At 43.4% G+C, this 72089-nt stretch overlaps 1 protein-coding gene across 1 annotated transcript; it reads left to right on the forward strand.

The window, feature by feature from the left end:
- Positions 1 to 11384: 11384 nt before the first annotated feature.
- LOC309548575 (peptide methionine sulfoxide reductase MsrA-like) lies at positions 11385 to 53380 on the forward strand. Its single transcript, XM_082248549.1, has 6 exons — positions 11385 to 11509; positions 11704 to 11772; positions 11859 to 11978; positions 42700 to 42804; positions 47778 to 47884; positions 53139 to 53380. Exons 1-6 carry the CDS (start codon positions 11437 to 11439, stop codon positions 53289 to 53291), a joined length of 627 nt encoding a protein of 208 aa, XP_082104675.1. The 5' UTR covers positions 11385 to 11436; the 3' UTR covers positions 53292 to 53380.
- The last annotated feature ends 18709 nt before the right edge of the window (positions 53381 to 72089 follow it).

Raw genomic sequence — 72089 nt, forward strand, 5'->3', positions numbered from 1 at the left:
AGAAGAAAGCCATTTCTTAAAGATATCCATAAAAAGTGTAGTTTAAAGTTTGCCACAAGCCACCTGGGAGACACACCAAACATGTGGAAGAAGGTGCTCTGGTCAGATGAAACCAAAATCAAACTTTTTGGCAACAATGCAAAACGTTATGTTTGGCGTAAAAGCAACACAGCTCATCACCCTGAACACACCATCCCCACTGTCAAACATGGTGGTGGCAGCATCATGGTTTGGGCCTGCTTTTCTTCAGCAGGGACAGGGAAGATGGTTAAAATTGATGGGAAGATGGATGGAGCCAAATACAGGACCATTCTGGAAGAAAACCTGATGGAGTCTGCAAAAGACCTGAGACTGGGACAGAGATTCGTCTTCCAACAAGACAATGATCCAAAACATAAAGCAAAATCTACAATGGAATGGTTCACAAATAAACATATCCAGGTGTTAGAATGGCCAAGTCAAGGTCCAGACCTGAATCCAATCAAGAATCTGTGGAAAGAACTGAAAACTGCTGTTGACAAACGCTCTTCATCCAACCTCACTGAGCTCGAGCTGTTTTGCAAGGAGGAATGGGCAAAAATTTCAGTCACTCAATGTGCAAAACTCACAGAGACATACCCCAAGTGACTTACAGCTGTAATCGCAGCAAAAGGTGGCGCTACAAAGTATTAACTTAAGGGGGCTGAATAATTTTGCACACCCAATTTTTCAGTTTTTTATTTGTTAAAAAAGTTTGAAATATCCAATAAATTTCGTTCCACTTCATGATTGTGTCCCACTTGTTGTTGATTCTTCACAAAAAATTACAGTTTTATATCTTTATGTTTGAAGCCTGAAATGTGGCAAAAGGTCGCAAAGTTCAAGGGGGCCGAATACTTTCACAAGGCACTGTGTATATATATATATATATATATATATATATATATATATATATATGGGCAGAATTACACTATTGGTGGTGTGCCTTGTTTTCCTTCGTATTTTACCTATATGCCATAACCATGTGAAGCATTGGCCTGAGTATGGATCTGAGGAGCTGCTGATTTCTGTCCTGGGAACCAGATGTATAGCTCCCAACTGTCCCTGATTTCTATGAACTGTCCCTGATTTAGAACAAAATCCGTCTGTCCCTCTTTCCTCATTTGTTCCTAATTTTGGTCTGATCTATATAGCTGTCGATAAAATACAATATTTATCTTTCAAAAAGTGTTTCCCAGTGAAAAACCTTTCATCCAGTTTCTAAATTGCTGCATTTGTAAATTTCAAAAGCCAGTATAAAGGAATAGTAGTGTTAAAAAAAGCACTTGTGGGTTTATATATAGAAAAAGGAAATGGTGTGCTGTTCAACAAGAGTAATAAACCAAACTCTTATAAATACCATGTACATAACACAGATATTAATGCCATATAATATTTTGTCAAAGTATGTGCTTAGTGATAACATACACATATATGTTGTTGATAAACCTCCATAAAAACTTCTATAGTTGTAAAGTCCACTTTAAAGATATAATCTATATTTAAAAGATGAAATGTAAAACGTGGTGTCCATTAAAGAGACAGCTGTGCATTAAAAAGCCATCACCAGACACCTCTGGGTGCGGTGCCTGCTCACTTTACTCTGTGACCCATAACTGGTCCTGCTGCGCCTTTCAGATTTTATGCTGTTGGCCTGGTATACCTCCGGTTAATTGACCTCCTCTTGTGATATACCTTTTAGACTGGAAAAGCTCCGCTTGAGACCAAATGCTCAGGATATATAAAAGGATATGTTTAAAACGTATTATGCCTTATAAATGATGTATTTTGAATCGGTTAAAAACACTTACACAATCGATCCTGTCATAAGCATGTAGATAAATTACAATCCAAAATGACAGATCGCCTACTCACCACAACTTCGGGGTCCCGGATACACCAGAATTGACGTCACTGGCTCTGCCTGATGTGTAGCGTCATTTGTCACATGACTTCATTTGGCCTCAAGCGGAGTGCTTCAGCTAGTCTTTCTAGGGGGCAGAAGCCACACCAAAGCAGAGATTCTTGCAGCTCTGCAGGGGCAGGCCCAGAGGTGGTTCACACCATGCCAGCTGGAGCCAGGAATAGTGGTGTGTGATAATGGCACAAACCTCCTCTCTGCCCTTAGACAGGGAAAGTGGACACATGTGTCATGCCTGGCACATGTCCTCAATTTGATGGTGCAGGGTTTCCTAACTAGGTACCCAGGATTGTAAGATCTGCTAAAGCAGGCCAGAAGAGTCTGTAGCCATTTCAGGTGGTCATGCACAGTGCTCGGTGGGCTGAAATTCAGCAGGAGTTCCACCTGCCCATAAACCGCCTGATTTGTGACATGCCCACCAGGTGGAACTCGACTTTGGCAATTCTGCAGTGGCTGCACATGCAGCAGATGGCCGTCAGCCATTGGCACAACAAGAGGAGTTCAAAGTTTTTTTAAGTCTGCGACACCCTGGGATATCAGCTTCCACATCCACAATAAGATATTATTATTATTATTATTATTCAGGATTTCTAATAATAGGATAAGACAAGATAGACAGATAAGACAGATAAGCGCGTCTGTCCACAGACTCTCTGGACCGACTGACATTTATCAAAATGAATTATTCCTGGATTAGCAGCAGCTATTAAGCCCCTGATACCAATATCACTGATTAAGTACTTTCTGAATCTTGAATCTCTGAAAGACTGTCTAGGCTGCCTAGCTTTGTGGATGTTGATTTCATCCGGAAGAAATTTCTTGGTTTAGGTTTCATGGGCACAATTTAACACTCAAGGACCAATTTTTCTGCGCCTGTTTGACAGGTGCATATCATTGCAATTTTTGACAGCAAGGCCAATTCTTGCCTTCATCAAGAGTACCTCTATAGGGTTACTGTGTGAAGGCACCACCGATACCCAAAGCCTAATCTTTCTGCACGTGTTAGTTCTATCCAAAGTCTGCTAAAGAGAGGCCAGAATTTATCCAAAAAAATTTAGAATCTTGTTCCTAGTGCACTAAATTGTGGCCTCATCATACACACTGGCCCCCCAAGTTGTTATTATAAAATAAAGAAAGCTTGAATGGAAAATGTCATTTATTTTGGCCTTATAAATGTCATTATTGCTGCAGCAGGTTCTTTACACAGTACAGATGTGCCATTTTACAGGTGCACTAAGGGGACCCCCAGTCACTATTTTTAAAGGAATTTTTCATTTTTATTGTTATATCTAATTTTTATGGTTTCAATCGACACCTCAGTAAATCCCCCCAGGGCAATATCCAGACCTCCATAACCATTAAATGCCCAATTACTTGCATATAAGCCTTCAAAATGGCACTTTTTATTTTTCTAGTTTGGGTCCCATAGACTTTATGGGGTTCATTATTAGGTTCTGAACGCTTGTGATGTTCGAAAGTTCTGGTGCGAACTGAACAGAGGGTCGTACCTTAAGTTTCTTTAAGTCTTGGATGGTCATGGTCAGGAAGGCATTGAGGTTGGGATTGAGGGAGGGGGAGGGAAACTTGTCAGATTTCTTTTTTAGTGTAGTTGTGTTCGTTGAACTCTCTGGGGGTGGGTCGACATGTGCGTTTAGAATGGTTTCCAGGTCGATCTTATCTATTAGATCAAGGCCTTCTTGTTCTTCTAACAAGGAAATGAGTGTGTCGAGGGCCACGTTTTCAGCGGGTATTTTTTCCATGGGTTTGTTATAGAAACTTTTTAGTAGTAATTTTCTGGCGAAAATCTGAAGATCCTTTATTACTTCAAAGCTGTCAGTGTTGGAGTCTGGGCAAAAGGTCAGACCTTTGGTGAGTAAGTTCAGTTGATCATCTGATAAAGGATAGTCGGAGAGATTGATGATATTTAGGGGGTTGGTAGTGGATTTGTTGGGGGGGGGGTGTCATGTGTGATGTGACAGTGCCGGGGAGGGTGTGGAAGATGGCCCTTCTGTCTCATTGGAGGGTGTGATTGGGGGTGCTACTGTGCTCATGTTCTTGAAAATAGGTGCTGTGATCTGTCTAATTGGACCATTGCGTGGGGTACCTGTATTGCGTGAAGAGGAGGTTCCTGTCGGTTTGGGTGCGAGTGGTTGTGACGGGGCGTGCGATTCGGTGATGTGTTTCTTGAAGAGTTTGTCGTCATTGTCTGGAGGGGTCCTTTTCGTTTTTTGTTTCCTTGTTCCATGCGACTGCTGTGAAGATGAGGAAATATAGGAATTAATTGAGGAATCAGAGCCATAGTGATGCCATTTTTTGTTGTCTCTAGTATTACGTGTTTGTGGGGTTTTATTGTACCATTTATAGGCTTTCTGTTCAGCAAATGCTGTTTTATCTCTCCAAAATTTTCGTTCTTTAGTGATTGAGGTCTCTTTCACTATATGATCCAAGTGGAGTTTTATGTTCTCCTCTTGTTCCTTATAGTTTGCTAGATGTTGGAAAGGAGAGAGTTTTTCATAAATTTTATTGATTTCTAGTTCTAAAACTGTAATATGTCTACGGTATTCCTCAATAAGTAGTTGCATTATTGTTTTAGTGCATTGTTGGAGGTTTTGTTCCCATTTCCTTTTGAATACCTCGTCAAGGTTATCTAAGGTAGGGAAGATTTGAATACGTAGACCAAAGGGGTTGATGTTTTCATGGATATACTGGTCAAAACTATCTATGTGGAGTGATTGTGTTAATTTCTTTTCTACTATTTTTTTGAGTTGAGCAAATAGGGAAATCATTTTGGATTCCTTTGCTCCTTTTTTGCCGTGTTCCCTGTATGAGGTCATGAGTTTGGCGAAGCCCTGCTCTTTGAACATGTTGAAAATAAACAGGAGAGGGTGTTCTCAGATTGAGAACACTTGGAGGGATCAGAAACGGTATTGATGAAAAGAGAGTGCTCCAGAATGTATGCGTACAAAATGAAATTGGAAAGAAAATCCCGTTATGAGTAATAAAGTAAGTTTTCCAGATTACTGGGCTAAGAAAGCGGGGGGTGGGTATTTGCTACCCTGGTTTCTAGACAGAATTGTATGCCCCAGTTAAATGAAAAGGTGGAAGTGAGTTGCCAACATCCCTCTAGACTGAACAAAAATGGACAGGGGGTCCCCCTTGGGTGTGGGATTTTAACGGCAAATACGCTTCCACAAATGAGTAAAATTTAAATCATTTTATTAACAAAAATATTAAAACAGATCTGTGAAAGGTCCGAAGTGTACAAATATTACAATATATACAGAGAATGTGTATGGATGTAAAACCAAAGAAGTAAAGATGATGGTGTTACATATACTCGGTGGCATATGTTTGGTTTGAAGGAAATCCTCCCACCCAACGCGTTTCAGGCAAGCAGGCCTTTCTTCAGGGGTCTGGATGTGGAGAGATTTGATTTCCTACATAACATAGTAGATAATGCTTATGTTAGTTACATAGGTTATAATGTGTTACATTCATATTCCTGCTAGGATATAGCAAGGTGGTTAGTCATTGCATTTGTGAATATCATTTTCAATGTACAGAAATGCATACCTATGGAGTGATCCGAATGTGGCAAGAGAGTTACAGCTGGTAAGAGCAAAGAGGGGAGAAGTCCGCTGTGTAAGGTGCCAGCAGTGCACCAAGGGAACCCTAGAGGTACTGGTCCTCCCGCATGTGGCCTCAACGAGGATGCCAAGTGAGAGGTCGCAAGGGCGTCTGTGTTGGCAAATGTAGGGAGATACGCAGAGTATTGTATTATTTCAGATTACCATGCGATCTGTTGGTAGGGTGGAATAATGAAGTGGAAAGAAGATTACCTTGTAGGAAAGTGTCAATACGTCTATGGAAGCAAATTCCTGTTTTATAAGGATCCAACTGCGGGGAAGTGTATTTCCAGCTTGGAATTAGTTTCCTGCAATGTATGTATCTTACATAAGTACTAGTCTAGGAGTGGAATAATTTTGTAATAAAGGGTCTGTGTTGCACCGTACCTTAGTATGTCAGTCGGTACATGATGGTGTGATCAGATACCTCCAGGGAAGGTAATCCGAGGGTCCGGTGTTCCCCCAAGAAGTAGGTGGGTGTAAGATGGTCCCAGGATGGGTACTGAAATGGGAGCATGTATTGTTATATAACGATATATGTCATGTATTTTCTATATGTGGAGTTAATTGATGCAGTTATACCTGAGTACAGGGATTCAACTGTATCCGATTCTTGATTTGGGTTGTTGGGTCATAGACCTAGGAAAGAGCATAGTATATATGCTAGATTGTATTAGAATCAGTGAAGTCATGTAATTTCTAGGGTGGGAAGACAGAGATACCTGAAGTGGCTGGACCCAGATAGCTAAGGCTATAAATGGGATGCAGTTTCCGGTTGGATCCCTGTAATGGCAGAGTTCTCATCAGATAAGGTAAATTGTGTCATAGAAGGGTTTTCTGGGTGAGAGGGTATTGGTGTACCTTGAAATCTCTTCCTGTGTGTCCTGGTCCGGATAAAACAGCAGCAGATGAATTTAAGATGTCTGCTGCTGTTTAAATGGGATAGTGAGGACGCCGGCGCATGCGCAGAGCGGGCTGGAGCTCGCTGTAGCGCAGGTTGAGCGGCCGATGGGATCCCCCGCCGCTGGAACGCAAGTCCCGCCCCTGGATGCGGAAACGTGGCCTGCGTTCCAGCGGCACCGACGCACATAATGGCCCCATTGGAGCAGGCAGGGCCGGTGTAACGTGAGAATTACCTACCCCGTGAGAAAAAGCTACCCTCGTGACTTCCGGCCAGGAACAGCTGAGCAGCGCAGCAGTGCGCATGCTCACAGCCCCGGATACGCAATGGAAGAGTTGAGGAGCTGACTAGTGCGCATGCGCACTAGTATGAAAAGATCACGGTGTACCGTGAAAAAAACCTACCCACGCGGCGGTTAAATAAAACAGCTGTGCTGCAATACGAGTCATCTCCGCTACTGTCCCTGTCACTTCCCTGCTCTCGGCAAGTAAATATTAAAGCGGCTCTCGGCTCCGTGATTTATGTTTTCATACAGCCGCCGCCGCTTTAATATTTACTTGCCGAGAGCAGGGAAGTGACAGGGACAGGAGCGGAGATGACTCTTTGCAGCACAGTTGTTTTAATGTAACCGCTGCATTACATACAGTGCCGTGCAACGGAAGTGACGAGGGGGTAGGTTTTTCTCACGGGTAGGTAATTCTCACGGAACACCGGGCGGGCCGGACGGCGCCTGTTGGAGGAGCCAGGATCTGGGGGATGTGTGCGAGGCACGCCCCCCCTGGGTGCGTCGGGTGAGGCCGCTGCGGGAGGGAGGAGCGAAGGGGGTGGGACTCACAGCATGGTGCATGTCAGCACACACAGCGGTCTATGCATCCTGGAAAAATAGGGAGAAAGAGAAGGAGAAAAGATGGAATGCCGAGGTGGTTCATTGGATATTAGTTAAACAACATACTCTGTAGTACAGTGTAGATAGCCCTGTAAGTGCATCATAGTACAGTTGTTATATAGTCCGTTTGGTCCTTACATATTCATGTTAAAATACATCCGCATATATGTTGGAGTATATTCGAAGCTCAAAAGATAAATTAATAACTAAACATGGAACCAGGAACCTCCAACGGTCTAGGAGCAGCAGACCTGGTTGATATAAACAGAGTGGTGGGCAGCTGGTACAAAATAAATTTTTTTATTACAAGAAATATACAATATCAGAAAACATGATATATACATGGAAAATGATAAAGGTAATGAAGGGGGAGGGATGGGGGGGGGGGAGATAAAGGGAGAGGCGCCCGTGTGTAACGATAGGGGGAGGTGATGTGCCTCTGGGTGCTATATCGTGTGAAATTGACTTGGTCAATGGTCATGTAGGATGTTATTTAACTTTAGATGCAGCCGGTGATGTCACTGGCGCATGCGCTCTCAAGGAACGGCATACCCGTACCGTTCCTTCAGAGCCATGCTGTAAACAGCGATTCCCATGCGCATGGGTTGGAGTGACGTCATCCTCGGCTCCGCCACGCCGAAGCCCGCAAACCCGGAAAGAAGACCGGGTGAAGATGGAAGAGCCTTCAGCGGTAACAGCGTGCCAATGGAGGGCTTTGTTTTTGGGTAAGTCTGTCATATTTTGCTAGTATGTGATGCATGCTAGCACATTATGACTTGCACTGCCCTGGAGCCAAATTGTTTTTTTTTTTCTGGGATGCGGTTTACTACCGCTTTAAGGCATTCTGAAGTGGCCTCTCAATCATTTATTATTGCAGCTTGATGAATCAGGTCTGAAGTATAAGAACATTTATCATTTTAATGCTCCCTATTTTCCCAGCAGACATTAAAGGCATTTGAAATGCTCTAATGCAGTGTTCCCCAACCTTTTTATCGCCTCGGACCGGTAAACGTTTGATAATTTTTCCGTGGCCCGCTTTTTTTAAAATCAGATAAAGTGCACAAATCTGGCAGCATACACTTAACTGTGCTCACACCTCACAATCGGAAACAATAAAAACATAAAATAGTGTAGCACCAGATAAAATAACTGTGAAATATATATAATTCACAAAAGATGACTGTGCCCCCTTTCAATGCAGAGATGCCAGCGTTCCCCCTTTCAATGCAGAGATGCCAGCGTTCCCCCCTTTCAATGCAGAGATGCCAGCGTGCCCCCTTTCATGCAGAGATGCCAGCGTGCCCCCCCCCCCCCCCCCCGCGAGACCAGTGCACTTACCTCAGGCAGCGGCGGCTTCTCCTCAGTCCCCCGGCGTCTCCTCGAGTCCTCAGTCCTCCCACCTGGCCAATGGCATGGGCTTTGCCTTTCGGACAATCAGGAAGCGGGAGGACCCGCTTCCTGATTGGCCAGGAGGAGGATCCGTGTGACAATAGCGAATTTTCATTCGCTATTGTCACACAATGGGTGGGCTCGGGCGCACTGCTCTGCGCCCCGGCCCCCCCGAACGCACCGGCCGCCACTGCCGAGACAGTAAAATAATTTAAAGTTCCTTGGGCGGCCCAGTACCGTGTGATCCACAGACCGGTACCGGTCCGCAGCCCGGGGGTTGGGGAACACTGCTCTAATGCATGCATAGTTTGTCACAACCATTTTTATTTTTGGCAATGGGATTTATGTTCTCATTGCTGAAAGTAATACAGTAGTTGTTTGGCAATATGGAAGTTTTGTATTTACATTTAATTGTAAAAAAAAAAAAAAAAAAAACAGCAGAGCATGCTGCATTTACCATAATATGAAACACAGCAAATGACATAAATCTTCCAAATCCACCCAAACTTGACAATGCATATCAGAAAAAAAAAAAAAAAACACAAATGAGTGTACGCTGTTTGCCATGTATTAATGCATAGCAGTAATTACCAAATTAAAGTAAACCTGATGTCACTTTAAAGGATTGTATTTATGGGCTTTACTGTTGTGTTTGCTTTGCCTTTCTTTGCAGTTTGATAACTGCAGTATGTGCTAGTCAGCTGCTTGAGGAGATGTACCCCAGATCCCTTACAGCTCGAAATGAGTGCAACCAAACCAATTCAGAAGAAACTCAAATGTAAGACCGTTTCCCTAAAAACATGCTGAATTTAACACAGACATAGGTTGTAGAAGGTGACAATCAAATGGACATTGGAATCCAAGAAATGGGGTAGCTGAAATGACAGCAGGGGTTGCAGATCAAAATAATAAAACAAGATCAGTTACTAACAATACACTGAGCAAAATTGGTGTGTACAGTATTGGTTTGGGAAGTCATATGTTTGCCTGCCCTAAGCATACCTGAGCTGCATTTTATATTTAGGCCAGTAGATGGCGCAGGCTCACAGCATGGGAGCTGTAATGACACAGCTTGCCATGGTGGCTACAGGAATTGCTGTCTGTTCCTGAAGCTTTTATTGGGCAGCCTTGACATCAATCTGCAAAGCAGGGGCAGACTGGCAACTTTACGGCCCAGGGGGCAAGTACAAACCAGAGGCCCATGGTGCAGCCACTCGGCCCCCCTCCCACTTTCCCTCACCCCCACTCCCACTCTCACAATCCTCCTCCTGACTCCCATTACAAGCTGAAGCCCTGCTCCAGATACTCTCTACTTACCGGCTGAATCTGGGTTCCCAACCTGGGCAGCAGGGGGAGGTTGGAGGGAGCTGGGTCAGTTCGGTTGGGGGTGGCTGGGGCAGAAGAGTCTCCAGTGTGGCATGGAACCGGCCTCTGCTCATACACAGTTCACACCATCTGTGCAGGGGAGGCCTGCGCTCTGTCCTTGTCTTCAACCCGCGCTCAGTAGGTCAGCGGTGGGGACTTTTTAATTCTCTTCAGCAGGAATCCTTTAGGCATTTCAGAAGCAGTGCAGCCTTTTTATGGGGCATCGGAGCGGCCCAGGAGGCAATTGCCCCTCTGCCTCCTATCCCAGTCCTCCCCTGCTGCAAAGCAGATATCTGATTCTACCTTGGCTCTTTTACATTTTATACATTTTCATGCCAGTGGCTCCCTGTATGGCAGGATAATCCCACATATCCCACACTTCTTACCCATGTGCAATGAAGTCATTACAGTAATAGGAAATGGAAATTGGGATGCACTTACTCCTTACACTTACTATTTATATCGTCAACAGGGGTTCTTATGGGTTACTGCTTTTTTCTGTATACTTGGTATGATCATATAAAATAAAGCGGTAGGTCTTAGAATGTTTTTCAAGTTTATTTCACCAATCTGTATAACCATAAATGTAATTTTATAATAGCCACGAGCAAAAGAAGAGTTAATCCAGAATATACAGTATGTAATTGAATTATCAATTTATCCTGAACAAGCTGTCCCACGTTCAATGTCACTTAAATCCCATTTCTGATGCTCAGTTTGAACTTCAGCAAGTCATCTTCATATATATGATACATTTATATGAGAGTTTTTGTGCCCAGAGATCAACTATTAGCTGGATCTGAAAAAGAGGCATGTGTTAGACGAAGGACATAGGCCTGCATCGCATCTTGTAGTTTACTCAATTCTAAATACTAATGAAATGCTTTAGTTATAAAATATGTAGTTTTTGTTGTTTATTAAATTACATTAAAAGCTACATAATTTGATTAAAGGAGAACAAAGAGTAAAAAAAAAACAGGTATATAAGATTTAGATAATCTAGCATAAGAAACATAATTTTCTGTGCAATACTATATACCGACACAGTGGAGGAAAGCAAACATGCAGGTGTTGCCCATAGCATCTACTTATCTTTTGTCAATTTAAAAACCGAAGGATGAATCAGATTGGCTGTCACGAGAACCTTTATACAAAGATCCTGTAAGAAAACCAATAAACCATTTTATGTAGATGCTCATGTCTCTTTAACTAGCAGGGCTTACTGGTTACTTATTAGAAATGTGTTAGTAACCTCTGCCCTATCAAGGTAATGATACCCTATAAATACACAGCTAGTTTCTGTTTTTTTTACAGTCTGCATATCACAGCAATGCCTAGTAAGACAATTCTCCCCACAGCCCAAGAGGCTTTACCAGGGCGGACTGAAGCCCTTCAAGTGTCAGGTAAGAGCAGGGTTAGAAAGTTCGTAAACATGAACATTGCTCTTATCAGGTTTTTCCTGGAAAACACATCCTCCCAGCATGATCATTCAGTAACCAATAATCGACTTACTTATCTTGTTAGATCACTGCTGTATTACCTGTTTCTGAAATCTTCCTTTCTTGATTTAATGAATGGCGTGTTTTTCTTTCCTCAGCCAAGCATGCCATCAATGGAAACTCAACAATGGAGCCATTCCCAATTGGTCATGAGCTGGCTATGTTTGGTAAGTTCATAAAGACAAGTTTCATAGAACAGAGGTATGGATCTGTGTTTCTCTATCAACTAATTGTGGTCCCCGTTGCTTTTTAGGTATGGGTTGCTTCTGGGGAGTAGAGAGGCTGTTCTGGAGACAGAAGGGTGTCTTCTCCACGCAGGTTGGATATGCAGGAGGGTACACTCAAAATCCCACATATAAGGAAGTGTGTACAGGTATGTTTCTTTTTTTTATACTTTTATGTCTATTGTGTCTATTTTTTTTACTTTGTCCTGTATCATATTTTAATTGAAAAGCCTCTTTCATAAAATTTTTGGCTACAAGTTTTGATTTTTTCTGACATATTGCAAGGATTTCAGCAAACAGTACTGTGGATTATTGTCTGCTTTTGTTGTATAGAAATTAAATATGTTCTTATTATACAGGATTTATATAGCTTTACAATATACAAGGAGACTGTACAGTTAAGGTACAATTTAATACACAAGGGTTAGGAGGACAAAATGAAGAATCTCAAGGTACTTCCTCAAAACTTTCCATATCAGTATTAAATGGAAGGATTTGATTTTACAGTAAGTATGTGATCAGTCTCCGTTTTGTAATTAGGAACATTATGGCACACCCAATTTGGTGCTTTTTCAGACTGAGTATGGAAGTAGGGGAGGCACTAATACAGGGCAAGTGTGTTTAGCAATATCACATGCTGAGAATTATGCCTGGAAATGTGCCTCTTCTACTCTTCATGGGCTGGCTCCTTGATCATAAAGAAAGAAGAGTTGAACTTCTTTCAGGTATTCTACAGGTGACAGGTAGAATGGAATGACCACAATCACAGGATCACCTTATACAGTTAGGCTATGCGGCAAGAGGTATACAGAAGAGACAGTTGGATGTTGCCATGAAGACAAGGGTCAAGCTGGCAAAATATTTTTTATATAGATAAAACATATGGATTATTGTACATACATACTGTATATGTTTTTAGAAAAAATCATTTCTTTTTTTTGTAGTAGTTTTCCCTTAAGAACTTTGCAAAGGATGCTTGTAATTTGACCCTAAACTCTATACAGACTTATAGAAAAAGGCACTGAGCCAGTTACGGAAGTATAGCATGAGCGTTTTAAAAAAATCCTTTCCACTGGGTACTGTACCACTGATTAAAAAAATGTCATGTAAAAGATTCCATTTTAATATGCATAAAAAGAAAGTCTTGATCTTGTGAATAACTAACTTACCTGATCAGATTGGCTTGATGAAAAACGTTCCTTATAAGCTAATTTTGATAATGTATGTACATATTAATTTAGGCAAAGAACAGTCATTTTTATTAATATGTGTTATTTATATATTTTGGCATAGTTTAAACATTTCCAGAGGTTTCTGTAGCATAGAGCGTTGAACAAGGCAAATGAGCAGTCTTAATATTTATTGTGCTATGGCCAATCCCTGGGGAGGTGTGCCCAGAAGGTGACTAGAGAGGCATATAAATAATCTGAGATTTAGAGCAGCAGGCGCTCTTCTCCCTGTTGAAGGGAATCCACCAGTCTGGGCAGGGGGTGGTTATCCCCATCTACAGCAGCTATCCTAATTCCAGCTATTAATCATCAAGGTTCTAGCTGTGGCATAGCTGGGGGGCCTAATTCTAATAATCTGCTTTTGAAGTTAGCCAAGGGAATCCTCATCCGGGGATCTGGTCTGGATAGCTCACTGAAGAGTCCCGGTGGAGGTTTGAAGGATTCTGGCTGTCCTGTGGCATTGTTAACAATAATGTCTCCCTCACTGAAGAGTGTCAAGTGGATACTGGAAGGGGTCATTCAGTGATCCTGTAGCATTATGAGTACTGAATTAGGCTCAGGGTTCTTGTGACTGTGCTGAATCTAATGGAGAAGCAAGTTGTATTCTTTCCTAGGATAGCTTCTAAAAAAAAAAGGACTCGGTTCTGCCATATGCACTTGTTTCCACATGTAGACTGCTCAAAGAGACTTAGAAAAGTGATGTGTCCTCCTGTAAATATTCAGTGCATCTGGAGTATCCCATACTATCCTACACCCCATTAAAGTTCTTCACTATTAAAAACCCTAAAAGATACTCAATAGATCAGTGTTTCTTAACCTTTTCAACACAGAGGAACCCTTGAAATAACTTTTCAGTCTCAGTGAACCCCCGCTAAAAACTATTATATCTACAACTCATGGTACATTGGTGTGATGGTCAGTGGGAAGAATGCTCCTTACACGAGTGGTCATTGGGAAGAATTAACCCTTACAGATAGCTAAAAAGATTAGTGGTGTCAAAGAGAACATATCTGAGAGGCAGAAATTGCTCATTGCTCAAGGAACCCTAGGGTTCAGGGAACCCTGGTTGAGAAACCCTGCCCTAGACTGATCATTGAGTCAGAATGGAGGGACTGTGGCTGTGTGCATGGCTGCTTTGCCCTAACTCTGGGGCAGAACTGGGTCAGTTAACAACGGCTCTTACGGTTGTAACGATACATTGGGATATGCTGCTGCTTTCAGGGGATTGAACATTGATAAACAAAGCTGTAAGACAGCCTAGTATAACCCCTTCCACTCCCATCTTGTTCCAGTTTTTTTGCCAGTGTCTTGGGAAAACAGATGTCTTCGCTCCTCTGAGAGAAGAAAACTATTTTCTAATTTTTATCAAGATTGCTTTTTTCTTCTAGTAAGTTTCTACAGTTGCAGAAGGGCTCAATTTGGACCTTCCAGATCAGCAAATGCTCAGCATCTCCACAGAGGTTGTACCTAGACCCTGCTGTTAGGAAGAAGTGGGTCAACCTGTAATGTGTCTTGCCAACACTGGCTTTGGCTTTACCATCTCTTAGACACCTGTGTGTAAGTGAGTTAGCTGCAGAACATGCAGTACCGGTCCAAGGCCATTGTGCCCCTATCTGGTGGAACCTGGTCCCTCAAGACTTCTAAGGAAGTATGCCCATGGGCAGGGGGAGAACAGGTGGGTAGAAAGTCAGGGCTTTGCCATTATGCAGGTGTTGTATCTCAGCAGTACACAGACTGTTAACAGATCAGCAACTTGTTTAATCACACAAACGTCCTGCTCCAACTCCTCCTAATATCTCATAAAGCTCTTAAAGCAGAAATGCCATAAGATTTCCTTAAAATGGCAATACACAGAAGTAAATAAATGTACAACACCCCCCCCTCCCCCCTTCCTGTTACAATTTAAAACTTGATAACATTTACAAGTACAGTACATAGTCAGTCAGGTGTCTAGGTAGAGTTTTGGTGCATTATGATCTCCACTGAGTTCTACCCTCCAGTTCATGAGAATAGGAGTTGTCCAGGCTTCCAGATGATTGTGGCTATATGGTAGGCCTAGATGCATCATCCCAAGTCATCCAGTTAGGATTAGCGTCCTGCTGGACCAAAGAATCTTGAACAGGTACAAACCTGCTTACATGCCCATATATAGGTCAATGTCTCATGTTCTCTTGCAGAATATTTTTGCTCAACTGCAGAAAGAGTTTGAAAAGCAAAAACAAAAGAATGTTCCTCTCCCTGATTAATTAGTGATAAAACTACATCTAAACAGCTGAATCATCACAATAGACAAACAGCACATTTGGTGAAAAATGGTAAGTGTTGGTGCAGGTCAGTGGCGGCTGGTGCTCAAAATTTTTGGGGGGGCGCGAACAGAAAAATGTAATAGGCATTGCTTTGAGGCAAAAAACGCTGTAAAAAATTGCGTGACTTTGAGGTCGCAAAAGTGTGAAAGGGGCCTTCAGTAATTAAGGTATAGTGTGCCCCCTTTCAATGCAGAGAGACCAGCGTGCCCCCTTTCAATGCACAGTGACCCCCCTTTCATTGCACAGTGACCAGCGTGCCCCCTTTCAATGCACGGTGACCAGTGTGCCCCCTTCAAAACAGTGACCAGCGTGCCCCCTTCAAAACAGTGACCAGCATGCCCCCTTCAATGCAGTGACCAGCGTACATGCCCCCTTTCAATGCAGTGACCAGCGTACATGTCCCCTTTCAATGCAGTGAGCAGCGTACATGCCCCCTTCAATGCAGTGTGACCCCCCCCCGAGACCAGTGCACTTACCTGGAGCCCTGGAGCAGCCGTGGCGGCGCCTTCTCCTCAGTGTCCTGGCGGCGGCTTCTCTTCAGTCCCCCGGCGTCTCCACGAGTCCTCCTGCTCCCGCCTCCTCCTCGGCCAATGGCATGGGGTTTGCCTTGTGGCCAATCAGGAAGCGCGTATCGGACCCGCTCCCTGATTGGCCAGGAGTAGGATCCGTGTGACAATAGCGAATTTTCATTCGCTATTGTCACACAATGGGTGGGCTCAGGACGCACTGCTCTGCGCCCCAGGTCCACCCTTTGCATCGCCCTATTAGAGCCTCTGGCTCTAATCAGGTGATGGCGAAAAAAAAAAAAAAGCCCCATTGAACTCCCTGCGCCCCCAACGCACTGGCCGCCACTGGTGCAGGTGTTGGTGCAGATGTTATATGGTGTTTCATGGAACGTACAGTCCCAGAGCAGGTTTGTTTCCACTGCTTTTCTGCATTCTTTTTGATTAAAGTACGCAAAGGTGTTGTTTCAGTATTGTCTTTTACAAACCTTAAATGATAGCTTGGGAATCCCTGAAATGAAGCAAGGTCTTTTGCCTTGAATAATTTGTGTATAGCATCAGTACTGGATTGTAATCATGACATGAGTCTGTGACCTACAAAGTCAACCTCAGTTTGTACAAAAGCACATTTTTCATATAAACCCTTTATTTAGGGTGAGGTAGTATTCCATAATGTGAAAAACTTGAGTATGGATTGAATTGTGTTCCTCGAGAGTGGGTGCATGGATAAGGATATCATCCAAGTAAATTATTACAGGAGGTATTCCTTCAAACACAGGGACAATTTTTTTTTGGAAATAGCTCAGAGCAGAGCATAGCCCATAAGGCATGTGTTCAAAGCAGAAAAGTCTTAAATGCGTAGGTTCCTGGCCTGGAGTGCAATTGGATTTGTAAATAGACTTTACAGAGGTCTAGTTTAGTGAAGATTTTTGACACATAGCAATGGGAAATTAAATCTCTTGTAGTAGGCAGTGGTATTGTTACTTTGTTTACCTGGTCAACACATAGTCGAATTTGTCCTTCTTTCTTGTTGGCTATGACTAGGTTGTAAACCCATAGGGAGGTGTCAGTAGGTTCTATAATATCCTCTTGCAAGAGTTTTATTATTTAATAACCGTCCGCACTCTCTAAAATAATACCCAAACATATGTATGTGTAAATAAAATTAAAATATAATATAAAATATAAGTGCAATGTCCATAAACAGACACCAGGTGTCTCTAACCAAGCGTAAATCTCCTTATAAATTCCAACATAAATAAGTAAATATTCCTGTGTCTTCTTTTACCAATATTAAGGCACACATCCTACTCACCAGAAACTGTATGACCCCCATTACAGGTAGTCATAAAAGGCAAATTGGGGATACCACTCTCGATAACCCTTATACCAGGCACAGAAGCCAATCGCAACAGGCACCAATATTTAATGAACCCTCATGATTCCAAATACGATTTAATTTAGGAAAGGAAAAGCAGTTGTCTCTTATAGTGCAGTATGTAAAATTTATTAGACTACACGCATAAAAATACACTAAGGGCCCTTTCACACAGGCTTTCCGATCAGGTCCGCCTATCAGTTTTTCAGGAGGACCTGATCGGATTCTCCATGCATCCCTATGGAGCAGTGGATGTCACTGGTGACATTTCCGCTGACACACTCTGCTATCCGATCCGATGTGGTCCGTGAAATCCAGACGGATGGAAACCCTATTTTCCATCTGTCTGGAAGATCGGATCGGATAGGATCGGATGAAAATGGACAGACGGCTCATTTTCATCCGATCTCCGATAGAGGAAAGCGGAGATGTGACAGGTCCGTCTCAGCATGACAGAGAGTGGAGATGGACCTGTAATCCGCCTGCTCAGCATGGATCGGCGGGTAGATCCCTGCTGAGCAAAATGGAGTCCGCCAGGCAGAAAGCCCGTGTGAAAGGACCCTTATAGTATAGACCAGTGGTCCTCAACCCTGGCCTACAGGGCCCACTAACAGGCCAGGTTTGCAAGATAACTGAAATACATCCCAGGTGATATCATTTGCTGCTCAGTGATTGCAGTACTCTAGTCTGCATCTCCCCAAGGTAATACCTAAAATCTGGCCTGTTAGTGGGCCCTGAGGACCGGAGTTGAGGACCACTGGTATAGACAACCAAATAAGGCCTGTTAAAATAGCAGGGATGCCGATGTGCGTTCTAAGGATGGGGGAAGTGACGTGTCATGCACAGCCCACCCAACACGTTTCGTCAGGAGTCATATGATCGGACACATCACTTCCTCATTTATATACTACCACCATTTTCAGATACCCAGTCTGAATCAATCCTCTCAAGACTTCATTGAAAATCATTGATAAGCACTCCCATTACTATTCTGTACTTATCAACAATTCTTTACAGCCTATATTAAAATGTTATATTAAAATAAAAATGTAAAAATAAAAACTAATAACAATGCCCAAATGGTAAATTAAAAAAACGAAATGAAATGTCAAGAAACACACACCCCCCTCTAGTGGTGATACTGACATGGTGCAACCAAAATGATTATGATCTTGCACCATCTAGTGGTAACTTATGATACTGAAACCATACATAACCCTTGAGGTATTTACACTAATTAGGACACCATCAGACTGTGACAAACTTGAGTATTCATTGAATTGTGTTCCTCAAGAGTGGGTGCATGGATGAGGATATCATCCAAGTAAATTATTACAGCAGGTATTCCTTCAAACACAGGGACAATTTTTTTGTTGGAAACAGCTCAGAGCTGAGCATTGCCCATAAGGCACGTATTTAAAGCAGAAAAGTCCTAAATGCGTAGGTTCCTGGCCTGCAATGCAATTGGATTTGTAAATAGACTTTACAGAGGTCTAGTTTAGTGAAGATTTTTGACACAGCATTGGGAAATTAAATGTAGTAGGCAGTGGTATTATTGCTTTGTTTACCTGGTGAAGATAAACACATAGTCAAATTTGTCCTGCTTTCTTGTTGGCTAGGTTGGCTAGGTAGGAAACCCATGAGGAGGAGTCAGTAGGTTCTATAATATCCTCTTGCCAGAGTTTTTTTGCAGCTCTGCCTCAACAGTGGTCTGATTTGCTAAGGGTGTCCACACAGGGCTGCATCACTGGGGATATCTAAGGGTTCAACGCTGGATTACAAAAAAAATTGTGAATGCAACCTAGTCCAGTATAGGCCTGCAGGTAACTTTCTTTCTAGACACATTTGAGCATTTGTCTGATCAAGAGTTTTAAATCCCAGTGCATGAAATAAGTTTATCTCTAATAAGTTGGCCCCACTCTCAGTGACATAAAATGCAAAACAGCCCAAATTCCTATTTTTGTGTGTGACAGCTAATGCTACCTTACCCAAAACTAAAATATTACTGTAGCCTGCTAGGGTAGCCAATATCTGCTGGAATGGGTACTGACAAAAATGGGAATTGTAAGTTGCTGCATTCAAAATGGAAACCTTTAGGTTTCCACTCACACAGCAGTGGGATTTTGATATTAGCGATTACACAATAACAGAGTTTAAAATTTGTCTGATCATTTCCAATTGCATAAATTTGCAGGTCATCTTGCTCCTAATCTGACATTTCCAACAGGCACCCCAAACCACATCTCTTAGCAAAGTAACTCTATCTGGCTCTATTGGCAGCCTTTCCCTCAATTTGGGTTTGTGGTCTTTTCAATAAGTTGTGATCACATGTGGACTTGGAGTGCCGCTCAAAGCTGGAGGATAACAGGGGTTCCTGCCAGTCTTAAGAAAGTGGGAGCAGGCGTCAGGAACTAATTCAGAAGCATGGACATATGTAGGTTAAGCCACTGCTCAAAATCAACCCAGGGCTCTGTGATCAAGCCCCAGTAGGCGGGGTGAAACATGTCAGGGTGTGTGGCTAGAGCAGCGCTGACTGAGGCCATACACCGCCATATCCACATCTGAATCAATAGGTTGGTTTTGAGCGGCGTCCTACCCCACATATGTCTACTTTTCATTTAGTTGGCCTTTAGATCTGCAGGGTGATGATAAATGTCTTGGCTTAGCAACATAGGGGTGAATAGTTGTTCCCTTAGCTTTTCAATATCTGTGAAAACAAAATCTGGCCACTATAGCATTTGTTGCTGGTTTAAAATACTGTTCCAGGGCTTGTACTGTAGCTGCGTATAAAGAATCTGTTCCCAGAGTTGCGAAAATCTTATAGCCTTCTAATCCTAATGGTGTTAAAGGCAGCATCTATGCCCTCTGTCTCTGAGATGATACCCCATCTAGGCCAGATGCTAGTAAGTAGATTGAAAATTGTTCATACCAGAGATACCAGGGCACTGCAGGCTCTTCAGTATGCTGTAGAAACTTATCTGGAGGCTTCACACAAGGTTCAAGCATCCTCACCCCTTGTGTCTCAGTGATGCAGAAGGACCGTTAACAGATCAGCATCTTTAATAATCTTACAAGCTTCCTGTTTCAACTCCTCCTACTATCTCTCAAAGCTCTTAGAGCAGCAATTAGGTCGCTTCTCGGCCTTTTGGCTAAGATCAAGTGTAGTATCTGTTCTTATCAGTTGGTATGGACCTTGATGGTTAGTATCGGCAGGGGCTGAAATGAACCAGGGTGCCCCAGGAGAATCTGGGGGACTGGGAATTAGGCACTGTCAGAGAAAGCTGGATGGGTCCGTTGTCTTCTGATTTGAATGGGATCCACCCCTATCAGTTTGAAGGGAGCGAGAAAGCCAGTGCAGCCCCACTGGTTAGTACTGCTCCTGGATGTAATTGGTAAGGAATATGGATGGCGGTGGGAGGGCCTTTTCCTCCTGGGTTGAATCTGGCCTACAAAGGAGGGCCTTTTTCCCCAGTTGAAGGCAGGCTCTCCCTAAGCTGTCTACGTTCCAAGCCTCCTGGTAGGTAAGGGCTACGCTGGGTCTGGCCGGGGGCCGAGACCGAAAAAGCCCATGGTGTTCGTGCCCCTGGGGTGGCAGCCCAGGGGTGCCTTAATTCTCACTGGTGAGGGGCAGCACACCTGAGCTTTTTGGCACCTTGGTCACTGCACCATCACACTTTTTCTGCACCTGCCTCTTGGGCCAGGCCTTTTGGCTTAGACCAGAGGAATTTTTTATTCCGGCCAAAAGGCCTGCCTTTGTATTTCACATTGGCACCTAAAGCACTTCTCCACTTCCCTTCCCCCACCTTTTTGTTTGTGTGTGGTTTTCTCTGTTGTGTGTCACTTCACTTTCACATTTTTCTTCCTGCACGACAAGTACGGTGTGGGTCTTCGGCCTGCCTTGAACGTCTTGGGAGGGGGCGGATATGGACTTCTGGCTTAGTTCGCCCTCTCTCATGGGGTCTCCCTTCGGGGGAGCCCCACTTAGTACTTGGGGAGGGCTGTTTCGGCAGTCGCCCTAGAGAACGGGGTTTGCCTGGTTTCGGCCAGGCAGACCATTGGAAGTACCTCAGTCCCTGTCAGGAGTCTTGCGCCCCGGGGGATCAAGGTCAGGGTCCAACCTCTTCGGAGGCCAGACCATTTTGCACACCCTGTGCGGTTTTTGTGTTCTTCACGTTTGCGTGTGTGCACTTTTTATGCACCGGGTGTAAGTCTTTTGAGTGTGTTCACACACCACGGGCTTTAAAAAAAAAAAAGCAGTTAGGCTGGTGGTTTCACGGATGAAGGGTGTGAGTCCTCAGGCTTACCCTGACGTCTAGGGGGATGATGTGTGGCCATCAGGTTCTTTCCTCCCCTGCCTCTGGGGGATCTCTTTTCGGGAGAGTCCCTTGACCTAGTATTCGGGGTTTGCTTCGGCTGCCCAGAAGTATGGGGTCTGCCAGGCCTTCTGGCTAGGCAGACCATGGAAACCTTAACCCCTGTCAGGAGCCTCACGCCCTGGGGGATCAGGGTAGAAGTCGGGGGGTGGGACTAAAGCACATCCTTAAGTGCACATGCACATTTTTTGTTCACTTACAGGTTTTTTCATTGTAGGTTTTTGCACCACCACGGACTTAAAAAAAAAGCAGGGAGGCTGGTGGTACTTTTAGTTCGCTCTGGTCCTTCACCTAAGGAGCTAAAACAAGAACTCCAGACATGACTTTTTCATTTGTAGGCTAATAGTTTGAAGGAGCATGTTTTTAAAAATTGGATCAGTGTGGATCTTACAGATTCTGCATGGGCCCATGGGCTCTACTAAGTCTGCCCAGGCTGTACCCTGGTTGTCTCACTATGCATTCACGTGCAATATTTCTATGCAAATGTCTACTTCTCTGCCTTCCTGACATCCCTTCAGGTTCTCAACCTCCACATCGATCCTCTGGACATTTACTTTGAGCTCTCTTTTGGCTTACTGACTTGGTCACAGTTGACATTAACCCTTCCTGCTTCAGCAGTGTAAGTACCCCTTGTGGGGAAATCCCTCACTTGCTTATTGAGTATGGCAATTCGAAAGAGCATGGGCAGGGGTCCTGCAGGCCTTGCCAGCTAACAATTCACTAACAATTCCAGGGCTGCTTTCTGGGTACCTCCTAAGGGACAAAACCCAGATAGCCTGAACTATTGTCTCCTTGACTGAGTCAGAGCACTTTGCAGAGTCCTCCATCAGGCATGGCTCCCTCCTCTGTCAAGTCTAGGGAGGAATTCTGCTACTGTGTCTGAGTTTTTGAGAAAAAGTTCAGCATCTTAGCTTACTTAAAACAAGGGGACATAATCATACTCCCCAACCTCTCCCCCCGGAGTCTATCTCTGATTTTCTTGTGGTTGCATCTGCTTCTGCACAATCAGCTGAGGATGAAGAGGAATGTATCCTGTCTTTGCTTGAGGGGGTGCAACATGAGGAGTCTCATTCTGCTGAAGCACCCAGTGTCATACTGTGCAATGCAGCAGAATCTCATTGGCTTATAATGAAGAATGATGTGACTACAGGAGGTTAATATCAAGAACGATTCAAATAATTTTACCATCTGTGTATATCTAAACCCAAAAACAAAAATGTAAAATATTGCATCTTACAAGTCCTTAGATGTGATATGTGCATTTGTTTCCTTTTTTCAGGCTAAGAAGGTATTTAGCAAGTCAAAAAAATACTTGTTCATCTTGTAGTGATTCATTTTAGTTTCAAACTACACTATATTGTCAAAAGTATTGGGACATCTGCCTTTACACGCACATGAACTTTAATGGCATTCCACTTAGTCCGTAGGGTTCAATATTGATATGGCCCAGCTACCCTTGCTTTGTGCACTGGTCCAAATCGTTTGGTGGAGGGGGGATTATGGTATGGGGTTGTTTTTCAGGGGTTGGGCTTGGCCCCTTACTTCCATTGAAGGGAACTCTTAAGGTGTCAGCATATCAAGACATTTTGGAAAATTTCATGCTTCCAACCTTTGTTTGGGGATGGCCAACATGACTGCGCACCAGTGCGCAAATCGAGTTTGGAGTAGATGAACGTGACTGGTCGGTACAGTCCTGACCTCAACCCAATAGAACACCTTTGGAATGAATTAGAGCGAAGACTGCAAGCTAGGCCTTCTCGTCCAACATCAGTGCCTGACCTCACAAATGCGCTTCTGGAAGAATGATCAAACATTCCCATAGACACTCCTAAACCTTGTGGACAGCCTTCCCAGAAGAGTTGAAGCTGTTATAGCTGCAAAGGTTAAGGCAGCTCAATATTGAACGATACAGACTAAAGGGCCATACACACTATAAGATTTTCGCAAGACTTTTTCCTTTAGACTTCCCAAAACCATATAATATGAGGTCAAACCTAAACACTTTTAATTTGTATGCAATCTGGCAGGCCCTTCTACTACATAGAAAAGGTAAATCTGAAGGAAATCTAACCACAAAAGTTGGATAGTGTGAATCCAGCTTTAGAGCCGGTCCACACTCATGCGGCTGCGGCGTTCGCATGTAATGTCGGAGCGCACTGCTCCTTCATTACCTGCGATCGGCTGTGCGGTGCGAGTTTAGCCATACAGTTTGTATGGCTAAATTCGCACCGCACCCGCAGCAAACACGCACAGGACCCTTTTTTGCAGCCGCATCAGGATCGGATCGCATAGCGGTTCACACTTGTGCGATCCGATCCTGTGCGAACTGCAAGATCGCACTGCGATATGCAATCAAACTGGGGGTGTCGTTAAGATTACATTGACACCCCCAGCGTATCGCATATGGCAGTGTGAACTGCCGGGGGTGCGTGTGCGATGCGGGAACAGGCTGCGAATTCACAGCCTTCCCGCATCGCATAAGTGTGAACCGGGGCTTAGACTGGGATGCCATTAAATTTCGTGTGTGTGTGTGTGTGTGTGTAAAAGCAGGACTGCCAATACTTTGGACAATATAGTGTATGTTTAGATGGTGCAGTGTACATATATCTGCAAGATTCTGAACATGCGACTCAGGTGTGCACTTCTTTTAACCACTTCAATACTGGGCACTTTCACCCCCTTCCTGCCCAGGCCAATTTTCAGCTTTTAGCGCTGTTGCATTTTGAATGACAATTGCGCGGTCATGCAACACTGTACCTAAACCAAATTTATGTAAATTTTTCCCCACAAATAGAGCTTTCTTTTGGAGGTATTTGATCACCGAAAGGTTTTTTCTTTTTTGCTAAACAAATAAAAAAAAGACCGAAAAGTTTGAAAAAAAAAAAAAGTTTATGTTATACAATTTTGTAAATAGATAAGTTTTTTCCTGCACTGATGAGGCTGCACTGACAGGCACTGATGAGGAGGCACTGATGGGGTGGCACTGATGGTGTAGCACTGATAGGCATTACTGATGGGCACTGATAGGCGGCACTGATTGGCACTAATGGGCACTGATAGGCGGCACTGGTGGGCAATAATGGGCACTGGTGGGCAGCACTGGAAATGATGGGCACTGGTGGGCAGCACTGATGGGCAGGGCACTGGCAGGCAGCACTGATGGGGAGGGCACTGGCGGGCTCCCTGAGCCATGATTGCCATCCCTGGTGGCCATGGTGGGCATCCCTGGGGTCATGGGTGGGCATCCCTGAAGTCATGGGTGGGCATCCCTTGTGGTTCTAGTGGCACCCCCCCAAGGGTCTGCACTGGTAATCAATGCTCTGATTACCAGTGCAGACCCCCCCTGTCAGGAGAGCCGCAGATCGGCTCTCCTCTGCTCGTGCCTGTCAGGCACAAACTAAGGAAAGCCAAACAACGGCTCTTCCTGTTTACTATGTGACCAGCTGTGATTGGACACAGCTGGTCACATTGGAAAGAGCCTACGTCAGTAGGCTCTTTACCAAGATCGGAGATGCGGTGTGTCAGAGTGACATGTCGCCTCACCGATCGCCGCTCTGCGCGCCCCCGGGGGGCACACAGAGCGCATTATCCTGCAGCCGTCATATGACGTCCGATCAGGATAATGCAACCACCTTCCCGCCGTCAATCGCCTATAGGGCGGACGGGAAGTGGTTAAAGAACAAGAAAATGGTTGTTTTGGGACTGTATATAAAGAGTACATAAAATGTGAAAAAAGTTTACGTTCATTCCAGTTATAAATAAACAAAAGTCTTAGCCCCCGTTCACCCTGGGGCGACCTGTCAGGCGACCTGGTCGCCTGACAGGTCGCCATAGGTCGCCTTCCACAGAGAAGCTGTGGACCCGTTCTAATAGGAGCGACACAAGTCGCTCCGACTTAGAAAAAGGGTCCGGAGCTTCTTTGGGGCGACCCGGAGCGACCTGCATTGACTTCAATGTTATGAAGTCCGTGCCGGCCGCTCCGAGGTCGCGGTGCGAGCAGCGCGCCGCGACCTGTGAGGTCGCCCGGCGAAGTAGCGTCGCCCCAGTGTGAACGGGGCCTTAGGCTCGGTTCACACTGGGGCGGCACGACTCTGTACTACTTCGGGGGCGACTTGTGCATTCCCATGCACCATGACTTCGAAGCGATTTGCAGGGACTTCACATAATGGAAGTCTATGCAAGTCGCTCCGAGGTCGCCCCTAAGTAGTACAGGACCCTTTTTCTAAGTCGGAGCGACTTGTGTCGCTCCTATTAGAACGGGTCCTGTAGCAGTCAATGGACTGCGAGGGAGTGCGACTTGTCAGGCTGACAAGTCGCCCTAGTGTGAATCGAGACAGTTTATAAAAAAAAAAGAAAAAAAGCCTAATACGCCCTTTGCCGAGTTAAAGTTAGAGCTCTCCAATCAGCGTGGAACATGAGTTTTGCTGATTGCAGAACTATAGGACTGATTCACAGGTAGGGTGACCACATCTCCAAACTGCCATTCCGGGACCCCCCCCCCCAAAAAAAAAATTATGTTTTTTGATACCTTCATTTGCCAATTTTTCAGCAGGGGGGGTGTCACATGTCACATTACACAGCCCAATCAGAAAAAATAGAATGGATGGCCGAAGCACAGCGCTGAGCGCACGCTGTGTACCCAGAACATTACACACCCCTGACTAATTACTTTCCTCTTAATGCAATGAAACGTCTCATATTAAAGGACAAGAAACACTGTCCTGACGTGACGTCATAAGATATGATTGTACAATGTATGTTCCTCTCTAGAAGTGTTACCAGATTCTTCAGCTGGGCCGCCTGCTCCTTATGATAGTCCAGCTTGCTGAGGGCGCTGGGCCGGTATTTGTCCACCCACAGACTCATCGTCTCCTCCACTCGGAGCACCGACTCCGCTCTTCACCTTCAAATCCGGCGCGAAACCATCCAACACCCCCAAACCCGCGAAATCCCAGTCCTGACATGAGCATGCGCAGTGCAGGGCTCGCAGACATGCCGCTGATAGGGGAGCTGCTTCCGGGTATTCAATGTCCTCACTCCGCTCCCCAATATATGGTCTCCTTGAAAATGGCCGCCGGCCCAGTCACGTCACCGTCGTCATGGCAGGGGAGGACTCGGAGTGGCGGACTCGCCATGCTCGCGCACTTCCGCGGACGGCGGCCGCGGCTCATCACGGGCCATTCCGGGACACTGCATTGTCCCGGAATGAGGGTGACCGGGAACCGGGACAGACTCTCCAAATGGGGGACTGTCCTGGGCGATCCGGGACACGTGGTCACCCTATTCACAGGGGGTATGCCAGACCTCTGCAGAGTCCACTTCCCAGGGCTGCTGTGAGAAATCATGGGGCCCCATACAGCCTTCCTAATGGGGCCCCAACACAGCCCATCCCCAGGGTGCAGTGAAACAACTGCTGTTCTGCTCCTACCTCCTGGGCCCCTCTGTTGACCTGATGGGGCCCAGGGAAATACAAATCAAGCCCTGGAAAGCGAGTAGGAGAAATGGTGTGTTCTAGTTAAATTTATTTAGGCAGAAACAATAAAGCTACCCTGGGTCCCCCCTGTTCAGCTAATGGGGCCTGGGCCTAGTACAACAGGACTGGTGGTACTGCCTTATCAGCAGCCCTGCCACTTCTATATGGAGGGCAAGGGTCTCTCTCTACAGCATGCAAGCCGGGGACAGGCTTCTCTACTATCTATTCTAAAGAAATGAAATTCCTAGGAGTCTGTTTATAACACATTTATTCCAACATAATGTCATGCACATTCATATGGGCTGAATGAGTTCTGGCCATAATTTCAGTAATGAATTAATTCCTATGATCATTGACGCAATCTAGTGGCCAAAATGTGGTATATTTTCTCACTGAGGTATTTCAGAAAACTATACTGCATACTGGCCACTAATTGGAGCTGACAATCATAGGAATTAATCTATTTAAAAAATTATGGCCAGAACTCAAACAGCCTGCAGAAAGGTGTGTGACATTCATCCAACAAATGTTTTATAATTAAACCCCTAAGACTTTTAGCAACTCGTTTTGAATTTACCTGAAATGCATTTAGCTAATTTAACCCATTAGCGCTGACGGAACGCAAATATGTGGCCTCGGATTTAGGGGGTTGTACTGGGGTGATGCCTGCAGCTAGAGGCATCACCCCGGTACCTTTGTTTAAAGAGGACGGTTGGCTTTCTTGTAATGACAACCAATGTCATTACAAGGAGCGGGACATACCCCCCTTCCGCCGCCTTCTGCGGCTCGCCTGGGTCTCCCATCCCACCCAGAGAACCGAGTGACCAGCCTGCACATCCCCTGACTGGTGGAAGACCTGAAAAAAGCCGAATTCGGCTCTGATCGGGTCTCCGATGTAAAAACCCGAAAGTGATGTCATGACATTACTTCCGGGTACTGGAGCCTTAAAGGCGCTAGATTTAAAAAAAAAAATGACATCATTCAAAACAGCCAAACTTGGCTATGGAGATTTTTTAAGTACTGAAGTTTGCACAATTTTAAAGCATGAAATGTTGGGTATCTGTTTACTCAGTGTAACATCATATTTCACATTATACAAAAAAATTGGGATAACTTTACTGTTTTTTTTTTTTTTTTAATTCATGAAAGTGTATTTCTTCCCCAAAAACTGCATTCGAAAGACCGCTGCGCAAATACTGTGTGACATAAAATATTGCAACGATTGCCATTTTATTTTCTAGGGTCTCTGCTAAAAAAATATATATAATTTATGGGGGTTCTATGTAATTTTCTAGCAAAAAATACTGATTTTAACTTAAGCAACAAATGTCAGAAAAAGGCTTCCTAAAGGGAAAGTCTAAGTTTAAAAAAAAAAAAAAAACAGCCCAAGGGAAGGTACTCACATTGAAGTGTCCCTTATGCTGGTTCTGGCTGTCCTAATTGAAATCTGCCCAAAGCCACCCCTTCAACACCACCCCCCCCCCCCCCAATACGCACACACACTTGCAGTGGAAAACTTAAAACCTTTGGTGCTGCGGGAATTACTACAACCACTGGACTTGTCACAGGCATTCGTTAACCACTTCCTGTGAATCGACATACCTGTACATCGGCTCGGAGAAGTGGTTGTAACGGGATCAGTGGCAGCTGGTGCGTTGGGGGCGCAGGGGCGCCGCCCCTCCATCCATGCGTCTGGCCCCCTAATCTACATGCGGGGCGCCGGACGCATGGAGTTCAATGGGTTTTTTTTTTTAATCACCTGATTAGAGCCAGAGGCTCTAATAGGCTTCAGAAAAGGATGGACCGGGGGCGCAGAGCACTGCGCCCTGAGCCCACCCATTGTGTGAATGAAAATTGGCTATTGTCACACGGATCCTCCTCCTGGCCAATCAGGAAGTGGGTCAGAGACCGGCTTCCTGATTGGCCGAAAGGCGAACTCATGCCATTGGCCGAGTAGGAGGCGGGAGGACTCGAGGAGACGCGGGGAACGGAGGAGAAGCCGCCGCTGCAGGTAAGTCTCTCTGCATTGAAGGGGGCAAGCTGGTCACTCTGCATTGAAAGGGGGCATGATGGTCATTCTGCATTGAACGGGGGCACGCTGGTCATTCTGCATTGAACGGGGGCACGCTGGTCATTCTGCATTGAATGGGGGCACGCTGGTCAATCTGCATTGAATGGGGGCATGCTGGTCAATCTGCATTAAATGGGGGCACGCTGGTCACTCTGCATTGAAAGGGGGCACGCTGGTCACTCTGCATTGAAAGGGGGCACGCTGGACACTGCATTGAAAGGGTGCTCGCTGGACACTCTGCATTGAAAGGGGGCACACTGGACACACTGCATTGAAAGGGGGCACGCTGGTCACTCTGCATTGAAAGGGGGCACGCTGGTCACTCTGCATTAAAAGGGGGCACGCTGGTCACTCTGCATTGAAAGGGGGCACACTATACCTTGATTACTGAAGGCCCCTTTCACACTTTTGTGACCTCAAATTCACGCAATTTTTTCAGCGTTTTTTGCCGCAAAGCAATGCCTATTACATTTTTCTGTTTGTGCCCCCTCAAAAATTTTGAGCACCAGCCGCCACTGAACTGGATGATGTCTGCAGCTGCAGGCATTATTCCTATACCGATCTGTAGAGCCGGTGGTCGGTTTTCAGAAGATAATAGCTGATGCGGCTCGTGAGCCGCTCGGCCATTATCCCAGCGAGACCCGAGCAACCAGCCGGCACGTCCGCCAGCTGATTGGAGCCCTGAACAAAGCCAGATTCTCTGATGTATTAACCCGAAAGCGGCATCATGACGCCACTTCTGGTTTACTCGGTGTCTACCAGCACCGAATTAAAAAAACTGTCTGTATTTAAAAATGCCAGTTTCAGCACTTTGAATACTTTGAAGTGTAGTGGAGGGGTCCTAGTGTCTTTTAGACCCCCGATCCCTCCATAAAGAGTACCTGTCACTGCCTATTACTGTCAAAAGGGATGTTTACATTCCTTGTGACAGCAATAAAAGTGATCAGATTTTTTTTTTTTTTTTAAACAGAGCTAAACATAAAAAATTAAATAAAATAAATAGGAAAAAAAAATGCTAAAACGCCCCTGTCCCTGTGAGCTTGTGCATGAAAGAAAATGCATGTATAAGTCGCGCCTGCAAATGAAAATGGTGTTCAAACCACACATATGAGGTATCCCCACGATCACCAGAGCGAGAGCAATTATTCTAAAAAAAAGACCTACGCTGTAACTCTAAACTGGTAACCGCCAATGGAGATTTTTAAGTGCGGTGATTTGTCGCCATAGTATTGATACAGTTTGAGTAATGCACGTGTATACAATGTCTTTAGTTTCATGCTTCAGGGGTATTGCGGCGTCATGCATGATGTGATGGCTCGGGGTATCCTTACTCCGCACAACACATCAGGCATCATACCGCAGAATGAATGTATGTGATTGAATGTATTTATTAGTATGACCGGAAATGTATTGTAATGTAGTGTATTTATGCGCTGCTAAATAAAATGGAAGGTGATGGCGCTGCTTATTTTATAAAGTGCAAATAAATATAAGATGTTTAAATATAAATATGATTGAGGAATAAGAAAATAGATAAAAGATGTGGAGGTAAAAAAACCAATAACCAAGTAAAAAGATCAAACGTATGGTGTTATAAGGGATATAAAATAATCTAAAAATATTTTAAAGGTATATAAGAGAAACAACCACCAGAGGGCGTAATAAATTGCAAGATATGACAATAAATATGCTTGTGTATATGCCAAAAAATAAAATAAAAATAAACAATGTAAATATATGACAATACTAAATGAATTGATAAAATTTATAAAAGGTGTTGGTTCCGCAAGTGATAATATAAATAATAGTGGATGAATTAAATAATAAATAAATAGTGAAAAAGTGATAAATGTGCGGGAAACTTTTATGCACGGGATGGGTGTGCAAAAAAAACGGTTGGTATACAGTGCAACAAAAGGTGATAACAATAAATATATCAAGGTGAATCAAAAATAAATGTGCCAAAAATTTTTTTTTTTTTTTATGTAAATATGCAGGTGGATACAAAGGTGCGGGAAATCTATTTGTGCAACGTGCAAAAAAATTGTGATATTAAATCAGTCCATATAATAAAAATGAGTCCATAAAATAGTGGTGATAACAAAAATATAGGTGTACAGGATGTCTTACGGTGACCCCCAAGGTGGGTGACTGGTGAGTGGTAAAGTGGCCCCTGGTAGAAAGACCTACTCACCAGATGTACCCACCCCACACAGGGGTATAGAGCGGGTACTGAAGAGGTATCTTTTAATCCTGGCTCTGTGTAGTAGTTCCCTTCCTAGGGGAGATGTGATATGGAGTCCGGAGTGTCCTAAGTGGGGTCCGGTAGTGAAATACTGTGGTATCCAAAGCCTCGTGGGTAGATCAAGTATGGCCACTCAAGGGTATATGGATGGAAGGAAAAAGAGAGCTCGATAGTGTATTATCGTTTTGCTAAAAAGTTTAATGTTAATTCCAGCAGCAAAATGGGTACTCACATATACAAAATGGGAAAACAGCGAGGTATCGGCGTCCCGGAACGCAGTGCGTTCCAACTAGAGACCGGAACCGGAAGTGACGTGACGGCGCTGTACGCGTTTCGTCATGTGACGTCTTCTGCAGCGTCCTATCACTTCCAGCGTAGGCCCTTTTGTACATGGTGGTTGCTAGGCAACAAAGTTAGTTGGCGGAACTCAACAAAGGAAAACTGATGCCGTGGGTCGTAGTATAGGGAACAAGGCGTAAGGTAATCTTAGCCAAATAGAAATCAGATGGTAAGTATAAAGAACAAAAACCCAGGCTAACCATTGTTGAATACTAATTGAATGGATATATAATATGTCAATATAAGAAATGTAATGCTCCGTGCCTAATAATTGAACCACCATGTATACATACAGGGAAGGATATCTCGTACATAATATTAAAATGTGTACAACAATATTTTATTAACAAATAGGATTAAAAATATATTAAAATGAGAAAAGTATTAAATTAAAATATATTGCGCCATCTGGTGGATAGAATAAATATATGAGGTACAATTGATTTAAGAACGCAGAAATTGCGCCATCTAGTGGATAAGTTGTTAATTGTATGAGCTATTCATTTAATATAAAAAGTATATATACGATGTAAAGGTTATTAATGTTGTTACCATGAATTTATTAGTATGTGATTGCTATCAATATATACCAATTTATGAAAACCGAGGTTTATCTATAGGAGAGCCCCTAATCTACGCAACCAATTGGTACATAATGCTATTGATCCCCCCAAACCAGTGAAATTGTTTCCTGATTTAAAAGGGTTTATCCGATGCAACAGGTGTTTACCTTGCAAATCAACGAACAAACAACCCAGAAAGACGTTACATTTTAAATCCAGATGGAGTGGAGAGGAATTCAAGATTAACAAACTAATTACATGTCAGACCACCCATGTGACCTACCTGGTAGAGTGTCCATGCCGACTCCAGTATGTCGGTAGGACCACCAGACCTCTTTTCGTGCGTATTAGAGAACACATCAAGAACATAAGAAAGGGATTTCCGAAACATAGCCTCTCTAGGCACTTCGCAGAGGCACACAATAAGGATCCCAGGGGACTTACATTCGTTGGAATTGACTCTATTACAGGACACTGGAGAGGTGAAAATAAAAGAATTAAAATCTCCAAAAATGAAACCAGCTGGATATATCGGCTTAATACACTCCAGCCTAGGGGATTAAACCTAGATATAGACCTCAACTGTTTTATTTCCAATTTTTAACCTTTTCCCATCAATTTTTATATATGAATATAGTATCCACCCTATCATTACAACATATTTTATAATTGTTATATTTTTATTATTTTTTATTATATCACTTCTCATTTATTAATTTTCATATTCATATTTATTATACTCCTACACTTTATTAATTCATATCCATATGTATTAAACTTAATATACTATACTGGATTCTAATGTTCGGTACACACCATTGTCATTTCACCTTCCATTTCTTTATTAATTTTTATATATATATATTTTTTATTTTTATTTTTATATATATCTTTTTATATATATTTTGATACATCCTTCTAATAATTAATATACATATATCTTTTCCACACATTAGATGTACTATCCTCCTATAAAATATTATTTTTTATCCATAAAAAATTTTTATCCATAATGGTTTCTACACAATAGCTTATATTGATGTTAATCTTATCTATAATTAAATCAGATGTCCTCCATAAATATATATTTTATCCATCATGTTTTTCATAAATTGGTATATATTGATAGCAATCACATACTAATAAATTCATGGTAACAACATTAATAACCTTTACATCGTATATATACTTTTTATATTAAATGAATAGCTCATACAATTAACAACTTATCCACTAGATGGCGCAATTTCTGCGTTCTTAAATCAATTGTACCTCATATATTTATTCTATCCACCAGATGGCGCAATATATTTTAATTTAATACTTTTCTCATTTTAATATATTTTTAATCCTATTTGTTAATAGAATATTGTTGTACACATTTTAATATTATGTACGAGATATCCTTCCCTGTATGTATACATGGTGGTTCAATTATTAGGCACGGAGCATTACATTTCTTATATTGACATATTATATATCCATTCAATTAGTATTCAACAATGGTTAGCCTGGGTTTTTGTTCTTTATACTTACCATCTGATTTCTATTTGGCTAAGATTACCTTACGCCTTGTTCCCTATACTACGACCCACGGCATCAGTTTTCCTTTGTTGAGTTCCGCCAACTAACTTTGTTGCCTAGCAACCACCATGTACAAAAGGGCCTACGCTGGAAGTGATAGGACGCTGCAGAAGACGTCACATGACGAAACGCGTACAGCGCCGTCACGTCACTTCCGGTTCCGGTCTCTAGTTGGAACGCACTGCGTTCCGGGACGCCGATACCTCGCTGTTTTCCCATTTTGTATATGTGAGTACCCATTTTGCTGCTGGAATTAACATTAAACTTTTTAGCAAAACGATAATACACTATCGAGCTCTCTTTTTCCTTCCATCCATATACCCTTGAGTGGCCATACTTGATCTACCCACGAGGCTTTGGATACCACAGTATTTCACTACCGGACCCCACTTAGGACACTCCGGACTCCATATCACATCTCCCCTAGGAAGGGAACTACTACACAGAGCCAGGATTAAAAGATACCTCTTCAGTACCCGCTCTATACCCCTGTGTGGGGTGGGTACATCTGGTGAGTAGGTCTTTCTACCAGGGGCCACTTTACCACTCACCAGTCACCCACCTTGGGGGTCACCGTAAGACATCCTGTACACCTATATTTTTGTTATCACCACTATTTTATGGACTCATTTTTATTATATGGACTGATTTAATATCACAATTTTTTTGCACGTTGCACAAATAGATTTCCCGCACCTTTGTATCCACCTGCATATTTACATAAAAAAAAAAAAAAAAATTTTTTGGCACATTTATTTTTGATTCACCTTGATATATTTATTGTTATCACCTTTTGTTGCACTGTATACCAACCGTTTTTTTTTTTGCACACCCATCCCGTGCATAAAAGTTTCCCGCACATTTATCACTTTTTCACTATTTATTTATTATTTAATTCATCCACTATTATTTATATTATCACTTGCGGAACCAACACCTTTTATAAATTTTATCAATTCATTTAGTATTGTCATATATTTACATTGTTTATTTTTATTTTATTTTTTGGCATATACACAAGCATATTTATTGTCATATCTTGCAATTTATTACGCCCTCTGGTGGTTGTTTCTCTTATATACCTTTAAAATATTTTTAGATTATTTTATATCCCTTATAACACCATACGTTTGATCTTTTTACTTGGTTATTGGTTTTTTTACCTCCACATCTTTTATCTATTTTCTTATTCCTCAATCATATTTATATTTAAACATCTTATATTTATTTGCACTTTATAAAATAAGCAGCGCCATCACCTTCCATTTTATTTATCTATCTTTATAGCCTTTGGCTATAGTTTAAGGGAGGCTGCAGCTTATTTGTGCACATACTGTACTAATCCCTTGATATCCTTAGCGCGGATTTATTTATTCACATATTTATGCGCTGCGTCGCAGTACAGGGGAGAATGTACCCCGACAAAAGTATTGTTTTTTGTATATCTTTTATGCAAATAAAGATTACATTTTCAACCAAAAAAATTTGTCGCCATTCTACAAGTGTGCGCAATTTTAAACTGTAACATGTTGAGTATCTATTTATTCGGTGGGACATCATCTTTCACAATATACAAAAAATTGGGCTAACTTTACTGTTTAGTTTTTGTTAAATGCAGTGAAATTTATTTTTTCCCCAAAATTGTGTTTGAAAGACCGCTACGCAAATACCGCGTGACAAAAAATATTGCAATGACCGCCATTTTATTCTCCAGAGTCTTTGCTAAATATATATATATATATTTATATATATATATATATATATATATATATATATATATATATATACATATATATATATATATATCTACATATCTATATATAATGTTTGTTTACAAGTTAAAATCAGTATTTTCTCTAGAAAATTACTTAGAACCCCCAACCATTTTATATATATATATATATATATATAATAAAAAAAATATATATATATATATATATATATAAAATGTTTGGGGGTTCTAAGTAATTTTCTAGAGAAAATACTGATTTTAACTTGTAAACAAACATGTGTCAAAAAAAGGGTTGGTCCTTAAGTGGTTAAAAGTGAGGACTGTGCCCACCCTTTCTGCCCCCCTCCTCCATTCATAGAAGCTGTACTATAGCTTCCATCAATTAAAAATTCAGGCAGAGGACGAAAGATTTCAACTAGAACATCCAGCACAGGGAACAATTCTCATTAAATGTAAGTACCATCCCTTGTGCTGAAAAGAAAAAAAAAAATAAGAAAAATACCAAAGTTAAGCTTTAAATTGGGCTTAAAAAAATACATCTTAACATATAATTTCCATCCATCTATGACTATTCCTATGAACTGGCTTGTTGGAAAATTTCCAATCAATCAGTGCATGCAGCCGATGGGTGCAGCAGCACTGATCAATGTATTCTGATTGTGGGGGAGTCCTGCTGTCAAATTACAATGAGACAGCGGGGAGGTTGGCTGAATGAAAAAGACTGAACCATGTATGGCCAGCTTTAAAGATTACATTTTGGCTAGGAATTCAAAAGCAATTTAAATGGTTACCAGTTGTATGTCACAAATACATCACCAGAGGGCAGCCTAGGACTTGCATTTGCTCTGACTTCATCTGATCTCTATAAAAGAGAGGAAGAACTGGACTCTTTTTATTTTGGATGCTAAAACCAATCATGAAGTCAGACATACAGTATTAGTAAGGTGTTTACCCACCTAGTGTTACATATAATAAAGTGTATCTATCCATTCTTAGTTATGGTGGCTGCATTGTTGTTTTTTTTTTTTTTATTACAGGTACTTTATATAGCACTGACTATTTTCACACTGCTTAACATACTGTAAAGCCTTATACACAATATATATATTTTTTTGGTTCAAGCCAGTGGATTGCATAAAAAAAAAACAAAAAAAACCCCTGACAGTTCAGGTCGGAGCCGCTGTACTAACAATCTGATGTTAGTACCCTGATCTTCCCTGCTGAGCTATTGTGTTCTGAAAGGGGGACGGCCCCTCCGCAAGAACACTCCAGTCAGAGCTCTCAGCCATGCTGCTCGGGAGCCAATTGGCAGACCATTTTCGGTCACAAGGCTTCTACAGAAGTCACCCGAACAGCTTCTGCCGGATTGGCTGCCGCACACACTGGCCAAATGTCAGGCTGGTTTCTATTGAACTGTCCGATGCCAGCCAACATTCGGCCCATGTGTACTAGGCTTAAAGTTTTGGATAGAGTGGGGATGGATTAGAACACTTCAGTTTTTATTGCTATCTGTGCCCTCGTTTAGGAGATTCGCCCTCTCTATTTGTCCTGTTTACCATTATCATTGAAAATGTAAGTAAAAGAAACCTCAATTTTTGGGCTGTCTCCAGAAAAGTAATAGAGGGGAGATCTTCCATTAGGGACCAGGGAGGTCCCTGACTTCCCAACCGATTCCTTATATTTGCAGGGATTTCCTCTCACTTCCTGTTTGGCTATGAGACAGGAAGTGCAGGGAAATTTCCCCATTGGCACACATATGGTGAAAAAAAAATCTATATTATAGCCCTCACTTACTCTATCCAAAATGAAAAAAAAAGTTTTGCCCATAGTTCTACTTTAAGTTCATCTCAATCTTTGACCTCAAGGACAATCTAAGATCCCTATTTCACATGCATCCATAAAAAATACCAGTGACAATTTAGACAGGATTAACCTACTAGCAGGTGTGGGAGGAAACTGGAATACCTGAAGGAAACCCATGCAAGCGTAGGTTATCGTGCAAACTCCATGCAGAGCAGACAGTGTCTTGGCTGGGATTCACTCTGATGACCCCAGTGCTAAAAGGCAGAAGTGATAATCACTAAATCACTGTGCTGCCTACTTTTACCTGATATTCCTGCCAGTAACACACTTCCTACTATAGAGTGTCAACTTATGGAGGAGAAGTGTTCTCACAAGTTTTGAACAGACTGCCAACTCAGCTCAGTGTGGCCAAAACTGCACCCAATCCTTTTTGGGAACATGACACACAGTAAGGCATTGTAGTTCAATGCCATGTGTCGACGTGTTTCAGTGCAGGTGCATTGCCTTAGTGCCATGAATGACACTGAAACGCACTAATGTGTGAATACTGTGGCACCATGCATGTTACTGCAATGCAATAGTGCAGGGGTGGGGAACCTTTTTTCTGCCAAGGGCAGATATATATTTGGATATTTATAACATAATTCAGGGGCCGTACAAAATTGTCAACTTAAAAATGTGCCTGTTATATTTGGTCAAACCTTTAATTAACTCACCCCTAATGTGATGGCTGGAACTGCTTCTCTTTGGTGAGGTGTGTGATCTTAGCTGGTATTAATGATGGTGCTACTTGCAACTGGTTTTCCAGGTTTGCGTCGGTCAGTCTGCAGCGCAGTCAACACTTTGCGGTGGTAAGTTTTGAAAAGAATTGCTGGTAGGTACAGCTGGCTGGTACTGCTGTGGGTACTGCTGGCTCTGGCTGGTACTGCTAGCTGATACTGTTATGTGCTGTTGGTACTGCTGGCTGGTACTGCTGTGGGTACTGTTGGCTGGTATTGCTGGCTCAGGCTGGTACTGCTGTGGGTACTGCTGGCTCAGGCTGGTACTGCTGTGGGTATTGCTGGCTGGTACTGCTGTGGGTTCTGCTGGCTAAGGCTGGTACTGCTGTGGGTACTACTGGCTGGTACTGCTGGCTCAGGCTGGTACTGCTGGCTGGTACTGCTGTGGGTATTGCTGGCTCAGGCTGGTACTGCTGGCTGGTACTGTGCTGTAGGTACTGCTGGCTTGTACTGCTGTGGGTACTGCTGGCAATTACTGCTGGCTCAGGCTAATACTGCTGGCTTGCACTGCTGTGGGTACTTCTGGCTGGTACTTCTGGCTGGTACTGCTGTGGGTACTGCTGGCTCAGGCTGGTACTGCTGTGGATACTGCTGGCTCAGGCTAATACTGCTGGCTGGTACTGTTGTGGGTACTGCTGGCTAGTACTGCTATGGAAACTGCTGGCTCAGGCTGGTACTGCTGGCTGGTACTGTAGGTACTGCTTGCTGGTTCAGGCTGGCACTGTGCTTTGGGTACTGCTGGCTGGTAATGCTGTGTTTACTGCTGGCTCAGGCTGGTACTGCTGGCTGGTACTGCTGTGGGTACTACTGGCTCAGGCTGGTACTGCTAGCTGGTACTGCTGTGGGTTCTGCTGGCTCAGGCTGGTACTGCCGGCTGGTACTGCTGTGGGTGCTGCTGGCTCAGGCTGGTACTGCTGTGGGTACTGCTGGCTCAGGCTGGCACTGCTGTGGGTACTGCTGTGGGTACTGCTCGCTCAGGCAGGTACTGCTGTCTGGTACTACTGTGGGTACTGCTGGCTCAGGCTGGTACTGCTGGCTGGTACTGCTGGCTCTGGCTGGTACTGCTGTGGGTACTGCTGGCTCTGGCTGGTACTGCTGTGGGTACTTGCGGCTCTGGCTGGTACTGCTGGCTCTGGCTGGTACTGTGTAACGCTCCTGCGTTTTATGTATGATGTGGATTTTCAGCTGCAGAAATATTCCACTTCAGTAGTCATGTAGAGAAACGCTGAGACACCAATCCCAACTCTCAATGACTCATTATGTGTGGATGATCTCAATTCAGCAAGTAAATACACACACTCAATAAGATGTTTCCTAGAGTGACTTATGTATATAGTAACACAGTGATGATAGGCTGAAGAGACAGGTTGGGTAGAGATGGTAGATGACAGACACTTGAAAGGAAATGTTCTTGAAAGTAAGATAGTAGCAGATGGGATGCAGATAGGTTTAGCAATCATGTATGGTAGCAGATGACAGAGTAGCAGGTGGACATACAAGAGAGATCAACCCAGTGCAAGAACAGGTGGTAGTAGGCTCAAGAGCTAGCAATCTTAGATAATGCAGATGTAGTAATAGTCCTTAGTATGCAGAGCTAGATAGTGTAAGCTTTAGTATAAAGGTTATAGAGGTTTCCCCTGTGGGGTACTTATCACTAATAGCAATGTAGCAGAGGAGAGGTTCGGCAAGAGCGGATGATCCGGTAGCGGGATACAGGGATCAGCGCAGCGTGGTTCCGACAGCGAGGTATGCTTGCAAGCATGAGAGCTTCAAGACAGGTTAGCATCAAGGCACAAAGCAGTTTGAACGAACACATGTGAGTGATAGCCGGCGATCTAAATAGCCATCCAGTCCGGCGCTCAGTGATGACAGCATCAGTCTTAAAGGTGTATGTGCACCTTACCAAAAGAGAATGGTGGGGCGCATACACTTATGAAAGAGTAATTAGGGTACCCAAAGGTACCAGAACATTACATACTGCTGTGGGTATTGCTGGCCCTGGCTGGTACTGCTGGCTTTGGCTGGTACTGCTGTGGGTACTGTTGGCTCTGGCTGGTACTGTTGGCTGTGGCTGGTACTGCTGTGGGTACTGCTGTGGGTACTGCTGGCTCTGGCTGGTACTGTTGTGGGTACTGCTGGCTCTGGCTGGTACTGCTGGTGGGAAATGCTGGCTAGCAGCGGCGTGGCGCTGGGGTAAGAGGCGATGCTTCCTGTATTGGTCACAGGCGGAGTGCATTTGATATCACTCCGCCTGTGACTCACTCAGACTGTCAGAACGGAGCTGGAACTATACAGGAAACATCGGCTCCGTTCTGACAGCTCAGTTGAGAGACACAGACTCAGCTGCACGGGGACCGGACGAGATTATTTTGCGGGCCGCATACGGCGGTATGATCCCCACCCCTGCAATAGTGTGATCCCTCTATATTTTTCCTTCACTGGCCTAAGCAAGCATCTAGGTAAGGTAAGGGAAACACTGATTACTTTCTGCAAAGATCCCTAGAGCCTGCAGGGGCTGAAAGCGGCCCCCAAGCTGCAGGTTAATCGCCAAGGCTGTAGAGTGAACAGGACAGCACTGGATTTCTCACAAGATGAATAAAAAATGTTTTTATATTTAACAGACCAAATTGGAGCAAATAAACAGAAGTTCACGGTTAGGGTTTACATATACTTTAGAAGGCCATTATACCCACGATTGATAATTGGGTTATTTATACAAGTTTATCAATCAAATGCTTTGTTATGTCCCACAAAGAATATGGATTAAGTACCTGTGTACAGTATGTACTCCTTTTATAGCCGCTACTTGAAAATCCAACTCTCCCTTATCTTCACTGCTTTGATGGCCACAGATCTGAAACAATCATGCAGCCAGTGAAATTGAGGTTATCAGAGTTTGCCTTACATTTTTTTATTGTTCCTTTCATCCTTACTTTGTATACATTTTTCAACGTTCCATGTATTGTATAGTAGACACATGGTGTATATGCCTGTGAATAATAGAATATTCCTTTTCTATGAGTAAGACTTAGGCGAGCCATACATGATCTTTTTTTTTTTTTTACCAAAAATATGAACAAATTCTCCCATCCACACATTCCATATGGGTAGCAGAATCACTCCCGCTGAGCTATTGTATTTTGCCAGCAGGGCGCCTTCCCTGCAGTCAGAATACAATGATCAGTGTTGCTGGCAATAGTCACCGGCCCTGATAATTTGGGAAAAACCTAACAGGCTGGTTGTACACAAATTGCTCAATAGATCAAGCTGTGTACAACCAGCTAGCTCATACATGGATTGAAATTCCGCCGGTCACTGCTGAACTAACAGGACTGAGTGCAGCAACTTCTCTTCTGAAGTTGATCTGGTGCTGTGATCTCCAAATTTTCATACTTGTAGAAAATGTTCTCATCCTGAAAATGAAAAACAATGCAGACACCACATCTAAGGACTGGTAACTTGCAATATATTATTATTTTTTTTTTAGTTTAGATGTACTTTGGATCCAATTGTGTTTCATTTACTCCCACTAGACAGCCCAAGATGTAAATGACTGAAAGCCGTCAGAGACATTATTCACGATGCTTCCTGTTACTGACATCAACAATGGGGCACTATTCCTTCCACCGACTCCAATAATGGGGCATCATTCCTGCCATTGATACCAATGATGGGGCACTATCCCTCCCACTGACACCAATAATGTGGCACTATTCCTCCCACTGACTCCAATGATGGGGCACTATTCCTCCTACTGACACCAATAATGTGGCACTATTCCTCCCACTGACTCCAATGATGGGGCACTATCCCTCCTACTGACACCAATAATGTGGCACTATTCCTCCCACTGACGCCAATGATGGGGCACAATTCCTCCCACTGACACCAAAGATGGGGTACTATTCCTCCCATTGACACCAAAGATGGGGTACTATTCCTCCCACTGACACCAACAATGGGGCACTATTCCTCCCACTGACACCAATCATGGGGCACCATTCCTGCCACTGATACCAATGATGGGGCACTATTCCTCCCACTGATACCAATGATGGGGCACTATCCCTCCCACTGACACCAATAATGTGGCACTATTCCTCCCACTGACACCAACAATGGGGCACTATTCCTCCCCCTAATGCACTGTTTATTCCCACAGATGCCAGGAGATTTTCTTCTCCCACTGGCCATAGTTTGGCCCCCCCAAGTCTGAAGGACAGTAAACTGGCCCTTTGTTTTTGATGTTGGGAGACCCCTGATCTAGTGTTTTCGGAAATTAAAGTCCGTGCCTGAAACTCTCCAGTTTTGAAAACTGAATGATTAGTTCAGGCATTTAACACAGAAAATACTAAGGCCAGAGTCAGCCAAGCTAGTAGAGTTTAAAAATGGGCATCCCCCTTATTTTTATCAGTACATGTTTGTTAGAAGTCAAAAATATTACCAAGAACCAATGCACAAAGAATTAACATACTTTTGCTTTTCTCCCAAGGTCTCACTGCACATGTCGAGGTTGTCCGGATTGTATTTGACCCTAAAGTTATAACTTACACAGATTTACTGAAGTTATTCTGGGAGAACCATAACCCAACTGAAGGTACATTGCTTGTTCATGTGTATTTAAAATCGGGTGGTCATCCGTGAAGTATCTCTTCATAGGAAACTTTCAATAAATAAACATTTTCAAGTCATTTTTTTATCATTATGTTCAAAACTAGAAAAATGAAAAAAACAAAAAAAAAAAACAAAACAAAAAAACATTTTTTTACCATTTGCAGCCAGCAGAGAGAGCTATATGTAGAAATAGAAGCAGCCTCTTTGCAGCTCTTGTGTTAAAATAGACCTTAACCACTTTAGCCCCGGAGGATTTGGCTGCTCAATGACCAGGCCCTATTTTGGGATTCGGCACTGCGTAACTTTAACGGACAATTGCGCGGTCGTGCGACGCTGTACCCAAATGAAATTGACGTCCTTTTTTTCCCACAAACAGAACTTTCTTTTGGTGGTATTGATCACCTGCTCCTTTTTTTTTTTGCGCTATAAACAAAAAAAGAGTGACAATTTTGAAAAAATAACAATATTTTTCACATTTTTTTATATGAAATTCTCAAAAAGAAAAAATGTAAAAATCCAAAATGTTTTAACATTTTAGGCCAATTTGTTTTCTGCTACATATTTTTGGTAAAAAAAAAATCGCAATCATTTTGATTGGTTTGCGCAAAAGTTATTCAGTTTACTAACTACTGGAAAGATTCATGTCATTTTTATTGTTTTTTTTTTTTTTTTAACTAGTAATGGCAGCGATCTGCGATTTTTTTTTTTGCGGGACTGCGACATTGCAGCAGACAGATCGGACCCCTGACTGACATTTTTGACACTTTTGGGGGTACCAGTGACATTACTACAGTAATCAGTGCTATAAATATGCACTGTTACTGTAAAAATGACACCGGCAGGGAAGGGGTTAACTTTATTGGTGATCAAGGGGTTAAGTGTGTCCCTAGGGGCGTGATTCTAACTGTCAGGGGGCGTGGCTAGTGAAGTAACCACAGAGACATGCGATCCTATATAGCAGGATCCAGAGGCATAACTAGAACCTTCAGGGCCCTGATGCAAGAAACCATGAAGGGCCCCCCAGACCCCTGGCCGGGGCCCTTACCTTCAAGCCCAGGGCTCTTCCCACTAATCCTGGAGCTCTTTACACTCGTTGCATGGCCTTTTATTACGGTCCCGCAGCAGGTTCTGCAGTGGGCCCCCTTCCTGCAATCTTGTGGGCCCCCTTCCTGCAATCTTGGGGCCTCCCCACAGTGGTGCAATGCCAGGGTCCGGTCGCAAGTGTGACCTTTGCGATCCTGGAAGTTCACCCACTGGTTTGCTACCGGGCCCCCTGGAGCATGGGGCCCGGTAGCGATTGCAACCCCTGTAGTTACGCCCCTGGCAGGATCGCATAGCCTCTGTGCTTACTTCAGGGAGAATGACAGACGGCTGTGTTTCTCCCTCTCCTGCGGGAGATCGTGAGTGGCCAGCGGCCATCGGAGCCGCTGGTCACACGCGCTGGCTCCCCAGGGAACGAGCGGGGGCAGAAGCGCGGCGTGCGCTCGCCCCACAAAAGTCTCGTGGGCGAGTGATGTAGGTCTACGATGCTTTGCCTGTAAGCGACAGAGTGCAGCAGTAAATCTACGTGAGGCGGGGCTAAAATGGTTAATAGAAGGCGGGCTCTCTTCCTCTAACTGGTAATGTTTTACGCAAGCAGTGCTGGGCTTTCTTGCAAGCCCAGCAGGTTTTGAAAATAGTGTGTCATAGTAATAATAATAATTATTACACAGTAATGTTTGTTTAAAAAGATTTTAAATAATGTTAAGAATTTATAATATCCAGGTATATACTTAAAGTATAACAAAAGGCAAAACTTTTTTTCTGGATAGAGGGGAGAGGGATTAGAACACCTGTCAGTTTTTGCTGATGCCTGTGTCCCCGTTAGGGAGATTCACCCTCTCTATTTGTCCTTTTTACCATTATACCCCAAGGGTGAAAGTGAAAGAAATGTCCACATTTTGGGTTGTCACCAGAACAGGAGGAGAGGGGATACCTCCCAATGGGAACGTTAGTTCTGATGACCCTGTTGACAAGGAGGGATTCCAACACTTTGAAGGGATTTCTTCTCACTTGCTTTTTTGGCTATGGACAAGCAATAAAGGGAAATTTCTCCAAAGGACACAGATAGTAACGGTTAATACCCTTCTTACTGTATTCAAAATGAAAAAGTTGAGCTTTTCGTTCTACCTAAAATAAAATCACTCAAAACCATTATAAGAATTATCGACCTGCAGGAAATCAGAAAAGAGCACAAAAGTCGACATTAGAAATGTTTTTATTAGATCTAAGACGGTAAAATTGGACAAACATATTACAGCCTCACCTTTTTTTTTTTAATCAGTGCTTTTAATTATAAAATCAATGGAAGGAAAACACGACGGAACTTGCTGATTGTTCTTAAAAGCATTTCACCCACAGTCAATTGGCTTTTTTTCTTTTTTATGAATAATCATTAAAGCGTACCTGAACTCAGTAATGAAAATGGATTATATTGCAGCTTACCCCTCCCTAGACCGGCCATACATGGTTTGAATTGCCTGCTGAACTGGCCGTTATTCGAACTGTTAATGGGCAGGCTAAATGTACCAAGTTGATTGATCGCACTTCCTGTCTTATGGGTAGCAATGCTGACTCAGTGTCCATTTACACTACCGCGACTTGTCAGGCGACTTGACAGCCTGACAAGTCGCGGTCCGTCGCGGTCCATTGTGTGCTACAGGAACCGTTCTAATAGGAGTGACACAAGTCGCTCCGACTTAGAAAAAGGTTCCTGTACTACTTTGGGGCGACCTGGAGCGACTTGCATAGACATTCATTATATGAAGTCCGTGCAAGTCGCGCCGAAGTCACGGTGCGTCGCGGTGCACGCGACTTCACAGGTCGCCCCCGAGGTCGTGCCGCTTCAGTGTGAACCGGCACTTAATGTTCTGTATCTGTGGATCAGTGCTATCAACCTAGGACAGAAAGGTTTTAGCATTACAGAAATAACAACTAGACACAAGATTTCTGGCAGGATCAACAGGTATATTTTCATACTTGTAGAAAATGTTCTCAGCCTGAAAATGAAAAACAATGCAGACACCACATCTATAGGACTGGTAAATTGCAGAATAATATTTTGTACTTTGGATCCAATTGTGCCTAATTTACTCCCACTAGACAGCCAAAGATGTAAATGACTGAAAGCCTTCATAGACATTATTCTTGATGCTTCATAATTCCATGTTTTTACCACTTGAATTAAATTTAGTACAGTATATCACAAAAGTGAGTAAACCCCTCACATTTTTGTAAATATGTTATTATATCTTTTCATATGACAAGACTGAAGAAATTACACTTTGCTACAATGTAAAGTAGTGAGTGTACAGCTTGTATAACAGTGTAAATTTGCTGTCCCCTCAAAATAACTTAACACAAAGCCATTGATGCCTAAACCGCTGGCAACAAAAGTGAGTACACCGCTAAGTGAAAATGTCCAAATTGGGTCCAAAGTGTCAAAATTGTGTGTGGCCACCATTATTTTCCAGCACTATCTTAACCCTCTTGGGCATGGAGTTCACCAGAGCTTCACAGGTTGCCACTGGAGTCCTCTTCCACTCCTCCATGATGACATCACAGAGCTGGTGGATGTTAGAGACCTTGCGCTCCTCCACCTTCCGTTTGAGGATGGCCCACAGATGCTAAATAGGGTTTAGGTCTGGAGACATGCTTGGCCAGTTCATCACCTTTACCCTCAGCTTCTTTAGCAAAGCAGTGGTCATCTTGGAGGTGTGTTTGGGGTTGTTATCATGTTGGAATACTGCCCTGTGGCCCAGTCTCCGAAGGGAGCAGATCATCCTCTGCCTCAGTATGTCACAGTTCATGTTGGCATTCATGGTTCCCTCAGTGACCTGTAGCTCCCCAGTGTCGGCAGCACTCATGCAGCCCCAGACCACAACACTCCCACCACTATACTTGACTGTAGGCAAGACACACTTGTCTTTGTACTCCTCACCTGGTTGCCGCCACATACGCTTGACACCATCTGAACCAAATAAGTTTATCTTGGTCTCGTCAGACCCCAACACATGGTTCCAGTAATCCATGTCCTTAGTCTGCTTGTCTTCAGCAAAATGCGGGCTTTCTTGTGCATCATCTTTAGAAGAGGCTTCCTTCTGGGACAACAGCCATGCAGACCAATTTGATGCAGTGTGCAGCGTATGGTCTGAGCACTGACAGGCTGACCCCCCACCCCTTCAACCTCTGCAGCAATTCTGGCAGCACTCATACGTCTATTTTCCAAAGACAACCTCTGGATATGACACTGAGCAAGTGCACTCAACTGCTTTGGTCGACCATGGGAGGCCTGTTCTGAGTGGAGTCTGTCCCGTTAAACCACTAGTCTTGGCCACCATGCTGCAGCTCAGTTTCAGCGTCTTGGCAATCTTCTTATAGCCTAGGCCATCTTTATGTAGAGCAACAATACTTTTTTTCAGATCCTCAGAGAGCTCTTTGCCATGAGGTGCCATGTTAAACTTCCAGTGACCAGTATGAGAGAGTGAGAGCGATAACACCAAATTTAACACACCTGCTCCCCATTCACACCTGAGACCTTGTAACACTAACAAGTCACATGACACCGGGGAGGGAAAATGGCTTATTGGGCACAATATGGACAGGGGTGTACTCACTTTTGTTGCCAGCGGTTTAAACATTAATGGCTGTGTTGAGTTAATTTGAGGGGACAGCAAATTTACACTGTTATACAAGCTGTACACTCACTACTTTATATTGTAGCAAAGTGTCATTTCTTCAGTGTTGTCACATAAAAAGATATAATAACATATATTTACAAAAATGTTGTAGATTATATTACCAGACAGTAATTTGTCAGAGTTAGCCCTACAAGATTTTTTAAGTGTTTTTTTTTTAGAAGCTTTACCATGAGAATATCATTGTTTCCTTAACACGACACTCCATCTGTCACTGCAGGAATGAAGCAAGGCCAGGATGTCGGCAGTCAGTACCGCTCAGTGATATTCACCTATGGAGATCAACAGAGAGAAGCAGCTCTTTTATCAAAGGAGACCTTCCAAAAGGTAAACACTGTGCTATCTACATTCATACATTCCATAGAACAAGTTTGGTCTGTTGGTCAGGAACCAAAGTGGGGGCTCCCTGAATTCTATTTACATATGTCTAAATCAGTGGTGTCAGACCAGTGACCCAGTGCAGTCTGGTGTCCTTCCCCTGAAGTTTTTGTTCTTTTTTTTTTCCTCTTTATTAGGAAGTTGGAGAAGTAAATGAGGTGTTCAGCAGTGGACATCACTGCTGGTTCCAGCTATTCACTGGGCAATGCTACTGCTCATAACTTCTTATGGTGATTACGGTGGCACTGTTGGCTTGCTACCAGGGCTGGATTCACCATTAGGCTAGGTTCACACTTCTGCAGGTGTAGGACTGAGTGTAAATCGCATGCTGTCCCACATCTGCAGCAAAAACATGCTGTCGTTAGCAGAAGCCTGGGGGTGACATTAATTCTTAATTGCACCCCCACACACTGGAAATGGCAGCGCAGTTTTCCTGTGCTGAGAACTTCATAGAACTATGCGATTTCCTTAAGGCTGCAATCTTGGAAAAGCGTTTTCCAGCAGCCCATTCACATACATGCCTGCACAAACATGGCCTCCTGGAAACCGGCGTAGTGTGAATCTACCCTAGAGCACAGTAGATACATGCCTACAGATTGCAGAGGCAAAGAGTCAGCTTTTGCCTGTATGATTAATGGCCACATATTTTTTTTTTTACATCAGGAGCAATAGTCATCTTATTTTAAGAGTATGTCAAGGCAAAAAAAAAATAAATGCAACAAAACACATTTCCCCATGTTTAATCCTTTAAAGGCCCCACAAGTACAGAAGAATACCTGTTGATCTGGCAGCAGTGCACTCTGTTTCTTATTCCTGATGTGAGTTACCCTCTCGCAGTCAAGGATCAAGTCATAGCACTGCTTACCTTTTGCAGAATGGGATACATGCTATAACCCACCACTAGGAGGTGGAAGCTTTTTAGAACTATTTGTATTAGGCCACAGCATGGACTCCTACTTTTATAATAATATTAAATGTAGCAGAATTCCCAGCCATTTTGCTGGATAGGGGTCCGCCTGGGTTACCGCTAACAACAACAGAACATTTAAGCATGTTTCTCCAAGTGTGAGCACTGAGACAATGACCAGTCCAGTATCTTTGGGTTTTTATATTTATTGAGAACTTGGATGGGAGAAGGGATGAGTTGGATACTCCTTTGGCTCAACAATGCACAGTTTGCAAGGGACAACTGAAAATGCTTACTGGCGCAGACTTGATGCTGGCTAGATGCCAGTCAACGCTGGTTAAAGCTGGCCTGCTGCCTGTTAACACTGAACTGACTTCCGATCACCTCCTTGTGACTCAAAGTCCTTGTTGAAACTCCCTTTGGCATTCCTTGCTGAGGTAGCTACTTTATCACTGCTGCACTGCTGAACACTTATACGCTCCAGGGCCCGCACAGGCACCCTCTCTCACACACTTATCTTCAGGGCTTAGATACTGGCACTCCCTTTTCTTAGCCCTCTCTACTGGTTAGCTGGCTCCCGGATCCCTCTGACCTTCTGGAGTGGTCCCCTATCCTAGGCAGACCCCTGGGCAGTTTACAGTACTGCTTTCCTGGAAACCTCTGCCCAGCAGCTCCGCTTGGTCCACAGCACACTGGATCCCTCTCACTGCAGCTCAGCTCAATCCTCTGTCCTCTAGGTCGACCGTTAAGGACACTTTCCTCACCGTCAGCCGTCACCCCCCTCCTGGGACTCTGATTCTCGCCAAAGACACCCCGTCATGTGCTCCCCTCGGACTTATACCCCATCCCAGGATGCATTGCAGCAGAATCTGCCCTCTGGGATAGATACAAGCCCTGGTGTGCTATTGGTCAGGTTTCCTCCACTGTCCAATAAGAGCCCTCATTGGACATAGTGGGGAGACTCCCCAAGCTCAACAGGCACACCTGGAAACACATGACAGCCTAGCTGAACAATCATGCCCCCCTGATATGCAGACAGGGCCTCCCCTATGGTTTTCCTAGCACCTACCTAGGAGGGTGCTACATAAACATATTACAAGCTGCAATTGCTACTAGGACATAGAAACATGGCTACTACCTACAATTTATTCCTAGATACCTGAAGGGTGAGCAAGGTTGTGCAACACTAATATAAAATATAAACCTTGCACAAATAGCAATAGACTAAGACTGCTGCACCTTCGACAACCCTGAATACAAGATTAAAGCCAAACAGAAGTAAAGAAAAGTGCGCTGTCTTCTAATGCACCCAGGGCAACAGATAACAGTGTCTGGATCTAACCTATATAGTGCATGATCATTTAAAAAACAAAATATTCATCTCCTGGTGTGTAAAAAAGATATATGTCTAATGCATGCAAAAATAAATGATCACATATGAATAAAGTGAACATTTTCAAATACTTCATGAAAATGTGCAAAATATCATCCTATAACATAAAAAAATGAAAAACACAATATTACTTGTGCACTAAAATAATCAAAACCTCACAAAAAAATTCATAACACAAAGTTCATATTAAAGCGGAGTTCCACCCAAAAGGGGAAGCGCCGCTTGGTCTCCCCCCCCCCCCCCCCGGCACATTTGGCATCTTTCTAGGGGGGAGCAGGTACCAGGTTTTGACAGGTACCCGCTCCCAATTCTAGCTGAGTTTGCCACAGGGAACCCAGCTGAAAGTTTGTCCCCCCCCTCCTCCTTCTCCCGCCACCGGCCATTCACAAAGCGCAGCATGCTTCGCACATGTGCAGTATAGAATGCGGTTTCACTGCCGGTTTCCCTTAACCAAGCTGGAGGAGGCAGCACCTGAGAGCTGATAAAAAAAAATCAGCTTGGGTGAAGACACCACTGGATTCGTGGAAAAGTAAGTGTCCTTATATTAAAAGTCAGCAGCTACAATATTTGTAGCCGCTGACTTTACATTTTTTTTTGAAGGAGTCTGGAGCTCCGCTTTAATTGAAAAAAGTTCTAAAAAAATGTATCGTAAACATTTTTCAAACGAATCTATAGTGCTCTTATGCGAGTGCCAGGTGCTTCAATCACACAAAGTGCTTCAGTGCTCCATAGTGCTTGTAAAGTGATATAGCCTCTTACCAAATCGACATGATCTTCAAGTTCTAAGAGATCAATATCGCTTTTCGGTGTATCATATCCTTCAGCCACTAATATCATCACCGAATGATGCCAGTCTCGGGTACTCTATTAACAGCAATCAACATTCCTGTCCCCGTACCATGGCACCTGTTACCCACCACGCTGTCTAAAGGTAACAGTGGGGTTTTATGCACAAAATAGTAGAGGGCTCATTGCGCAATATCATTAAAAAACAGATATTTTTAAAAAAAATTACACTTACAAACTCCAAAGTTATGATTAGCAGTAAAACCAAATCACAGGCCGGTCGCGGAACATGTCAGCTGATCCGAGCGTGATGACGTCACAACTCTGATTCCAGCTGACACTGATATTAGTGGCTGAAGGATATGATACACCAAAAAGTGATATTCATCTCTTATAACGTGGAGATCATGTCGATCTGGTAAGAGGCTATATCAATTTACAAGCACTTTGGAGCACTAAAGCACTTTGTATGATCGGAGCACCTGGTACTCGCAGAAGAGCACTATTGATTTGTTTGAAAACATTTTTACAATACAATTTTTATGAACTTTTTTCAATTAATATGAACTGTTTGTTATGAATTTTAATGTGAGATTTTAAACGCTTGTAAGCACGAGCTAAATTGTGGGTTTTCATTTTTTTATGTTATGAGATAAATATTTTGCACATTTTCATGAGGTTTTTGAAGTTTTTCACTTTATTTACATGTGATCAAACATTTTTACATGTATTAGACCTATTTCTTTTTTACACACAAGGAGATGAATATTTTTTTTTTAAAAACAGTGAGTTTTATTAAAAGTTTGGTACAATAAAAAAAAAAATATATAAATTGAAAAAAAAATAAATTGAAAAAAAATATAAATTGAGAATATTTTGTTTTTAAAATGATCATGCATTATTTAAGTTGGATCCAGACACTTTCATCTGTTGCCCTGGGTGCATTACAAAACAGCGCACTTTTCTTTATTTATTTTTGCGCAACACTGATATTTTAATACAACCAGACAAGTTACATAGTTAGTCTGGCTGAAAAAAGACCATCTAGTCCAGGGTTTCTCAACCAGAGTTCAGTGGAACCCTGGGGTTTCTCCTGAAGTTGTTAGGGTAGGGGTTCCTAACCTCTCAGATAAGTTCCCCTGACTCCATTGATTGTTTTAGCTATCTGGAAGAAGGTAATTCTTCCACTGTCCACAAGTGTAAGGAGCATTCATCCCACTGACCATCACACTAACGTATCATGAGCTGTAAATACAGTCATTTTTAGCAGGGGTTCCCTGAGACCTGAAAATTATTTCAAGGGTTCCTCTGTGTTGAAAAGGTTGAGAAAGGCTGATCTAGTTCAACCAATATAGGAAAAATGTGTATATATATATATATATATACTCAACCAACGAATTAAATTCAAGCTACTAACCATAACCTACAAAGCCATCCATAACTTGGCACCCAGCTACATCACTAATCTGGTCTCAAAATACCGACCAACTCGTTCTCTTCGTTCCTCCCAGGACCTCCTGCTCTCTAGCTCCCTTGTAACCACTTCCCATGCTCGCCTCCAGGACTTCTCCCGAGCTTCTCCCATCCTCTGGAATGCTCGACCCCCATCTGTCCGACTATCTCCAACTTTGACTACTTTCAGACGATCCCTAAAAACACATCTCTTCAGAGAAACCTATCTGGCATCCACCTAACAACTGTGCTTCTTGTATCTCTTGACCATCCCTCTTAGATTGTAAGCTCTAACGAGCAGGGTCCTCTGATTCCTTCTGTATTGAAATGTATTGTATTTGTACTGTCTACCCTCAAGTTCTAAAGCGCTGCGTAAACTGCCGGCGCTATATAATAATATATATAATATATATATATATATATATATATATATATATATATATATACTGTATCTATATATCTTGGTATCGATTCTTTCCAAAGTTTAAATTGTTCATTGCAGTTTTTCAGCAAAGTTGATGGCGGCATTAAAGGTCCATTAAATGTAGCAAGCACCTTGTTTCTTCATGTTAGAAATATGGTACCCTGGCTTATAAAGAAAAGCATTCACTGATTTATAAATGTTTCCAGAACAGATGTATTAACTAGCTGCTTTATAATTACAGGAGCTGAACCGTGTCAGCCTGGGCACCATCACCACAGAGATCCATCCAGCTCCGGCGTTTTATTATGCAGAGGATTATCACCAGCAATATCTTCACAAAAACCCAGATGGCTACTGTGGCTTGAAGGGAACCGGTGTCAGCTGCACTCTCTAGAGACCAGAGGATATGGTACCCCCCCCCCCTCTCTTTTATAGGGTTAGCTGCATTTGTGCATTCAATAAAATATGTGTTACACAACCTAACCTGTTGTCTTGTAGTCAGTGTTCTGCTGCATGTTTCCATTTTATCTAATATTAAAGTGTTACTAAACCCAGGAGCCTGCATTCTCTATATCTGGTCCTAACAGTACACAGAACATGGAAATGCAATTATTTTAGTAAATATAAACTGCTAAATACCTTTTCTCATCAGCAATATATACAGTATCTCACAAAAGTAAGTACACCCCTCACATTTTCGTAAACATTTTGTTATATCTTTTCATGTGAGAACACTGAAGAAATGACACATTGCTACAATGTAAAGTAGTGAGTGTACAGCTTGTATAACAGTGTAAATTTGCTGTCCCCTCAAAATAACTCAACACACAGCCATTAATGTCTAAACTGCTGGCAACAAAAATGAGTACACCCCTAAGTGAAAATGTCCAAATTGGGCCCAAAGTGTCAAAATTTTGTGTGGCCACCATTATTTTCCAGCACTGCCTTAACCCTCTTGGGCATGGAGTTCACCAGAGCTTCACAGGTTGCCACTGGAGTTCTCTTCCACTCCTCCATGACGACATCACGGAGCTGGTTGATGTTAGAGACCTTGCGCTCCTCCACCTTCCATTTGAGGATGCCCCACAGATGCTCAATAGGATTTAGGTCTGGAGGCATGCTTACCCAGTCCATCACCTTTACCCTCAGTGATCGCTGCAGCTGCAGGCATTAACCCGGTACTGTTTTTTAGAGCCAGCAGTTGGCTTTCAGGAGATAACAGTCGATGCGGCCATTATCCCAGCGAGCAGGACACAACACCCCCCCCCGCTGCCTTCCGCGGCTCTGCCTGGGTCTCCCATCCCACCAGGAGCACGTCCGCCGGTTGGTTGGAGTCCAGAACGAAGCCGGATTTGACTTTGATTAGGTCTCGGATCATGTAACCCGGAAGCGACAACACCATGTCACTTCCGATTTACTCGGCTGCCAATGGTACTGATTTAAAAACACTGTCAGTATTTAAAAAGAACAATTTTGGCGTTTTAAATACTTTGAAGTGCAGTAGAGGGGTCTGGGGTCTTTTTTTTTTAAAACCGTGTTAAAAATAAAAAATAAAATAAAATAAATAGGATTTTTTTTTTTTTTTTTTTAAAGCACCATACCCGTCGCTGTTAGCTGGCGCACAAAATAAAATGCATATGTAAGTCGCGCCCGCAAATGAAAACAGTGTTCACATCACACGTGAGGTATCACTTCGATCATCAGAGAGTTTTACTGCGGTAGGTCGGCTCTGTCCCGTAAAACGATGTACCTGTACATCGCTTCCTTGGACAACTAGTGGGGGCGCGCGCGCCCATTTGCCAGAGAAGGAGCAGATCAGTGTGATTGCCGCCGGGCACCCACGAGACAGAACGTAAACACGACAGACCGCTGTTCTGTCAGTTATTGTAGTGTGGGATCCTGTGTTCCTCCTATTTAGGAACACAGGTCTCTGTGTTCATTCCATAAGTATATCCCCCACAGAAAGCACCCCCTAGGGACACATTTAACCCTTTGATTGCCCCTGGTGTTAACCTCTTCCCATCCAGTGTCATTAGTATAGTAACAGTGCATATTTTTAGCATTTTCAGTGTAGTAATTTCACTGGTCCCCCCAAAAGTGTCAACAATGTAAGTTAGGTGTCCGACAGGGCCGGATTAAGAGCATCGTGGGCTTGGTGCTGAGGATTTTGAAGGGCCTTAAGGGCCGTGCCTTGGCATGCACCCAGAGGAGGAAGGGTGCAGCCATGCATGCCTAATTCAACATGGGATGCTGTCTCTGAAGCCCATAAACACATCCATGCATCGGCAACTGTCCCTCCTTGTCCGGCCTTCGTGCTGTGTGGGGAGGTTCTGAGGGAGCTGCCTGGGGAAGCGAGCATAGAAGCCAGACTTCTGTGTTTACAAGTGACAGAAGAGCGGTAACAGTGAATATGGCCAACCCGGGGCCTATATAAAGGTAGGGGCCTGGAGCTGCAGCTCCAATAGCCCCTACGTTAATCTGGCCCTGGTGTCCGATCTGTCTGCCGCAATGTCGCAAGTCCCGCTAAAAAATCGCTGATCGCGCCATTAACAGTAAAAAAAAAAGATAAATTAAAATTATATAAGTCTATGCCATAAAAACTAGGAGTAGAACCAAATGATATCCCACTCACCCAGCGCTCTAAATCTCATAACAAAATTATCCTGCTGAAATGATAAACTCCAACAGGCAAAAACAATAAGCTGCCACTATAAAGAAACAATATCAAGAAGGTGTATTCATAGAAAGGTAGTCCTACCGCAAAGCAATAAACAGATAGAACCTCCCAAGGATAGCGGCGCTGGTATATCATAAAAATATACTACGAATAAAGATTTCTACTAATAAAAAACATAATAGCACGTGAGTTTATGTTTTATCGCACTCACGTACTATTATGTTTTTTTATTAGTAGTCGTTTTTATTAGTAGTATATTTTTATGATATACCAGCGCCGCTAGTGTATCCTTGGGAAGTCTATGCCATAGTTTGTAGACGCGATAACTTTTGCGAAAACCAATCAATATACACGTATTGGGATTCTTTTTACCAAAAATATGTGGCAGAATACAAATAGGCCTAAAATGATGAAAAAATTAGAATTTTTATTTTTTCTTATTGGATATGTTTTATTGCAGAAAGTAAAAAAATAATGTTTTTTTTTTTTCAGAATTGTCACTCTTTTTTTTTTTGTTTATAGTGCAAAAATTAAAAACCGCAGAGGTGATCAAATACCACCAAAAGAAAGGTCTATTTGTGGGGAAAAAAGGAAATCAATTTTATTTAGGTACAGTGTCGCACGACCGCACAATTGTCCGTTAAATTAACGCAGTGCCGTATTGCAAAAAATGGCCTGGTCATTAGGGGGTAAAAACTTCCGGTCCAGAAGTGGTTAATAAACCAACTCCTAAAGGTTTGACTTGTTTCACTTTTGTTTTGATTTTGTTTCTCTAGTTTTGAATAGACCCCAATCAGTTGTTTAACCGCTTGCCGACCGCCGCAAGTAGATATACTGCGGCGGTCAGCCCCGGCCAGGCAAAGTGACGTATATATACGTCACTAGCCTGTGACCGGTTTGTGAGCCAATAGCGGGCGAGCGCGTGCCCGCCCGCTGTGGCTCGTTCACGGAGGAGTCCGCGCATGTGACCGGCGGACCCGATGTCCGCTGGTCACACTACGATCGTCGGTAGAGCGGGAGAAAGGCAGGCGGCTAATGTAAACAAGCCGCCGGTCATTCTCCCCTGTGTAAAAATGGAGATCAAACGGTTCTACTATGTAGAACCGTTGATCTCTGTTTTTACAATAGGAGACATGTCCCACTACAGTTAGAAACACGCCCCTAGGACACACTTAACCACTCCCTCGCCAATACAGTTAACCCCTTCCCTGCCAGTGTCATTTTTACAGTAACAGTGCATATTTTTAGCACTGATTACTGCAGTAATGTCACTGGTAACCCCAAAAGTGTCAAAAATGTCAGTTAAGGGTCCGATCTGTCCGCCCCAATGTCGCAGTCCCGCAAAAAAAATCGCAGATCGCCGCCATTACTCGTTAAAAAAAAAAAAACACCAAAAATGACAAAAATCTTTCCCTTTGTTAGTAAACGCGATAACTTTTGCGCAAACCAATCAAAATACGCTTTTTGCGATTTTTTTTTTTACCAAACATATGTAGCATAAAACAAATTGGCCGAAAATGTTAAAAAAATTTTTAATTTATCCATTTTTTTGGGAAATTTCATATAAAAAAAATGTGAAAAATATTGTTATTTTTGCAAAATTGACGCTCTTTTTTTGTTTATAGTGCATGATCAAAAAATCGCACAGGTGATCAAATACCACCAAAAGAAAGCTCTGTTTGTGGGGAAAAAAAGGACGTGAAATTAGTTTAGGTACAGCATCGCACGACCGCGCAATTGTCCGTTAAAGTCACGCAGTAAAAAATCGCAAAAAACCCCCTGGTCGGAATGGGGGTAAAATCTTCCGGGGCTTAAGTGGTTAAGGCATTTTCATTCAGAGAGCCCTACTGTTTTTTTTTTGTTTTTTTTTGTTTTTTTTTTACTCCTTTATCAAAGCCAAAACCGGTTTTAGTACTAGTATTCACTGTATACTGTAATCACGTTTACAGTATAGTCATTTGTTGAGAAGCAATAATAGTACATCAACAATAGGGCAGATATCTCATGTATATAAAAGAAAAGGGCCTTTTGTTTGGTATAGTATAGGAATGACCCAGATGTGCATAACAGATGCAGAATGTTAAAAGACAAATATCTCATTGAAAAATCCTTATTTTCAAGCAGGATGCCTGTAAAATCCCACACTGTCTATGTAAGGTGCAGCAAGCTTCTTTGCACTTTACTAACAACTTGTCATTGTATAGCATAATCAAATATTGTACAAAATGCGTTTCGTCAGTTTTGTTGCTTCCCGCTTCTACAGACTCCTGAAACATTCTTTTTAGCCAACCGGGATTGTTAATATATTGCAGGTGGCTTTAGTTGGTAAACACAACTATGGAATATTTGTGTTATGTCAATTGAAGTGAGCTTGGATAGTGCTCTGCGAGCAGAGCTGTGTTCCGTGGACACAGCTGTGTCTATACTTTCCACATGGCAGTAAGCAATATGTAGCTACAATGAATGTTTAGTAGACACAAGAAATTGTACTATACAGTACATTATTGATTTTATATTACGAATCTCTGCTTTCACATTGTTTGAGGTCAGGTAAGAGCTCCTTTGGACTGCTCAGTACCTGGCACCTCTATTTGAAAATTAACCGTAAGATTCACTGCAGCCAGGGCCGGTGCTTCCACTAGGCAAACTAGGCAGCCGCCTAGGGCGCATTGACACCTAGGGGCGCAGCCACGAGTCAGCATTCTCTCTCCATCATGAATGATCCTTGGGAGCTGAGGGGAGGGGGCGGCAGTGGGGGACGAAGAAGGGACAGAGGAAGATGCCAGGTGTCTGGGGCAATGGCGGAACTACCAGGCCCTGGATTTCCACCATTGTTGGGGGGGCCCAAGACGCAGGAAGCCCACCGGAGTGCTGCCTGCATAATGATCCTCTTCATCTGGAGCTGAGCGGCCTAAACCCTGGGCAGGACGTGACTCTCTACACTGAGCTGGTGGGCAGCCGTTCATTTCCCTGGGTCAGTATTAAGCAGGGAGCGGAGGAGAGCTGAACCTGAGCTGGAGCTCGGCACTGGAGGGCGGCACCTTTACTGGAGCAGAAGCGATGAGGTACCGGAAGGGTCTGAGGAGGTTGGTGATGAAGGATGTGCAGAGCTCTCTGACTGCTGCTTCTCCCTCCACCAGGAGCCAGTTGGAGCTGTGGTGAGCACTGTGGTCTAGGAGAGGAGCGTCCTGGGAGAAGGAATTTAGCAGGATCACAGTGAAGGAGGGCAGAGTGCGGGCCACTCTCTTCATACTGCCCAGTGAGTGTCCCCAGAACAGGGGATCAGGGTCCCTGGGTGTGACATGGAGGATCCCTGGTGTGAAAGAGAATTGGGGTCACCATGTGTGCCATGGGGAATCGGAGTCATAAAGGTATGACATGGGGGATAGGGGTCACGAGTGTAACAGAGGTTCGGGGTCACCAGGTGTGCAATGAGGAATTGTGACCCCTTGGTATGCCATGGGGGATTGAGGTCCCCAGGTGTGACATGGAGGAACATCAGGGTCCCCAGGTGTGACATGGAAAAACATCAGGGTATCCGGGTATGACATGGAGGAGCATCAGGGGCCCCTGGTATGACATAGAGGAACATTGGAGTCACTGGGTATAACAGCACAACATGTAGAAACACAGGGGTCCCTGGGTGTGACATGGAGGAACATCGGGGTCAGTGGGTATGACAGCACAACGTGGAGGAATATTGGGGTCCCAGAATGTGACATGGGGAAACATTAGGGTCCCTGGGTGTGATATAGGGGGACATCAGGGTCCCCGGGTGTGACATGGAGGAATATGGGAGTCACTGGGTATGAAAGAATTACATGGAGGAACCATCAGATCAGGGTCACTGAATATGACATAGAGGATTTTTTAAACCCTTCCCTTTTTGTTTTATTTTTTTGGGGGGGCGCGAGTAGCTGGTCTCGCCTAGGGCGTAAAATAGTCTAGCACCGGCCCTGACTGCAGCGCAGCATGCCGACCAGAACTAAAAAAGGTAGTGTAAGACAGCTTCAGCTCTGCTCTCCACCTACGGTAGAGGTCGTCCAACGCGTTTCGCCCCCTAGTGAGCCTAACTGTTGAGGTCAACAGCCTGAAAAGCTGTTCGATACCATCTGCACCTGTTCTTTGCATGCCATGTTGGCTGATATCAGAAAGCTGATTGGGACCCTGAGGACTAAATTGTTCTAGGTAAGAGTCCTGCCTGCGCCCACCCTAATTTTTATAATCGTCCAATCATTTCTTTATGTATGCGGTAAAAATATATACACATTCATATCTATGTGGCCATCAAACTAGTTATTTTACTCACCTCTAAAACTTATGTTTGTTTAAAACTTCATACTCAGACATACTAAGGCAGGCCATACAAGCTTGCCCAATAGAACAAAGTGATCCAAGCAAGGCGGGGACAAGGGGTGGGCAGGAGGGCTGCACTGGGCAAAATGGTTTAATGCAGGGATGTGGGCGCTCTGACTCTAACTCTTAGGGAAGGAGGTTGTGCAGTTTGGCATTTTTGCCCTGGGCACTGGATGACCTTGTCCGGGCACTGAATCCAAGCATCCAAAAGTCTTTACATTCTATGCTTAGACACTGGGATTTACCTTGTTCATGTGCCAGTAGTCTTAGGCCTCATGTACACTGCTGCTGATAAACAGACGTTTAGGAGCAGTTGTGCGTTTTTTTTTAGCAGCCCCTGAACTCTCCTCTAAGGTATCTTATCTGTCCATGTATACTGAGACGTTTAGGCTCCATTCACACCTAAGCATTTAATTTTCAGGCGTTTTTTTGGGCTTTTTTTCAGGAGTTTTGTCTGGCTTTTTTCAGGCAGGTTTTTTGGGCTTTTTTCAGGCGTTTTTTGCAGGTGTTTGGAGGCAGGCATTTACATCTTACAAAAACACCTGTAATCTGCCAAAAAAGAAGCTCATGTACTTTTTTGAGCTTCAGGCGTTTTGCTTCAGGCGACAAAACACTCAGATGTGAACAGGGGCCATTGAAGTGAATAGGATTTTGCTTGTTGGGGGTTTTGAGACTTCAGAGATGAGCGTTTTGGGAGCTGAAAAACGCTCAGGTGTGAACAGGTCCTTGTAGTTGTGTAGAGGCAGTTACGTTTAGCGACATTTTTTTTTTAAAGCAAAAAAAATGCGCTCAGACGGAAGTTTATTGGTATTTAAAACACCAAATGCTTATAATAGCGTGCAAACGCGTCTAAGCGTGGTAATTTGCGTTTAAGCGTTTTGTTTATAGGTGTTTTCAATGGGGATACATTTCTGACCATTTTACAAAGTAAAAACGCTTCTAAACGCAAATGCCGCTAAACGCGGCAAAAGGAACATTACAGGCTGTCAAGTTCCAGTGTTCAGGAGAGGTTTTCAAACGTCCCGTGTACAGGAAGCCTAAGTGCCGGTTCACACTAATACGACTTGTCAGCCTGGCAAGTCGCGCACCGTCGCGGTCCATAGTGTAGTACAGGAACGGTTCTAATAGGAGCGACACAAGTCGCTCCGACTTAGAAAAAGGGTCCTGTACTACTTCGGGGCGACCTGGAGCGACTTGCATAGACATTTATTTTATGAAGTCCGTGCAAGTCGCGCCGAAGTCGCGCTGCACGCGACTTCACCGGTCGCCCCCTAAGTCGGAGCGACGTAGTGTGAACCGAGCCTTAAAGTGCATCTATAGCCAAAACTATTGTTTTTTTTTATTTTGTTTTATTTATTTTGCAAATGTTAAAGTGGTTGTAAACCTCTGAAATTTAAAATGAACAAAACATATCCCTCTATACTTGTCTCAATTCAAGCAGTATGTTTCCTATCTGCCCTCTCCTCCCTCTGCTATCTGCATGAGTCACTTCTGACAGGTTATGCTTACCCCACAGAATCCAGGGGTTGGCCCTGCCCCAGCACACTGCAGGTGATTGACAGCCTGAGATGTACCTGTTTCCATATGAGACGGTGTAGAAGGGGGTTGTTTCCCTTCAATCAGGTCTCAGAGTACACTCAGATCACTGCTTTATGCAGTGCAATGTGCATGACATAGGATTCCTACCCCTGCCTTCTGGGGCTGGGAAATTATGTGTAAAATGTGTTCTTTAGGAGGCTGTAGAGCAGAGAAGACTGCAGCTAAACAGGTACAACTTGTATAGGAGGATTTGTTTCATCTCTGTGTATCACCTTGGTATATGAAAGGCTCCATTCTCACCTAGGCGATTTGAATCGGGGGTGGAATCGCTTCGATTCTGCCCATGATTCCAAATCACAGCACAACGCGGGACTTGTTTGCGATGCCATTACTTTGTAATGGCACCCCCAATCGCGCTGCAATTTTGCCACAATTGTCGCACTGCAATTGTGGCAAAACACAACACGTGAAGCTTGCCACTCATAAAGGAGCAGGAGCTTTTTTGGGGCGACAGCGTAGTGCATTGCGATTTGCCGCTATTGCAGTGCGACAATTGTGGCAAAATCACACCGTGACTGGGAAGCCATTAAGAAGTAATGGCATCGCAAACGTGTCCCTCATTTTGCCATGATTTGGATTTGCGGGCAACTTAAATCGCCTAAGTGTGAATGGAGCCTAAGGGTTTACAGTCACTTTAAAATAAAACTCTTGTCCAATTTTCCATATCTGTAACCTGTTGGGGAGTTTATTACCAATACCTGTCCCAGAGACCTAACAGGAAGTAAGTGGATATCACTTCAAAGTGAGACAGTTGTCACTGGGGATAAATGTCCCCATTCGAAAATTTCCCCTCACCTCTTGTTCTTACGACCACTGTACAATTTTTGATTTTTCCATCAAAAACTCTCATCATAAAGAGAGTAAGAGATATCTCAGATTGGGTCACAGAGAGGCAAGTAAAATCTGACAGATGTTCCAATCCTTCTACGCTGTAACCAAAACTTAGAAAAGATCCGGCTATAGATTACACTTTAAGGGCCAGTTACCACCACATGCAGTCCAGTGCGTTTTTTTTCTGCATCATAAATGCATAAATAGTAGGTTATATGGTTTCCAATGGTGTAGTTTACACCAGTGTGGCCAGTTCCAGTGCGTTTCAGTTCCAGAAAAAAAAGTACAACATGCTGCATTTTTTTCTGCACTGGACTGTACTGGAACGTGGTAAAAGGCCTCAAAAACGCACTGTAACACATCTAAACACACCAAAAATGCACTGAAACACACATGTCCTTATTTAAGGTTAAGAAAAAAGAAGGGGGAAAAAACTGCATCAAAAACAGACTGGAACGAACGCATTGAAAACATGCATGTAAAAAAGCATCTGGAACGCATCCGGACTGCATTTTTATGGTATGAACTGGCCCTAAGTCTTTGTGGTAAGTGACTCCTGAATGGTTGTAGTCGGTAGTGAGGTCCTCCTTAAAAGTCGGTGATCTTTGCCGAGTGTTCTGTAAAACATTGGTGGTGAGTGTTTTCTAAAATGTAGGCATTCAGGTGAGTGCACCCAAAAATGTTGGCGGTCAGTGGTGGCCTATTGGTTGGATCAGAAAGCAGATTGGGACCCTGAGGACTAAATTGTTCTAGGTAAGAGTTCTAATTGTTCTAATAGTTCTAATAGTCCAATCCCTAATTGTTCTAATCGTCCAATCATTTCTTCATGTATGGAGTGAAAACATATACACGTTCATGTCTATGTGGCCATCAACCTAGTTCTTTTACTCTGGCCAGGCAAACGCAAGGGGCACTTTACATTTCCAGGTGTATACACATTCATTGATTATTGTATTTTTAAAGCATTTTTATTTTGTTTTATGTTTTTTTTTTAATATATATATATATATATATATATATATATATATATATATATATATATATATATATATTTTTTTTTTTTTTTTTTTTAAAACATACTTTCTATCTAGTAAGTGAAATATCATAACGGCAGTTTACAAAATGTACCTAGCCTTTGTCCGGAAAGGGTTTTGAATAAGAGATTGTGGAGTAAATGCTCAGTTGACAGGGAAATGAAATCGCCTTCTGTGCTGGCTGGTTGCGTCATAGTGTGGGATGGTTGCTGATCCTGATATATGAAGATACAGAACAGGCACGAGCAGTGCTGATCACTAGAGTAGATTGACAGTGGCAGAGTCCTGCTTCCTGGAAGCACAGATGCTGTATGAGGACTCAGATATTACACCCACACACTTCCTCTTACACACCTGTACTCTGCACTGCAGGTGGCTTTGGGCTACAGTGCTCTGCGTGGGAGTTTTATATGTAACTCTGCATACAATAATCAACACTCCTATCATTCACACACTGGTGAGGACTGTATACTATACATGCCCAGATTACACACTTATCCAAATGTATAACCGTACATTCCTGATGTCATCCAGAAAGTCTCACAAACAAATTTCTTTTTTATACCTAGGACAATACTATTGTTATTCTATTATACTAATATAATATATAATATATACTGTATGTGTATGTATATGTATATATATATATATATATATATATATATATATATTAGTTATATATATATATATATATATATATATATATATATATATATATATATATACATATATTTATATATATATATATCTACATATACATATGTGTGTATATATATATATATATATATCTATACAGTATATATGTATGTATGTATATATATATATATATAAATATATGTATATATATATACGCACACACTATTCTATATATATTCTTTTACTTGGCTGTGGACAGTGTAGCTTATAAAAGGATACATACTGTGTATATATAAGTTATATATATATATATATACAGGCATACCCCACTTTTAAGTACACAATGGGACCAGAGCATGTATGTAAAACGAAAATGTACTTAAAGTGAAGCAATACCTTTTTTCATTTCTCAATGCATGTAAATACACTAGCTCCATAGGAAATCTTGGTCAGCTTGACATGGCACTGCTCCCAAACCACGTGACAAGGACGCCAAGCTTGGGGAGCATGTTAAGGGGATCCAGGACTATGACATAGTAGATTACCTAGGCAAGCTGACCAGCCTCAAACATGATACGTTGTAGTCCTGGGTCCCCTCTCGGTGCTCCCTAAGTTTGGTATCCCTGTCACCTATGGTTTGGGAGCAGTGCCATGTCAAGCAGACCAAGATTTCCTATAGACGCCAATGTTAAAAACCGGGAGTAGTGTCATGCCAAGCTGAACAAGCTGTGTCCTTACTCGCGAGTGTACTTAAAGTGAGTGTACTTAAAGCGGGGTATGCCTGTATATATATATATATATATATATATACACACACACATACATACATATACAGTGTATATATATATATATACACATACATATACAGTAGATAGATGTAGATATATATATGTATACACTTTATTCTATATATATTATTTAACTTGGCTGTGGACAGTGTAACTTATAAAAGGATATAAACTGTGTATATATATGAATAGATAGATAGATAGATAGATAGATAGATAGATAGATAGATAGATAGATAGATAGATAGATAGATAGATAGATAGATAGATAGATAGATAGATAGATAGATAGATAGATAGATATACACACACACTATATTACCAAAAGTATTGGGACGCCTGCCTTTACACACACATGAACTTTAACGGCTTCCCAGTCTTAGTCAGTAGGGTTCAATGTTGAGTTGGCCCACCCTTTGCAGCTATAACAATCTTCAACTCTTCTGAGAAGGCTGTCCACAAAGTTTAGGAGTGTGTCTATGAGAATGTTTGACCATTCTTCCAGAAGTGCACTTGTGAGGTCAGGACTCTGTGCAGGCCAGTCAAGTTCCTCCACCCCAAACTCGCTCATCCATGTCTTTATGAACCTTGCTTTGCGCATTGGTTTGCAGTCATGTTGGAACAGGACGGGGCCATCCCTAAACTGTTCCCACAAAGTTGGGATCATGAAACTGTCCAAATTGTCTTGGTATGCTGATGCCTTAAGAGTTCCCTTAAATGGAACAAAGGGGCCAAGCCCAACCCCTGAAAAACAACCCCACACCATAATCCCCCCCCTCCACCAAATGATTTGGACCAGTGCACAAAAGCAAGGTCCATAAAGACATGGATGAGTGAGTTTGGGGTGCAAGAACTTGACTGGCCATGCACAGAGTCCTGACCATCAAGACTGTGATGCCATTAAAGTTCATGTGTAAAGGCAGGAGTCCCAATAATTTTGGTAATATAGTGTGCGTGTATATGTATATCTATCTATCTATCTATCTATCTATCTATCTATCTATCTATCTATCTATCTATCTATCTATCTATCTATCTATCTATCTATCTATCTATCTATCTATCTATCTATCTATCTATCTATCTATCTATCTATCTATATATATATATATATACACTGTATTTATAACAATTCCTTTGGAGGTTATACTATCCGATGCAAAGTATAAAAGAAAAAGTAGTAGAGGTACTCATAGGTCTTGAGCAGGAGTATATGTGTATATACATCTAAAGCACCTTTCACATTTGTAGTAAGCTTTTCACCCTCTGAAAAACGGTCTGCAGTGGATCGCTTTTCAGAGGGCAGCATGGCAGCAGCTGACAGACGATCAGGAGGTGCTACTACTGCACGGCCAGGAAGCAAAGTATGTCTGGGTAATGTGTGTCACCAAGACCACTTGAGCACCCCATTGGTGAAGCAGGATGACAAGGCAGGACTATTGGAAACCAGTTGTCACCCTATAACTGGAAGTGCCTAAAAAAAGATCTTCATGGCAGGATAATATGAATAAAACGCAGATTTGAAAAGATTGAGAACAACTTTATCATTTTTATTAACATGTTAAAGTCTGTAGGAGATTTTGGTAATTAGATTTGGAACTACTTTTAGCAGGTGGCATAATCTAAATTACTGATATTATCATAACATATATCCTGTTTATTACACAGTATTTGTATATGTGACAAAAAGCCACTTATCTACTTCCTGCGAGCCTGTCATGCTCTGGGTGTGCCCTGTTGTCACATAACAGGTGGTGGTTGTGAAATGTCCAATGAATATAAATGATTGTAAACAAACGTATGCAGAGAAAGACCTGTATTGTGACATTTTCTCATTCTAGAAACATGAAAAAAGCCACAAATACAAATAGGACAGTTTGAAAAGTACATTCATAGAAATATCAGATGGAAAAGGTAACTACACCCAAAACTGATACTGATACTACCTACTTGCAGGTTGTTTCAAATGCTAGCTCTTGGGACTTCAACAGTAAGACATGCTCACCAGAGTGTCTGACGGTGTCTTTCGCAGATATGAGAAGCTCTAGGGCACATATGTCAACACAAGGCCCGTGGGCCGAATTGGCCCTCCAGGCCTTGTCATGTGACCCTCACACCCAGTTTTGCAGCCAGAATGTGGCGGAACTCCATTCTGCCACCTCCAACTTTCACCCTCCGTCTTTGCTCTTTGCAAGGTGAGGCAAAGCCACCTACAAAGGAAGGTACTAGAGCCAGGCAATGTGGGAGAGAGACGTAAGGAAGCTTAGGGGAGAGGGTTGGGGTTGCACTTTGTACACAGCACACCCATGAACTTTGTACATAACGCACTCCTGAACCCTGCACTCTATGCATAGCGCACTCCTGGACCCTGCACTCTATGCATAGCGCACTCCTGGACCCTGCACTATGTACACAGTGCACTCTTGAGCTCTGCACTCTGTACGTAACCTACTATTGAACCCAGCACTTTTTACGTATCGCACCCTAGGTACAACCGTCCCTTTTAGGGCCAGCATACTGCTAACGCAGCCCGCGATTAAAAGGAGTTTGACACTCCTGTGATCCAGCATACCTCTACCCATCCAAAAATTTCAGTTTGAAGTAAGTGGCATTGACCTTTAGGCCCCATAAGACTCAACCACATAGGAAGCTCATATGAGAACCATACCATTTGTATTCAGTTATATAATTCACATATATGCTATGTTACCAAAAGTATTGGGATGCCTACCTTTACATGTAAATGAACTTTAATGGCATCCCAGCCTTAGTCCGAAAGGGTTCAATACTGAGTTGGCCCACCCTTTGCAGCTATAACATCTTCAGCTCTTCTGGGAAGGCTGTCAACAAGGTTTAGGAGTGTGTCTATGGGAATGTTTAACCATTCTTCCAGAAGCGCATTTGTAAGGTCAGGCACTGATGTAGGCGAGAAGGCCTGGCTCGCAGTCTCCACTCTAATTCATCCCAAAGGTTTTCTATCGGTTTGAGGTCAGGTTCCTCCACCTCAAAATTGCCCATCCATGCCTTAATGGACCTTTTTCTTTGTGCATTGGTGCACAGTCATGTTGGAACGGGAAGGGCCATCCCCAAACCGTTCCAACAAAGTTGGGAGCATAAAATTGTCCAAAATGTCTTGGTATGCTGATGCCTTAAGAGTTACCTTCATTGGAATTAAGAGGCCAAGCCCAACCCCTGAAAAACAACCCCACACCATAATCCCCCCTCCACCAAACGATTTGGACCAATGCACAAACAAGGTCCATAAAGACATGGATGAGCAAGTTTGGGGTGGAGGAACTTGACTGGCCTGCACAGAGTCCTGACCTCGTCCCGATAGAACACCTGTGGAATAAATTAGAGTAGGGACTGAGAGCCAGGCCTTCTTGTCCACATCAGTGCCTAACCTCACAAATGCGCTTCTGGAAGAATGGTCAAACATTCCCATAGACCAGGGGTGGGGAACCTGCGGCCCGTACAATCGTTGCGTCTGCCCCCCCCCTGTGCCGCTGTGTCAGAAGGAGCAGGTGGCTCCGTCCTAACAGTGTGAGTCTCAGAAAAGGATGGACCCGGGGCGCAGAGCAGTGCGCCCCGAGCCCGCCCATTTGTGTGACAATAGCGAATGAAAATTCGCTATTGTAACACGGATCCTCCCCTGGCCAATCAGGAAGCGGGTTTAGAACCCGCTTCCTGATTGGCCGAAAAGGTGGCCGAGGCGGGAGGACTCGAGGAGAAGCCGCCACTGCAGGTAAGAGCACTGGCTTTGTGCATTGAAAGGGGGCACGCTGTGGTCAGTCTGCATTGAAAGGGGGCACGCTGTGGTCAGTCTGCATTGACATGGGGCACGCTGTGGTCAGTCTGCATTAAAAGGGGGCACGCTGTGGTTAGTCTGCATTAAACGGGGGCACACTCTGGTCAGTCTGCATTGAAAGGGGGCACACTCTGGTCAGTCTGCATTAAACGGGGGCACGCTGTGGTCAGTCTGCATTGACAGGGGGCACGCTGTGGTCAGTCTGCATTAAAAGGGGGCACGCTGTGGTAAGTCTGCATTGAAAGGGGGCATGCTGTGGTCAGTCTGCATTGAAAGGGGGCACGCTGTGGTCAGTCTGCATTGAAAGGGGGCACGCTGTGGTCAGTCTGCATTAAAAGGGGGCACGCTGTGGTAAGTCTGCATTGAAAGGGGGCATGCTGTGGTCAGTCTGCATTGAAAGGGGGCACGCTGTGGTCACTCTGCATTAAAAGGGGGCACACTATACCTTGATTACTGAAGGCCCCTTTCACACTTTTGTGACCTCAAAGTCATGCAATTTTTTACAGCGTTTTTTGCCGCAAAGCAATGCCTATTACATTTATGCACACATTTTGTACGGCCCCCGAATGATGTTACAAAAATCCAAATGGCCCTTGGCAGAAAAAAGGTTCCCCACCCCTCCCATAAACACACTCCTAAACCTTGTGGACAGCCTTCCCAAAAGAGTTGAAGCTGTTATAGCTGCAAAGGGTGGGCCAACTCAATATTAAACTCTACGGACTAAGACTGGAATGCCATTAAAGTATATGTGTGTGTAAAGGCAGGCATCCCAAAACATTTGGTAATATAGTGTGTGTTTGGTTACATACTGAATTGTAAATACAAGGTTCATTGAATTAAATAGCATTGCATGTCAAGACACAATAAATTCATGTGCAGTTTTACATGCAAATTGTGGAAGAATTCCCTAAAGTGACCCTGTTGCTTAGCCTTAATTGCAAGTTACAATAAAGTAGTTGTAAACCCTCATATATACCCAATAAAGTGAGTGGTGATACACAGAGATGAAACAAATCCTCCTACATAAGTTGTGCCTGTTGATTTTGAAATTCAACCAAGCCTTTAATTTCACCTTATGTTGCTCACGCACATTTATTTTTCGATTATCTTTCCCACATGATTCTCCCATCATTGATTAGAAATGTATTATTATTATTATATAGTATTTATATAGCGCCGACAAGTTTACGCAGCGCTTTACAACTTGAGGGTAGACAGTACAAATACAATATACTTCAATACAGTAGGAATCAGAGGGCCCTGCTCGTTAGAGCTTACAATCTAAGAGGAACGGTCAAGAGATACAAGAGGTAATAACTGTGGGGGATGGGCTGATGGAGAAAATAAAAGTACAGTTGTTAGGTGGTTGCCAGATAGGTTTCTCTGAAGAGATGTGTTTTCAGGGATCGTCTGAAAGTAGACAAAGTAGGAGATAGTCGGACAGATGGGGGTAGAGCATTGCAGGGGATGGGAGAAGCTCGGGAGAAGTCCTGGAGGCGAGCATGGGAAGTGGTTATAAGGGAGCTAGAGAGCAGGAGGTACTGGGAGGAACGAAGAGAACAAGTTGGTTGGTATTTTTAGACCAGATTAGTGATGTAGCTGGGCGCCAAGTTATGGATGGCTTTGTAAGTTATGGTTAGTAACTTGAATTTAATTTGTTGGTTGAGTGGCAGCCAATGGAGGGATTGGCAAAGAGGGGTAGTAGACACAGAGCGGTTTGCAAGGTGGATGAGCCTGGCAGGGGCGTTCATGATGGACTGAAGGGGGGATAGTCTTTTTAGAGGTAAGCCAATGAGAATTAAGTTGCAGTAATCGAGACAAGAGATGACCAGGGAGTGGATTAGAAGCTTTGTGGCATCATTGGTTAAGAAGGGACATATCTTGGAGATGTTGCTGAGGTTGAGGCCGCAAGCTTTGGACAGTGACTGGATGGTTGGCTGAAAGGATAGTTCAGAGTCAAGGATTATACCCAGGACCTTGGCATGGGTGGACGGGTTGATAGTTGTGCCGTTGATGTTGACAGAGAAGTCAGGGGAAGAGGAACGTGGGGGAGGAAATACCATGAGCTCGGTTTTTGGATAGGTTGAATTTGAGGAAGTGATGTGACATCCAGGCTGATATGTCTGTTAGTAAGCTGGTGATGCGTGAGGAGACTGAAGGAGTGAGCTGAGGGGTGGAGAGATAGATTTGGGTGTCATTAGCATAGAGATGATATTGAAAGCCATGGGAGGCAATCAGCTGACCCAGGGAGGAGGTGTAGATTGAGAAAAGGAGTGGTCCAAGGACAGTCCAGAGAAAGGAAGAGGAGAGGAGGTAGTAGAGTTGTAAGTAGCACTGAAGGTGCGTTGGTAGGATGAGAACCAGTGAAGAGTACGGTCACGGAGGCCAAAGGAGTGGACTTTTTTGAGGAGGAGGGGGTGGTCTACTGTGTCAAAGGCAGCAGAGAGGTCCAGGAGGAGTAGTACAGAATAGTGTCCATTGGTGTTAGCTGTTAGTAGGTCGTTTGTGAGTTTAAAGCGGAGTTCCGGCAACAAAATCGACATAGTCGATTTTGGGCCATCCGCTTGCTATAGCTCACCTGAAAAAGAAATGGGTAGTTAGGATTTAATTTCTTTTTTACTTACCTTGTAATCGCAGAAAAAAAATACTCACCTTCGTTCCACTTCCTCCCTCGGCCGCACAGCCCGCGCCGTCACTTCCGCTTTGCAATGATTCCTGGGAGCTGAACATCATCGCTCCCAGGAATCAATGCGCCTGCACCGGCCCCGACGTCAGTTCCGGTGCAGGCGCATCATACCTTGCTAAACAGCTTCTGGGCATGCCCAGAAGCTGTGCAGGGATGACGCTGCAGACCCTGAAGTGACGGCGGGGCCGGCGCAGTGCATCGTGGGACCGAAGAGGACGGAAGAGGACGCGGAAGAGAATCGCGCTGGCTTCAAGCTGCCCACACCTGAGATGGCAGCGCTGGAGAAGAAATTTTAAAAGTAAGTATTTCTTCTTGCAGGTAAGTGCGAACCGGGACAGATCAGAGGCTAGCCATTGTGGAATGCACTAGCCCTGACTGTCCCGGGGGTATGTTCATTGAAATTTTTTTTTCTGTGGCCGGAACTCCGCTTTAAGGAGAGCAATTTCAGTGGAATGTTGAGGGCAAAATCCGGACTGAAGGGGATCAAGAAGATTGTTCCTAGTCAGATGGACACTCAGTTGGTTGTAGACCAATGGTTCGAGGAGTTTGGAGGAGAAGGGGAGTAAGGAGATGGGGCGTAGGTTGTGAAGTTTGATGGAGTCCAGTGAGGGTTTTTTAAGCATGGGAGTGACTATCGCGTGTTTTAGAGAATTAGGGAAGATGCCAGAAGAGAGGGAGAGGTTGAAGATGTGAGTTAGAGAGCGCAGAATAGAGTCAGAGGGTGAGCGTAGCATGTGCGAGGGAGCAGGATCCAGGGGGCAGGTGGTTAGATGGGTG

Source organism: Pelophylax lessonae, assembly GCF_965119305.1.
Source record: "Pelophylax lessonae genome assembly, chromosome: 2".
NCBI lineage: Eukaryota > Metazoa > Chordata > Amphibia > Anura > Ranidae > Pelophylax > Pelophylax lessonae.

Coding starts and splice junctions, on each gene's coding strand:
- LOC309548575 (XM_082248549.1), top strand. CDS start 11,437: ATGCCTAGTAAGACAATTCTCCCCACAGCCCAAGAGGCTTTACCAGGG. Junction 11,510..11,703: donor TGAAGCCCTTCAAGTGTCAG/GTAAGAGCAGGG, acceptor TTCTTTCCTCAG/CCAAGCATGCCATCAATGGA. Junction 42,805..47,777: donor GAACCATAACCCAACTGAAG/GTACATTGCTTG, acceptor CTGTCACTGCAG/GAATGAAGCAAGGCCAGGAT.